The following is a 72,089-nucleotide window of genomic DNA, read 5'->3' as shown; positions in this document are numbered from 1 at the left end:
TCTAATCCTGAGCTGTAATTTCAATCCAGTTAGCAAACTCTTTCTTCTAAGCAGAAATAACAGAGGAACACCTAAGGATACTCATCTGCCTAATATAGCAAAAAAGATACAGGGATGATTTCAGTGTGAAACAAGTATTTTCAGTAGAGAAAATACTGGTTGTTGAACTCTGCTCAGTCTATCACAGAAAGACTTAATCAGAAACAGGGGCTCTAAACTGAATGAAAAATTAGGGGTTTTTTTGTTGTTGTTGTTGTGGTTTTTTTTTTTTTTTTTTTTTTTTTTTTTTTTTTTTTTTTTTTTAGTCAGGAGTAGAGTCCTGAAGGAAAGTACTGGATCTTACATTTCTTGACATTTTCAAATCAGGCCTGCCTGTATGCATTTTTGAAACATGATCTTCAGTCAAACCTAAGCTCTTATCCTCAACCCAAGAGTGTAGTATGTGGTTTAGTGGCATCCAAAAGGCTAGGCTTAATCTTTTAGTGGCCCTGTCTGGCTTTAAATTTAGGAGGAAGTGTTTGGTGTCTTTGTGTGCTTATAAGACTCTCCTCACTGCAGGTTTGGTTGGCACATAGTTTTGTAGTTCTTTGACCACAGCTTCTTGTCTTCTTGCTTTGATGGATCTCTTTGTATTAGCAAGGATTCTGTCTTTTTGCGCTCACTTTTAGGTTCTTCTCTTGCCCCACTCTGTACTTCACCTCAACCATTTTATTGCCCAGAAGAGATGAAGGATATTGAAGTTAAAGTGTACTCAGGACAATAGTTTTCTTTCTTTCTGCTTTGGTTCTTGTACATCCTAAACCTGCATGTGGTGTCCAGATGTTGGCCTACAGATGTGTGTATCTATTGAAGAAATTCCTACATAGCTCATCAAGTTTTCTATCCAGATCTTTATACTGTGAGGAATCCTTCTGGTTACCACAGCTGCAGGTTACACAACGTGTGTGGATGTTCTGCTATGGCTTGGGTAGGCAATCACTTGGCTGATTACTCATTGGAAAGCCGAATAATTAATAATGTTAAATCAAATATAACCTAATCTAAAGGCGTAGATGATGATGTGCTTATCAACATACTTTGCTGATTTTTATCAGGTGGAAAGTTGTATCTTCGAAGATTAAAGGAAAGAAAAAAATCTTAATACTCAGTGATGAAAGTATTAGTGGCATCAGTGCAATCTGCACACCTAATGCAATATTATTTTGGAAAATGAATTTGCTGTTTCAGAGTATCAGTGAACATGCCTGAGATTTCACTGTTGAACAGAATACCTTGAGTAGTTCAACCCCATCAGCCTTAATCTGGCTTTTGCATGACTGTAAAAAAATTTTCACACCAGCAGGGAGGAAATCAGAGGTGCCAGGCTCCCGACAGTGAGAAATGGATTTGGGCAGATGAGGGTTTTTGGTCAGGCCCTGCAATTAGCTGTGATTTGGCAATGGGTAGCAGAAGCAGAAAATAAAGCAGGATTATGGGATATTGATAGCAAAAAATCAGAAAATGAGCTCAAATGTAGGGATCCGCCTGTCTGTTTTCCTAAGGCACTCACTGTCATTCCCTGAGCTGGGCTGGAAATAAACATGTGAGAGCAGTGTGTTACATCAGAGCAGAGGGTGGTGTCTCAAATAGAGGCCAAAGCAGAAGCTGTTGATGGAAAAATGGATTTATTAAATGTATATTAAGGGAGGAGAAGCTTTTTTATCTGTGATATTAAAAAAGAATGTAAATAAATACACATATTTTGGACTCCTGATTTGCCAGTGCAAGGAGGACTAAACAGTAGATTACCAAAATAAAGCAAGATTAAAACATATTAAGAAGAAATGCTATTTATAACACTTTCGAAGAATTTCCATTCTTGTGTCTTGTGGAAATAAAGAAACCTGTTCAGTCACTGGATGAAGGTTGAAATCATGATCAGTTGGAGCTGTGTATGTTGATGATGTTTGTCTGATTTTTAACTGTTTGATTAACAGAGCTTGAGATGGGAGCAAAGCTTTCATTTTTAGAATTGCATTCAGAAATTAAAAGCCTTAAATGACTCAAACTTAAGGGCAATTTGACATACACTTTGTGCAGTGTCAGATAATGACATTTTTTCTGGAGGGACAGTTCTTTTATGACTAGCATATCAAGCATCTCATTCATACTGGAACATATGACTAAAAGACACAGAATTGTGCCAAGAAGGGGCTTTTGTAGTTAACATCTAAGTAAAACCAATTTGGGGAAGGAAAAAAAGATAAATAGATTAACTGGAACCAAGTCACATATTTCTAGCTAGAGAAGGTTACAGGCATATGCAATCAAGTACGACATTTGCTGGATTAAAGTATTTGTGAAATGCAAAGGTGATTCATTTGATTCAGTAGGCTTTGATGGTGCAGAGTTGCATAGATCTTTGCATATGCACTAGTTCAACTTCAAACCTGACAGAGCTGGGATCTGACAAGGCACCTTGGACTTTTTTTTCCTCTGTCTTCATACCCTTGGCTTCATTTTCTCCAAGAAACCTTCCTCACTGAAGAAGACCTCATCCACCTTCTCCTGTTAGTTAATGCCTGGCCCCACAAATGTTTTCAATGTGCAAGGCAAGATGCTCATTCAAATACTGGTGCAAAATATTTATAAAAGGACCTGAAACTTGAAATAATCCAATTATTTTTATTTATCTTCATCACAACCATGATGGTTTACCACTTGGTTTTAAAGTTTGCTTTGTTTAATCATGTCTGTGTCCAGTCCCTGCTTTCACTGGACTAGGGGAACACCTCAAGTACATGTGAAAAGCAAAGGCAAGGTAGAGAAAGGTGATGCAATTTAAGGTCATATAGGAGGCTTATATTCAACTCCCTGGTCTGCAATCGGTTTTGTAAATTCTGTGCTAACACCCTATCTACTGATTAACCTTCCTCTTTGAGCCAACCCTTGATTTCTTTGACTGAGTGCTGCTCAAAAGTGTTGCTTCTGTTTGAAATATCTGTGAGTGAGCACCCATTTAAATTAAAATGGGAAAAGAAATTCAAGGGTTCTCTCACTATTCATCTTTAAAGTGATTCTCCATTTCCTGAGGCCAGAGGAAGTATAAAAAACATTAGACTTTTCTGCCTAAAATTTGCTTCTCAAATTCTATCCTTTAACAGATAAAAGACCCTTTAGTTCTCTTTTCTCTGCCACGCAATAAAAAATTTCCTTAAGAAATTCTATGCATTATTTTTTTACCAGCCCCACATTCTTTTTGTCTTACACACCCTGGATTTAATGTGCAAAGACAGAGACACTTATAAAACCTTGCTTTGGCACAGTAAAAATGGCAAATCACTGCAAAGTGGGCAGTAGATATTTTCCTTATGCAATAACTGTAAAGGAGGCAAACTCTTACCATCAGCACAAATGATGCAGTTGCCACCCTTGTTTAGAGTTGCTGAAACACAAACCTTTTCACCATCCCCCTTACATTTCAGAGAGCCAGAGCCCTCTGCAGCAGTTATGGGCCCTACATTAAGTTTTTTCTCAGAGGCTTTTGCAGCGATTCTAGAACAATTTGTGTCAGTGGAAATGCTCTGATGGGATGAACACACTGTTCCAGCCAGAGTCAGCACTTGAAGTTATGGGGACCAAAATAATTCTGGGCTTTCTCTGCCACCAGCACAGAGAGGAAATTGTCATGGGGAGGCAATTCTGAGTTTTTCTGTCTCCACTAAGTCCAGACCAAGTCTTCAGCCTGCATGAGATGGGATGAATCCAAACCCTGCTGCTTCTGTGAGTGCAGTTATTAACCCTGTGCCCATCAGTTAGCTGAGAAGTCCATGAAGCGGAAGCAAAGCTCTTTGCATCCCAAGATTTGAAAAGAAAAGTGAATACTCTTGTGTACTCTAACTTATGTTCTAGATTTTAGAACAGGCTTCCTAGCCTTGTTTTCAAGAAAAAGAGGCATATGTTCCAATGCACTGCTTAAGTGTATCCATGTGGCTTATGCTGGTCTGGTACATTTTGTACCTGTTTGCTGACTGGACATAGCGGATGGGAATAAGACTGTAAATAACTAGATTCTTCTAAGTGTAGTGAAAATTGTTGGTTAGATTAAAAAAAATATCCTATACATGCCCTCATCTGTGGGAGAAGTAGGGAATTCACGCTGGAGAGGGGTCCTTTAGATACCTCAGACATGGGAAAACTTCACCCACAGCTTGTGTCACAAGGTGCAATGAGAGTCAGCCACAAGGCTGCCTCAGAAATGAGCTCTCAGGAGTACTGGTGTGTTTGTTGATACACTTTGGAGCAAAGGAAGATATGTAGCATCTCTGTCTCCTGTCCTTAAATATGACCATATGCATCAGGACCCTCAGGTTGGTCTCCTGAGAAGATCTGGATTTAACAAAATAGCAAGTGAGGGTGAGTTGGAGGGGTCCAATCCAAATGTGAATTTCCCAGTTTCTTGTGAATGTCTGCTCAGCTTGACTTTAAATCCACTGAAACCACCTTGGGTAGCATCAGATCAGCCCGGGGTCAGGGCAAGCCTTACACGTGGATGCACCCTGAGCTGTGTGCATCCTGGCCAGCACAGTTTCAGCAATTTGTTTCAAATTCATTGATGCATATTGATTGAAATAAAAATCTGATGTGTGCCCTGCAGAACAACTGCCTCTGTCTTTCCTACTCTGTTAACTTGTAGCTTTCTTTCTACGGAAATGTTTCTCATAGCAGCTTTTTCTAAGGGTTGTCCTAAATCGGGCAGGAAAAGCCTACATAAGCACTAAACCAGTCATTTTCTGCAGCAAGTTCTGGCACTTTCCTCCAGCCAGAATGAGTATTATTATTTCTTGTTATATTTTCCCTAAGCTTTTCTTGGTTTGTGTTCCCAGATGTAAAAGTGCTGTCAAGTTGAGGAAGCCCAACAAAACCCTGTTCTATGGCAAAGGAAAGACTAAATGTTGGCAGTGATGTCTGAGATGGGTTTGATGCAGATGCTTTTAATCTGGTGTTTGGAAGATCCCACAAAAAAATGGAACAAATCCCACAAGAGGAAAAAATGTCCCTTTAAACTACGTATTAAAACCTTAGAGCCAAACAAATGTGTGATATACAAGTTATGAGCCATGGCTGAAATTTTAGAATCTTAAAACTATTTAAAACTCTTGTAAATGTTCAAACTGTAGACTCAAGGATATTTTTATTTTGAATATTGCATCTTCTACAAAGGGTGAATTTTGTTTTACACTTAGAGTGGAAAGTCATCTCCTGGTTCAGCAAGTCTGTTCCTATTCTGTTGGAGGCAAATGTGCCATAAAATTATATTTAGTGAATTTATCAAGTTCTACAATAATTCTGTTTATGCATCAGGTTTTTTTCCTATGTAAATTTCTAGATATTAATTTCTCAGATAGGTAGATAGATACATAGATAGATAGATTCATAGATGTTTTCTTCCAATTTGCAAGGTGACTACATTTATGGCTGGTGTGTACTCAATTCCCTCTTGAGTCAACAAAGTCCTTCATCTTAAATGCCTTTTTTTACTCCATGGTTCAGACCTACAGTTATAAGGAAAAAAAGCTGTATTCCTGACAATCTGTTTTATTGGAATCAACAAAAGATGCATCAGTTTTCCTGTCCGTTCCCATTTTAATTTGCTTTGGAAATGTAGAGCTGGAATTATGCACATATTTTCATATTTTAGTATGGTGGCTTTACTCTGTCTTAATTTTTTCTTTCAAATATCACATTCCATAACAGCTTAGGACTGCATGATTCCTCTTCATAGTTATAACATAACGGTTGCCTATTGTTCTTTGTTGACTGTATATACAAAATATTTTGTTTCTCTTTCTTTAGCCTCTATTCATGACAAATATTAGTGGTGTTTATTCCCAGCTGTAGGACCTCACATTTATACTATTGCATTCCATTAATCTCTATTATGCCAGGTTCTCTTGTTCTTCTTGTATGATAGTCTTTCCCACACATCATAAGCAGTGCCTTCTATCTCCACATAAACAATTTCTCAGTTAAAATGTTCTGTCTTGGGGTTGATGATCTCCAATTCCTTTTTACCATAGTCTTTTGGGTTTTCTCCCAAAACCGCAAATGAAAGTGTGTAAGCCTTTATTTGTTCATTTCCCATTTTCTTCAGTTTAAATAGTTTTTCAGGTAGCAGCTACTTGCTAAATGTCTGTTGTTCTGGGAGTATCACAGCACAATGGCACCTTCTCATTGAACTAGCCCATTTGTTCTCACAGATAGAGAATATCTATTTATCTAGACAAGGAAGGAAGAAAGAGAAGGACTTTGGAGCACTGGCTTGCATGGCCTCTCCACATGCAGAGCACATTAGGCTGTTCTCAAAGGGGCTGTAACAATGTGCCTCTCACTCCAGGCCCTTATCCTGAGATTGTGGTGAGTACCTCTACTGGGATTTTTAAGAAAGCATTCTTCATGACTCCAGAACACAGAATCATAAAATAATTTGGTTTGGAAGAGACCTTTAAAGATCATCTAGTCCAACCCCCCTGCCACTGGGTTGCTCAGAGCCCCATCCAATGTGACCTTAAATGTTTCCAAGGGTAGGGTACCTATCATCTCTCTGGGCAGCCTGTTCCAATGCTTTACCCCCTCATTGTAAAACAAAACAAAACCAAACCCAACTTCCTTATAGCTAGTCTAAATCGACCCTCCTGCAGTTTAAAACCACTAGCCTTTGTGCTATCACAATAGGCCATGTTAAAAAATTTGTCCCAAAGATGGGACATAATGGGTTCCCAGTATTGATCACACTGCAATATCAAATTCCCATGAAGTTAGCTCTTTTTCTTTCTCTCCCTATAAAGTCTGTTCTAGTCATGGCACAGCTGTGTGTAAACATGCACTATGCCTGATTATTGCTTGGTGGCTGTAGCAACATGTTCCTGCCACATAAACTACACAAACATAACCTTGTCACCCTCTGATGCTCTGTCACCACAAACTATCTGTAAATCCAGCTATTGCTTATCACATTTTTTTATGTGATGTTTGGTTTTCTTTACTTCCTTATTCCCAGATTTTGCTAATTTCCAAGCACACATATGCATTTTCCCTATTTTTCTTTCGGTTTGTGATACCACTCTAGTAGAGCCTGAGTCTGCCATGTAGCTGTACAATATTGAGAGCTGGTGCAACTCCTGGTGTGCTGCCAAACCTTTTAAGTGTTACTGAGTTACTAAGGAAAAGAGATAACGATACTGTGGGAGGGAAGAAAAATGTATGGCGTGGACAAAAGTTCCCTCTCTTTTGTATTGTCTTGGATCTGTGCTAAAAGCAGCAAATGTAGAAAGAGTTTTAATGCTCGTGTGGGAAACAAACTGAAAACCAGAAATTTTTGTGAATTTGGGTTAGATGGCAGTGTACTGGATAGCTGCAGATGTATCTGGTGTTTAAATGAAGATGGTCCTGATGAACACTCCATGGTATCAGCTGTATCAAGTGCATTAACCTCATTACTGAGGGGATGTTGCAAATGTACTGAGCCTCTTCTAAAAGCAGAGTCACTTAATAGATAAACCATGTCATTGGAGGAAAAGATCTCTTTTATCACAGACTCAATCCAGCCTCCTGCTGCACCTGGCAGCTTCCTTTAGATAAATGGCTCAATCTGAATAGATGGGAACCAGGTTGTGTTTTTGGAGTAGGAATGAGAGTGCCCTTCTTTCTCAGTGACCTGCAAACCCAAACCACACTGGGGTGATAGTGTGGGACAGTCTGTCCTACTGACACAAGCTTCAGATTTACATGCACTGGGTATCTCGGTTGTCTTGCATTCTGCACTATCCATAGATAATGTTCTTATCCTTCTTTCTGCTTAATTCAGTGATTGTTTTTCCAATTCCTTACTGACTTTCCTGCCTGCAACTCTGTGCAACACAGATGGCTGGTACGACTTTAAAACTGATAGTGAGATCAGGATATAACTCCTGCAGACCTTCTCTGAGGTTAATATAGGTGTGAACCTCAGTTTCTGGGAAGTCCATGAAATAAAGTACACTGAGCTTCTTAAGTCATCTTCCCGCCTTTTTTTCCAGAGGGTTTTGTGGCTGGCAGCCTCCTGTTAATCTGCCCTGTTTGAACTCCAGCAACATACAAGCCAACAAAGGCAATTAAAGTCTGCAGTAATGATCAACTCTGGGAAATGATCGGCATGGATTAAAGCAAATCTAAGGGGTAATTGCTTGGCAACAAGTTCCATAACCCTGAGTGTTAAGTACAGGAGGGGACTTTGAAACCCTGGTAATTACATCAGAAAACCTGTTTGTATAATGAACATTGTTCTTTTAGCTTGATTGAACTGAAAAAAAAAAAAAAAAAGTTATTCTTTTAAAAGAATCCAGTATTTTGTTTGGAGGAGATTTTATCTACCCAAGATACTGCTCCAACTTTATTGCCAAAATATGTGGGTATATCAAAATCTTTGATATATTCAGCCTTAGACAGGGAAGTGCTGCTCTGCTTTGCTGGTGAGAAGAGGAGGATAAGGTACAAAGAGGCTTGGCCACACACCCAAATGGGCATAGGAGGTTTGTGGAAAGACTACATTTGACTCAGGTTGATATTTGTGAATATCCAACTCCTGAATTTTAAGTTTTATTTGTGTTATGTTTTTCCTGCACCTTTGCTTCTGGTAAGTATGGAGGGGAAACCTGTGATCACCATGAAACAGCACCGTGATTTATTGTTCTCTTATGCAATGTTTAGTTTGCACCATCAAGGGAGTTGCTCACCAGGGTCACTAACATCATACTGATAAAGAAAGGCACAGTTTATGCCCTGAGAAGGGAGACAAAGTTTGTATTCAACCAAAAGTAGGAGGCAGAGGTGAGGAGGTGAGGAGGTGAGGAGGTGAGGAGGTTGATCCCTGTACAGACAGCCCTGCCCTCTGATTGTTGCCATTTGTTCTCTGTAGAAGTCAGAGCTTGCTCACAGGAAGGTTGAGGTGGAGTGGCCATTGCCCCTTTTGCCAGGATCAGCTGGACAGGCCCATCACAGACATCAGAACAGCAGGAAAGTTTCTGGACAGTCATCTTTATGATATACACATGACATCATAAGAGTGGTTTGGGTTTTTTGTTTGTGTGTTTGTTTTTGTTTTCTTCAGCTTTCTGATACCTAAACTATGGCATAGAGGCAAATAATTTAATTTCTTAAATGTGCTCATGCTCTGCCAGGATGGCATTTGTATTTCCTGAGCTACTGGGTACTTGCAAGTAAACTCTTCCTGTGCTGTTTTGGTTCATTTTCAAAGAGGTGATTTATGAGCAGTTTGGGTTAGTGGTGGATGAGCTGGCATGTCACTATGTGTCGTATGTCCCTAAATCACATTTTTAATAAAGAATTCTCAGGCACATGAATCTTGTTTAGGCACACTGACATGAATAATATTTAAAGATATGTACACACTGGTTCTCAAATTGTTAGGCATGGATTAGAAGGGCCCTCAACTGAGGATTTCAATAAAATTCTCCAGTGTGGAAAAGGTTCAGATTAAATAAAGACGTGAAAGTGAACTTTGTTGTGTTTGGACCACAGTGAAGGTCCTCTACTGTTGAAGAGCTATGAACATGTAGCAGATCAGGGTGATGGCCATGATTTTTACACCTCCACATCATGAACATCTAATATAGCCAAGGGAGATCTAGTAAAAGCAGTTAATGGAACTGGAAAAATACAACTAAGAATGTAGGAAACTAATGAGGTAAATTGTATCATCATTTTCATTAATTTGTTTGTCTGATTCCTTGCTGCACGTAAAGACATCTTCAGGTGTCCTGCCCAGACAGACACATACTCGGGTAGATACACAGCAGCTTTTGTGAATTCCAGCTCCAGAGTTTTGTCTTGTTTATTTTTTTGTTTCCGTTTGTGGATTTTTAAATTCTTTTTGCCTGTTCTGTACATATTTAGATGTGTGGGGTGATAATAAGGGACTTGTTGCTTTGGTCACTCAGTGAGTAACAATTTGTGGGTTTGTTTCTTTTGTTGGTTTTTGTGATTTGTTGCTGGGTTTTATTTGTTCTAATTTTTTTTTCTTTTGTTTGTTTTTTAAATGTTTTCCAGACGCTGTATTCAGCTTCCCCAGGAGAAGCTGTTCCAGGAAACAAGCTACAATCTACTAATTTTCATAATCACAAAATTAACAGTTTGTTTGATGTTTTAAGTATCCCTATAGTTTTCCACAGCTGGTAACCCAAGAGACCATGGTGGTGTGAATGTGAGGAAGGTTCAATATGTATTAGAAATATTTTGAAGATATAAGGCCACAGTAACCAGTACTTCCTTTAACAAGTAAATCTCCACATGAGGAAAATAATTCCTCAGAGGTGTTTGGGTGGTATTTTTCATCCCTCTATGATTTCTTTATCTGTAGCTCAGAAATCAAATTTTTCCTTCGTCTGTGTGATCTGTTGTAAAGATTGTGATTGAGCTACCCACCCCAAAAGTTGAACAGGATTCTTATGATAGCAGGAGCAGCAGTTGTTCCTTGATGTTGATATGGGTTGGAGTTTTACTGGTTGCATGCCAGCAGCAGGCTGTGTATGGGGAACAGCTAAAGGGTGATACACTTTCTCATGGAGAAGTTTAAAGAGCAGAGAGAGAGAGAGAGATCAGACAAAGAAAAACACCCTGATCTTTGCTGAGGGCATGTGCAGATGAGAATTTTTCTTCCAAAATTAACTGATTGCCAGATCATTTGAGTTATTTCATGTATTAGATAAAGGCAACACAGAAACTCCTCTAACATTTATTCCAGGACTGAGGGGATTCGGTGTTACCCTGTGGGAAGGGTAGCTCTAGCTCCTTTTACCCTGCAAAGGCTCTATTGAAGTTAATATAGAAGGAAAACCTCCTACAAGTATAATATCTCCTACAAATATCCTACAAAGTATTTCTGGGATGTGCTATCTCCCAGAAAATATTTTGCAGAGGACACACTACCTACAGTAAAATTTCATATTACATATTACAAGAGTAGCCACATGGTGCTAGAAAGGGATGTTCTGCTGCTGGTGCCTGCAGCTTTATGTTTCCCTTCTGCTCACCCTGTATCTGATGTCAGGTGCTTGTAGCTCCTAGGTGAGCAAGCTCAGATCAGACAACCAGGGGACAGTTTTCATGAGACCAGGAAGGCAAAGTGTCTCACCTCACAGTCTCGGTTTCTCTGGGTGTGCTGCAGGTGGATGGTGGGAGCAGGATGTCACTCAGAAGCAGGGACATGACATCCTGATTTCAGAGAGGTTTTGGTGTCAGGTACAGCACTGGCCACAGAGGTTCAACCCTGTGTCTGTGTCTCAGCCAGGGGCTATGGAGAGCAATTTGTGAGGACTCTGGAAAAGCAAGTCCCCTTTTCATGGCCGGGGGGAAACCTGTGAAATCCAACCCTGCAGACCTCATTTGGGAAATGAGAGGAAGGAAGGAGAAAGGCAAGAAATGGTGGGTGCAGACCCAAGCTCTGGAGGCATTTATCCTTGATCTAAAGTCCTCTGGAGGTGCTCGTCCTTGGTCTAAAACACTGTGGAAAAAGTGAGATCCTTTGCACAGCCCTCTGAGAGAAGGGCAAGTCAATGAGATCAGGCACACATCAACAGGCAGAAGGACTTGATTGGAATTCGAGATTTTGAGGTGCTGAATCCCTCCTAAAACCACTAACTTCTGGGAAGATAAGGTTGCTCAGCAAATTCTGGCCCAGGGGAAATTTGGTAGAAGAAGCACCATAGTCAAAGCAGCAGAAAATTCCAAAACCAGATGGTGTTTATTGCTTTATAGTGAAGCCAAACAGGAAAGAGGGGGAGAAACTGAGAAGGTATAAGTAGCTTTATCTCAAGTCTTTCATCCAAACAGCTCTTTAAAATGTATACATGGATTTTTATTTTCTTTTTCTTTTTCTTTTTCTTTTTCTTTTTCTTTTTCTTTTTCTTTTTCTTTTTCTTTTTCTTTTTCTTTTTCTTTTTCTTTTTCTTTTTCTTGTTTCTTTTTCTTTTTTTCTTTTTCTTTTTCTTTTTCTTTTTCTTTTTTTCTTTTTTCTTTTTCTTTTTCTTTTTCTTTTTTATTTTTTTGCAATGTATCTCCTTTGGTTTTATTTGATACTTCACTTTTTTCCCAACTCAGTTTTATTCTAGTATCTCTTTTACTAGTGAAAGAGAGGGAGAGATACTCAGGATTATTCTTCTGAGTTAGGCTGAGCAGGCTAATTATATCCTTGGGATTATTGTAGTTACTTTTTTAGACTTAATCTAGGAAAAATTTTCCCCTATGCAAATATATAAGACAAACATAGCTTGCTGATTATCAGATCAGCAAGAATTTCCTACTGATATACTCTCTCTCCCTCCTCTCTCTATCATGTTATTATTTTGTTAATTTGTGGAATCAATCGACTATTTTATAGAAACTGTAAAGATTATGATTAGGCGTATAATAACGACAAATATTTTTAGCTGTCTCTCACTGGAAATCTTGACAACTTTTCTTTCCTTGCTGTCATTAAACAGACAGTGAGTTATAATGCCAAAATTACACCTCAGCCTTTCACTTCAGCAATTAAAAAATCCTGAATGAAATTACCTGTGTAAGATTAAAACCTCATATCTTAAAAAATACAAATATTCACTGCTGTTTAATCTTGTTTCAATATTGTGGTTAACATTTAGCCTGCACTTTTATCTTTCCTGGAAAAGTCTATTTATATCAACATTTTCATAATTTAAGGAATGTGAGATTACCTACTTCACATTCAAAGACATAACATGAGGAATGATAAGTTTTTCTGTTGGAAAATTTTGGTGAAATAAAAACTATAAAATTTCTGTTGAAATGTTAAGGTTTTATTCTTGAAAATCTTCCTCTCTTCTATCTTAACTACAGACTGGTGAGCCTTACTTCTAGGGTGAATGAAATTCCTTTGTGTCTAGAAATGACCCGATTTCTTCCTCCACTGGAGATAACAGCATCAAAAATGCTGGGTTTTGTTTGGTGAGTAACCATTAGTTATCTCAGAAAGACCAGGGAATTAATCAGATAGAATCCACACTTCTAGTTCTTGACTTGTGTGAGAATGAGCAATATGGTCTTTACTTAAAATGGTCAACTGCCTGTGGACCAAACACAAGACCAAGAAGTAGACATCATCAGCTGTTTTTTCAGAGGGTTGTCTGAAATGAATTGGTGATTTTAGTGAAGTTGCTGAGACACCACAGAATGAGTAAGTTTTAATCAACTTAAAAGTAAATTAAAGGAATATTTTTCCCTTTACTGACTTGGCAATAGGAGGCATAAAAATGTCATTGAAATAACCCCAGGACAGCCTGTTAGCAATATTGATGTGGAATTCTGTATTTATAGAGGTGTAATATGTAGACATTTATTGAAGACTGGGAAGATTTTGAACTGCAGACATAGATCATGTCAGAATATTGAAACTGCAACAAAATAATGATGCTTATGACAGGTTTCTGAAAGTGGTCATCAGCAAAGCCAAGACAGCATCAGAGCTGTGGTCTTAACTTTTCCATTCTACTTTATTTCTCAGGCGAATGGCAGGAATGTTAAAGTTAGGGGACCTGCCCCAGTGATAGATTTGCCACACAGAGCACAAGAGCTGAATACGTTGCTGCTCATTACTCCAACTTATGTCTCAGTTTTAGGAGGACAGTCATAAGAATGTGCATTAACTCCCTTCATTCTTGGATTAAAGCATCGAGATGAATTTAAAAGAACTGTTAAACCTATTGTTTTCAAACTTTATGTTTTCTATTACTGAGGTTTGTAACCACCAATAAGAAATTAAAAAATAAAAATGAAATCTTTTCTCCTCAGGTTTATGCAAAGCTGTCACTTGCAATTCAGGGAGATAGGATTAGTTTATTTATTTACAGACATACAACCAGTTAATTAAGATTTATCTTATCTCCATTTTAATAACAGCTGTGGTTCTACAGTCTGTGTTTATGATTAAGTGTGAACATTCAGCAATCCTAAAATCAGAGAACAATTGGAATGGATGTCTTTGGGCTGGGCTGCTGATTTGAAATATCTTGAAAATGAGTTGCAATATTACCTTGCATAATTATCATTTAAAAGCTTTGCCTTGGCATATGCTTGTGCAGTGTTATAAAGAAAGTTAAAACAAGAGCTTTAAAATTTATTTAATTAGAGGGAGATCTCACATTTTCTAGAAGAAGATTTTCTGCCAATTTCTTTTTCAGAAAGAAATATAATTTTGATTGTATTTTCTACTTAAGATATAGAAAAGATTAAAGGAAATATACTTATTATTAAATGGACAAAATCATAACACATAAAAGTGAAATTTTACATTTCATATTATAACAAATTTAGTGTTCAGAAATCCAAAATAAGACATTGGAGACTTGGGCTTAAAAAGTGACCTTCCTGTTGGTAATACTAATCTTGTGCTATTAATTATGTAGAAAAATCTCTTAGCACATTTGCTAATCAACTAATAGAAAAGATTGTCTCATTTTTGAGAATTTTAGACCCTTTTGTCTTTTTATACCTTCATTCTCTAGGTACTTTCTGATATCATGAAGGTAACCAGGAAGTCTGTATATGAAATGTTCTTTTCCAGTGGCAGATTCCCCTGTTGGCACCATTCCCTGAACAGAAACACCTGGACAATCAAATCAAGAGCAAGGATCCTGCAAATAGGTCAGCAAACTCCTTGAGAATGGTTGGAAGTGTCCTACCATCTTAGATGAAATTGGGTTAAACTTTGGTTTCAGGTGTCTTGTAATTTCTGTGGAAGGTGGGCGTCACTCCTCTTCTCTTGGTTAGATAGCCTCAAGATTTATGTTTGGACTTGATGATCTCAAAAATCCTTTTCAACCTAAGATTCTGTGATTGCTCTGTCTCACTGACTTTGGTCCTTGAGTCTCCTTCCTGTGAACTCACTAAGCCCACAGAAACTACGATCTGATCTTTTCCTCCCAACCTACAGCACAGTTTGTGCTGGGTTAGTGAAGTGGATTGGTGAAAGGAGTGGCTCAAAGACATCAGAGCCAACATAAGATAAGAACAGGAGGAGGTCGAGTGGCATAGGGAGGAGAGGGAAGATGGGGAGAACCACAGTGTCACACCAAGGTGTTGATAGTGGGTTGTTAGGCTGGCTCACCCCAGCTCATGGGACTGCACCCTAAAACCTGCTCCTCTGAACATTTTTCCCCATGTCTTTTCATTGCTCTTTTCAGTGCTCATATCAAAGAATCAAATTTTTTTTTTTTCTATGTGGTCCTCAACAGTGTCTTAATCCCACGTACTTGCACCACCAGAAAAAGATGTCAGGAAATACAATGCAAAGTTTCAGTGGTAAAGCACTAAAATGCCAGAGGAAAAAAATTCAGCTTTTACAAGAACTGAAGAGAATAGTGGAGTTAAAATTCATTTATCACTCTCTAGTTGTATTTTAAAACCAGAGAAATCGTCCAACAGCAGCTTGGATTTTAGCAGCTCATTTCTTGCCTGTACTGGAGGAAGAGGGAGATTGTTAACCTGTGTTAAAGAAATGCTGTTGTTAATGAATATCTTTGAATCCTCCTGGGCATCTGAGAAGATAACACCCTCGCAGGGGAGATGGAAAAGTTGAGTGAGCACTGGCAATGTTGACAGCTGGAATTCACAACTTAATCTGTATTTGGTTAAACTGAGATGGTAGGTTGCAAATTGTGGTGCCTGCTGAGTGGTTTTGTCTCCATGCCAGAGATGGTATTTGCTGCTGGCATGAAAGGTGGGAAGCCAAGGGAATTGTCTCCACAGCTGGCAAGGAGGGATCTGGCTAAACTTGTCTGCTGAAGTCCTAAAAAATGAAGACCCACCTAGACAACCAGTGTTATGTAGTTTTCAAAGATTTATTTATAATTTAAATGGAAAAAAACCCCAAAACACAAAGGGCAAGAGGTCAAGATCACTTTCATGAAAGCTGTAAGCAGGTTTTTCTTCAGTAGGCTTTGGTTTCATTAATTCAAGGTGTTTACATCTTGCCATAGAGCATGAACTCCCCAAACAGAATATGCACAAACTGCTTCCGATATGAAGCTTGCAACAGATCAAGCCATAGTGGTGTAAGAGGTCATCCTTCACTTAAAGATGGTTTTAAAGTAAGCTATTTACATTTTTCCCAGTGGTCTGTGAACCAAAATCTGGTAGTTCACAGCATTTCAGCTGAAGGTCAGTGACTTCTATAAATGTGTTGGCTGATTCACATTAGACACAACTGATTTTAAGATCAAATAGTCTTAAATATTAGGTAAAAATGTGGAAACATCTTGTGTGGGCACTGAAAAATAAATTTACCCCTATTTGCATTTGAAGTCAATTTTAGGCCATTAGGATGAAGTGAAACTGATTCAACTAAAAAAGTTCAAAATAACATATTTACTTAAATCAGTGTAGGTTCAGGTTTAAACCAGGTCTTGGATGAAAGGCACAGCAGCAATATGTTGTACTTACAAAAAAAAAAAAATATTGTGGTGATTGTTTTATTATTCATCTTCAGCACAAACCTACCCTAAGAGTGTCAAATATAAGAAATTCATTCTTTCTCTCATATAGATCCTGCACTATAAAAAAGAAGCAAGCAGATTTAGTGTTTCACTGGCAATAAGTCAAATGCTGCTAAAGACATAAGTCAGTGCCATTTGACACTACTGATAGCTTCCACTTGAGTAAAATTCATAAATGTTACCAGCATGAGATCTGAACAGATTTTTAATCTCTGGAGTCAGTGGCAGGGCAGTCTGAGGAAAACTAGGGTTATTTTGAGTCTTATGTTTGTCTGATGAATAAGAAGGACCTTTTTGAATTCTTTGCCTGAGAGCTAGGCTGATATCTATCCATCTGTCATTGTCTGTTTTCCCTGTGCATTCCTGTTTTATTCAATTGTGACTTGCTCTATCTTTTCTAAAAAGGACTTGTGTGTTTGCGTGAGTAGCCACACTTAATATTGTAGTTCTCTTCTTTCTGAGATGGAGATTGTAATTGCTTATTGATGGCCTATTTGTATGCTAATGTTGCTCAATAAAAAAAGCGAAAGCATAATTAAAACTCCCGTTTCACCAAAACAGAAAGGGAAAAAGGAAAGCTTGGAAAGGTCACTGGATTTCATGTGATAAATTACTAAATAGTGGAAGACATAGGATCCTACATCCTAGAATTTAATGCATTCCCTATTTATTAGCTATTATTTATTACAAATGCTGACTATACTTACTTTTCAGTAACTATTTTCTATATACAATGTATTTAGATATTACGACCCTGTGGTTGGTTGTATAATGTACTGCAGCCTGCCAATTTTCAGATGTAGTGGCTTTCAAGGGAACAGCACCTCTGTTTATTCTCCTATATTTCATTAAGGCACAATTCAGTAAAAGTGCAGGCAGAGCTGGCTGGCTCTTGATGCAGAAGTACAAGTCAAACAACTGAGGGTCACATGCCTTTGCAGACACTCACAGAGCAGCAACCTGCAGCCCCCAAGTCAGAAGAAGCAACACATTTACCATTGGAGTCAGTAAGTGTTAGAAGAACAGGCTCCTTGCATACTTGGAAAGCAAGAAAAGTTTAAAGCCCAGACCCCTGTGATATAGTTGAGTTTGCTGGATTTTTGGATGATGCTGTTAGACACAGAATGAAAAAAGAAACTTTTGGGCAGATGGACAAGTGTGGATCTGGAGGTGGTTGAACAGTGACCCTGCCCTGTTTATATGCTGTCTTGGCTGTGAGATGAAGTAAATTGAGCTGCCTTACCTGACGAGAATTAAGTGTGTAGCCTCGTGACTGGGGCTGTGTGATGTGTAGGTGGTCGTCTCTGCTCAGACAGGAGGGCACACGCAGCTCGCTGAGCAGCCACAATGTGCTTGCATTCAACCTTCAGATGCTGTCCAGGTTTTAATGTTAAAAGGACTTCAAACTTCTAACAGGAAGGGAAAAAAATCCAAATTATGAACTAAATGGTTATACATAACTTTTAAATGTAATGTCTTGTAATGGAGGTGAGAGTGTCTTAACACCACTGTCCATGGCTTCCTATTAGCATAAAACATTTCCAGAATTAACGCTTAGAAGTTATTGAATTGTAAAACTGTTTCTTCAGGACAATTTTGTTTTGTTTTGTTTTATCTGCAGAAGACAGAACATAGGAAACAGGGCCTTCCCCCACTGAGTAATGTTGCTTCTTTGAGTGTATTACAGAATTCAGTTCTTGATTTCAGTGTTCTTCATGTTACTCATGGAAAACAATTGTTGCATAGTCACGGACGAGTCATAGAGTTTAAAACTAAATAAAAGATATTCTAGGAAAAATATTGTATTTCCTAAGAAAATTAAGGATAACAGTAAATTAATTAGAACATATATCCATATATTAAAAAACTAGCAAATTGTCATGGGTTGAAACAGTATCTCTCTGCTAGGACCTTGGAATTCTATGGAAAGGACAGGGACCTATGCGGGGACAGGTTTTGGATTTCACATGCAGTTCTGACCATTCAGAAAACAGAAGGTGACTTTTGGCAATACCCATATAAATGCCGAAGCTGGATTGTAAACTTCCTCTTTCCCCGCCATCCATAAAGCAGGTAACACATGGGCAGCTGAGGGGAGCCCGAATTAGGCCCTGGCTGCCCCCAGGGTGGTGGGGCCTGGCCGGGTCTCTGGAGCCGCTGTCCCAGAGGAGGCCGGGCTGCAGTCCGGCAGCGTGTCCAGGACTCCAGAGCCGCTGTCCCAGAGGAGGCCGGGCTGCAGTCCGGCAGGGTGTCCAGGACTCCAGAGCCATAGCCCCAGAGGAGGCCGGGCTGCAGTCCGGCAGGGTGTCCAGGACTCCAGAGCCGCTGTCCCAGAGGAGGCTGGGCTGCAGTCCGGCAGGGTGTCCAGGACTCCAGAGCCGCTGTCCCAGAGGAGGCCGGGCCGCAGTCCGGCAGGGTGTCCAGGACTCCAGAGCCGCTGTCCCAGAGGAGGCTGGGCTGCAGTCCGGCAGGGTGTCCAGGACTCCAGAGCCGCTGTCCCAGAGGAGGCCGGGCCGCAGTCCGGCAGGGTGTCCAGGACTCCAGAGCCGCTGTCCCAGAGGAGGCTGGGCTGCAGTCCGGCAGGGTGTCCAGGACTCCAGAGCCGCTGTCCCAGAGGAGGCCGGGCCGCAGTCCGGCAGGGTGTCCAGGACTCCAGAGCCGCTGCCCCAGAGGAGGCTGGGCTGCAGTCTGGCAGGGTGTCCAGGACTCCAGAGCCGCTGTCCCAGAGGAGGCTGGGCTGCAGTCTGGCAGGGTGTCCAGGACTCCAGAGCCGCTGTCCCAGAGGAGGCCGGGCCGCAGTCCGGCAGGGTGTCCAGGACTCCAGAGCCGCTGTCCCAGAGGAGGCCGGGCCGCAGTCCGGCAGCGTGTCCAGGACTCCAGAGCCGCTGTCCCAGAGGAGGCTGGGCTGCAGTCCGGCAGGGTGTCCAGGACTCCAGAGCCGCTGTCCCAGAGGAGGCCAGGCCGCAGTCCGGCACAGTGTCCAGGACTCCAGAGCCGCTGTCCCAGAGGAGGCCGGGCCGCAGTCCGGCAGGGCCAGCTGCGTGTCAGGGCCGTGGCAGTGATCGGGGCCGGTCATGGCAGACCCCTGGCCTGGGGAGGAAGGTAGGATGTCTCCCTCCCACACTCTACACTGGGCTTTACAGAGCAGCTGCGGGCTGGTGCCATCAAATGGAAGCATGGAAGACAAGGTATTCATCAGCCTCCACCCCCTGGCATGGCTTTGAAACATTTGCAGCTGCTGCAGCACAGGATCACCTGACTGCCGCAGGCCTGGGCAAGCTTTAACTCTTTATTGACACAGACTGAGATTTGAAAACTCTAACCCTTCTTGGAGATGAAACAAAAGGCCAAATTTGAGATGTGTAGAGGGATAATATGGGAGATGTCAAAGTCAGTAAAGGAAGAGTGACTTTTAAGTGGTAGAGATGACGAGTTGCCTTGGTTCTAGGCTGAAAATCTCCTATGGATTTTGGTAATAGGATAATCTTTTAAATAGTGGACAGTATAAATTGGGGAGATGATTTGTGGATTCGTGCAAAGGTATCTGTGGTGAACTGAATGAACATTTTTGTGCTTTCGTAAGAGATGGAACAGAGAGGTGAGAAGAAGCCCTCTGCCAGTCAAGAAGTGAGACCATCTCTGTTCCCCGAGTTAAAAAAGATCCTTTGTTTTTTTGAAAGAGCTCATTTTTAAAAGGTACCACCCCGATTTTGTGAAGTCCATGGCCCATAGGTAGTCATGGGAAAGGCCACGTGATATAGGAAGGTCAACAAATGCAGATTCTTTTGGGTGGCCTGCTTTTGTGTGAAAGCTACCAAACCACAGGAGTGACTTCTCTCTCTCAAAGACTAAATGAAAAAACTATTTTATAAGTGGTACTGACCTGTTGTTCTGAGTTTTGTCTCTTTACATTGTTTGTAGAAAATGTACGGTTTGTAGTGGGAGAAAGGGTTGGTTTTAGAAATTAATTTGTGTTGCTTTCCTTTCTTATTTCATTTTCTTAGTGTATGTTAATAAAATCTCTGTTTTTGCTTCTAAGTTGAGCCTACTTTTGCCTTTTTCTCCCAAAAAATCCTATCTCTCTGTTGGCAAACAAATTTGGCAAATGTAAAAACACTACCCAAATCCAAACTCAATGTGCAGCAAAGTCAAAGATTACTTTAAATTTGCTTTCCCTTGTGTGATTGAGGTCATGGATATTATTTTTTGCTATGCTTCAGAGTCATTGCTGTGTGATAACTGCATGTGGAAATTCAATTTATATGCTACCTTCTCTGCTAGTGTTAATAAAAGTATTTCTTTAGTAGTTAATAGAATTGTTTAGTAAGCACCGGTGAGGACTTGTTCAACACCATAGCATACGACCTTTGTTTGTGGGAAAATATATCTGATAATGTTTGTGTGTTACTGTACATAATTATCCTCAGTTAGTGGAACTTTATAATGTTTCTTCTTGCTATTCTCTGACAAAAGGTAAATGATGAGGTTTAGGATTTTATTCTAGGAATAAGGAACTCTTATGTTGAGTCAAAGAACACTTGTATGAAATAATTGACTTTGTTTATATCCACCTGCAATTTATCCACAAGAACAGCACTGAAAGGTGACATTTATCTCACAAGTTTCTCATTCATTTCTGTCCTTTGAATTCAACTTTCATGCAGCTCAAGTACATGATATATGTAGATGAATATTTATTATAGATGATGAAGTGCCCTTTTGACAGTATAATATACTTCACTATAAAAATAAACAGATTGTGCACAAGGCTGTCTGATTTGACTGGTGGCACAGATAGTACCTCACTTATCTAATGCTTTTCATCACAAGATCTCAACACCATTTACTGAAGAGGGAAGTACCATTATCCTTCCTTGCTAATTCCACATCCCTTAGTGGATTTAGCAGTGCTTGAAGATACTGAGACCTCAAAAGTTCTTCTCATAACATCTAGAGTATTCGTACTCAAAATTATATTTAATTCATTTGTATTATTTTAAAACATTAGAAGCATTGTGGCATTGTTGGATCAGAGGCAGGTCTGCATTTCAGTATTCCCAGGGATAAATACAAGTTTCTCCTCCAGCTATGTTTGATTCTTCAAAAAATACTGTAATTCCAATAAAATAAATTAAATTTTTCTTACCAACAGTTGCATAATTTTCTCTTTTATTTGAAATCATGTCTGGAATGTTAATGGAGAGAATTTGCTAAGTTTAGTCTTTAGTTTAACTCTGCTGTAAGTCTTGACTGGAAAGGAAGGCCAGAACACCCAAAATCTTACTACATCCAACAAAACGAGAGGTTATAGAATTACAAAATTTTTCTAGAAAGAAAAGAATTAAAAATAAATCCAGGCTTCACCCCAAAGAAGAGAATAAAACAGAAACTGAGTTTTAAAGAAGCATGTTTATGACAAGGAGCTGAACAAGTTTGCTAAGAGATTTATATGTGTTTTATGCTCTCTTGTCTTTGTTGCTTACTGAGGACCACATGTTATCTGGAGCATCTACTGCGTGAATTATATCCTCCAAAAATATTACCTGCTGATATGAAATTGGTACACAGAAAGCCTGAGAATCAACCCATCTATTCAGAAGTCTAATGTGAGGCATCTGGCCTTAAAATGCAGTGCTCTTAATGTTAAGCCTGCCAATTGGTACAAAGGGTACCTGGTGAATGACTCAACACTCGCCACCACCTGCTGCAAAGGATCTTTTCTGATGTCTAGATGGGCTGTGTGGGCAAAAAAATAAAGAAAGTAAAATGCTGGATGGGGCTTATGGAACACAAGTCTCCTTGCTTGCTAGTGTTGGTTGATGACAAAGTCACAGAGCTGAGGTCACCCTTGTAGAGTGAACTTGGCAAAGCAGGTGGTGATTTCCATGGGAGGGTAGAACTTGCTTTGGGAAATTGTACCATGGCAGTTGTGTTTGCTGGTGAAAGACAAAGGAATCATATTCAGGGCCATTGGATGTGTTTTGGCATTCAGACAAAGGACAAGCAATGAAGTCTTTCCTTAGTATTTTGTGGAAAATCTGAGATGTTTGCTCTTAGCGTGTCAGTGACACATTGCAAATCTTAAAAATAGAAAAGACAGGTTTGGTTCTGGTAGATACATTCTAGCTGAGTCTCTTATTACCATGGTAGACTTTTCTTCACTCTGATTATCTTAATGGCACGGATGCCACAAGTTAGGGATCTCTCTGATGAGGAAATTTTAGAGAAAGGGGAGAAGTGTAAATGATGCATCTATTCAAGCTCAACCAAGTATTTATTCTGCACTCTACACTTCTAAGTGTGTCCCTTTAAGCATCTCTGAATTTTCAGTAGGGATGCTACATTTTCTGAAACAGCTGAACTGCCTGATCCCTGGGAATTGCAGAATGATTAGATGATGCTATTCCCTGTCCCCCTATGCCTGGAGGACAGAATTAACCTTTGAATTTGTCCATGCCTGAGCTTTAATAAAAACATTTGTGAAGTTGATGCATTTGAATAGATTTTACCCAGTGAGTAGTAAGGAGCCTGTATTAGTGGTGCACATGAAATGTCACACTAGAACCAAGCCTCTCTTGGGCTCCAGGATTTACACAGATATGTACTTCTCAACCCAGCGTTTTCTCAAGCTTAAAAATCTCTGTACCCTCCTATTATTTTGTTTCTGCAGTGCTGGGTACAGTGACAAACAGAATGATGCCTTGATGGCTCACTTAACTCTGGTATGAAATCAAATTAAAATATCTTCATCATTCATGGCCAATTTAGCTCCAAAAAATTAATATAAACCAATACAATGAAACAAAAAATGTTACTAATTTAAGTGATTGCATTAGGACAGATTACAGCCTTCAGGTGTTAACAGATTCATTTTTAAAGTAGACTTCTGTTTTCAGTGGTTGCTGAAAGACCCACATCTAAGGATTCATGAATTAAATTATTTATAGTCTATCTCTGAGCATATTTTTTATCATTTCTGTTTTTCTCATAGTCAAATGATTTGATGAAAAAATTAAATATCTCCTGAATTTCAGTTTGTGTTCTCACTGCTGCTTGTACTTTCTGTTTAAAGTGTCAGCTTTTCAGGAATAGATTTTCTCTCTCTACTGTGCCAAACACAATGAGGTCCTTGACCTGGAAAGGCAGACCTTTGGGAACCTGCCCCAATACAAATAAGTGTTAGTAGTGACATAATGACATCCCAGGGTGCAGAATGTGCTGCAAGGTCCTGATCTACCAAGGACCCCTGTGAGAGGGCTCTGGGCAGACTTGTGCACTCAGGCGAGCGGCACCACGGCTCATCTCATCACAGCCAGCCTGCTCAGAGAGAGAAGCTGTCTCCTGTGCGTGACAATTTTTTCTCACATGGTCTGTTTTCTGAAAAGGTAGGAAAACATGGGTGAAAGTCTTCTTCTATTTTGCTTTCCTGTATTCCCTCTTAATTCTGGTGCTTGTCAACTGAAAAGATGGCACTTATTTGAAGATGTATATATTTTTCCTTTAAGTTCTTTTCTCTCCAGCAGTTTTGACACTCCTAAAAATCACATCCCAGAGAACTTATATGCATGCCTCAAATTTAAGCTCCATGCTGATCTTCCTCCCATTCTCCTTCTTCTACAAATGCAAACAGGGATTTCAAAGGCTGGAGTCTTAACTGATACTATTAAGCAAACTCCAAAATGGCAGCAAGGAAATGGAATCTAACAGAGATACAAACAGTGCTCTCTGCTGTACACTGAAACATCATGCAATGACTATCACTGATGTATGTTTATGCTTCCCATGATTTTCAGAGTTTTGTCTCACATGGTGCCGCGTTATGCTACAAAATTATAGTATTAGTAGTAGTAGTCTCTATAGCACACCCTAGAAAAGAAAGAAAAAGAAAAGATGAAAATAGCAGAAATTGCACTGACCATTTTACTTCCAGTCTGTTTGATTCTAAAGTGTCTGGAAAAATCTTACATGAGGAGGAAGAATTGGAAAGGAGGTAGAGAAGGTACTTTCTGGTTTCCAGTTGTAATGTATAGCCCCCAAATTCTCAAAGTCTATATCTCATTTGAATGCCTAACCACATTTGAAGTCAGAGTGCTGTTTGCTCTGACTCACTGAGGAACACTACTGTGGCCCAATGCAAATTCTGGGAGTTTCCAAAGCTGTCAGAGAGGGAAAAGGGCTGGAATAACCATGACTTGAATATCAGTCTGTCATAGGGGAAAAAAAATGCAACGGTTTAAGCTGTGGCCACTCTTTGGATTTCGACACAAACATATACGACCCTGTGGAGGTGTATGTCATATAATGTGGTATTTGGAGGGTTTTAGGCACTCGTATCTCCTGCTATCTCCTGTTTTTCTGCTATGGCACTGGTGTTCATACAAGAGTGCTGCAAATTGTGTCTTTCCTTTCTTGTGACAGATGTGTTTTCCTCTTCTCTTTCTATCCTCAGAAAGCAGCAGGAGGTGGTGTCAAGAAATCAACCTCTTGTAGCAAAGCTGGGCTCTGTCTGTTCCTGCACTCAGCAAGCAGAAGGGGAAATTCCATCAATGTCGGTAATGCTTTGCCTAGATTTCAGTGGAACTGTACAAGGAATAAGCACTGCTCACTGTATCTGTCAGTAGAGATTTATTGTGTTTGTCTTGAAGGTGTCAAGTAGCAGGGAGGATTTAGAAGAGAAAATGAGCATGTGTGTTTGCCAGGTAGCTCCTGCAAAAGCATGGAGAGGGTAAGGCCACTGGGAAGGACTATGCTGTCATGGAACTGGGAGTCAGGAGATGTTCTGTTTCCAGGTGCCCAGGCGATCCTGGTTGCCTTCTCATCTCTAATCTCTCGCCTGGCTAGGTGCTCAGTTTTCTGTTTTCTTGTCATATGTATGTCCAAGACTGAGCAGAGATGGTCTGGAGCATGGCAGGGCAGTGCCATCATAACAAAGATATGAGGACCAGAAGTGCTGGAGCAGGCCAGTTCTGAACAATATGTCATTGTTTTCAATCTGGAAATTCCTGAGGTAAAAATCTCCAGGCTGCAGGGTTGCTCTAGGAAGGCAAATTTCCATATGCCAAACTTGCCCTCTCTTTTTTCTTCTACCTGTTCATAGCCCCTGCTAGGAGCTGGATCTAGCACTCTAGGCTTCTGGTCTGACCTAGTGTAGCTGTTCTTATGTTCTTGTGTTTTGTTATGTTAACTCCTTCTATTTTCAAAATGCACAGGAAAGGAGAAGGTACTTTAAAGTCCAGTCATTGTTCCTAGGTTACAGAAGGAGACTCAGGGGAGGGTCAGGGGTTTAACAAGTAGATATTGACTCAACACAGACATTGAAGTCAGCAATATTCCTTACAAGACTTATTAGTTGCATAAACCTTATTATCTTTCAACTAAATGGCTTTATATCTAATTTACTATCTGATAAAGGGATAGCCTGAAAACCAGTAGTTAATCAGTATGCTGCTTATGATGCCCTGCTTTCATTTATGCTGTAGCTTATCACTCAAGTTTGCCATTTGTCATAGACAAAACAGGAAAGATAAAGTTGTTACTTCAGCTTTGCTGTAGTTTAAAAAGAAAGCAGATGATGGGAAATTCTTCATTATTGAGTTGATTGAGAAAAAGGGCAATTAGGCAATGCATGACAGATAGAGGGGAGCCTTACAGAAACAGGCCCTATCCCAAGTTAATGTGATGTCATCCTGATTATGGAATTGAGAATTTTGGGTGTAAAAGAGAAGTGCTTATTCCACAGGGAGACACTTGGTTTTCTGACATTGCAGTCTTTCTTCTGAAAGACCAGTCAGTGCAGGATCTATATGCTTCTTTTTGACCACAGACCAAGTTCCGCCCTCAAGCTTGGAACCACTACCCTCCCACAGTGCAGACTCTGAGACACTTGCCCACGGGGGGAATAACTAGGGTGGTTCTGGCTCAGCTGAGATTCCAGAGTGCCATCCTGTGATATCAGAGAGCTGATGCCAAGTGGGGAAGGGGGATGGGCTTCTTTCCTCCAGCGCTGCATGCATGCAGCAAATAATTTTGGAGTCTTTAGGCAGCTAATTGCTGATGTTCTTTAGCTGCAATATTAATGCAGAGTGTAGCTCAGAGAACACACTGTACCTTAGTTTACTAGTCCACCTTCCCCTGCCTGAGGCTCCTCTCTGAAAAGATCAGGTTTCCTCATGCCCAGAATCTTACTCACTTGGGGCACTCAGACAAGTGCACATGCGTCACGGTGTACCCCGGAGTCACTCACCCTGCTGACTGCCACTAGACACCTCTACACCTCCCCAGCTTAGTGAGAATTAGCAGCAGTAAATGAATGCTCATATCTTGCCATTTTTCTGCAAGACTTGGCATTTTGGCTTAAAACAGCTCCCACCAAGACTGCTACATTTTACATGTAAACAGGTGCATTTTCCTGTGGGAGCAGCAAAGTCCATCAGAAGGGAGAAAAAGACAGTTGGATATTTTTTATTTCTTGCATTGCCATGACAGGATTCCTCAGAAATAATTTTGGGGATTAAACTTCCTGGAAAAGGAGTGTCTCTTAATATGTATGTGCGGATGGTATGAGGAGGCACTTACGTGACTTCAGTTCTTCCATTATTTGTGTTTCGAATTACTGGCTTTATAATCTTATTATCTGTGGGTCCTGTGTTATTTTATTTCCTTATGAAAAAGGAACATAAAGAGAAAGGTGCTAATATCTCATGACCTAATTTAGCTGGAGCCATGCTCTTCTTTAGCATCACAGTGGCTGCATCAGTGGAGAATTCCCAGGCCTAGTGATTTGTCACTCCTATATTTAGATTCCCAGTCATACTTATGTATATTGCACAAAACCAGTCCCACATCAGCTTTCACAGCAGTCTGGGTGGAATTGCTCTCTCTTCTGCTCAAGCCTTTTAACCTTGAAGGTAAAAAAAAAAACAAACCAAGGGAACCCTGAAACTCACATTTTTTTTATTTGTTGTTGATTCACCTTTCTGATAATGGTAGGTTGTGCATACTATCACCTTCTCTCTCTTCCAAAATGAAAACCACCTGGCTATTGACATTCCTGATCAGGTTTAGGATTCAGCTAGGTGCCAAGTTTCACTCTTCTTGGTATTATGCAACACTCCTACAGAGCCCTCAAGCAGAACATTAGAAGCCTACACAACCTTAAGCTGAAAACTAGAAATGTTTGTACAATGAGGCAGCAATTTTGAAGATTATGCCCTTGAACGTCAGTGCTTCTTTGTGGATGGGTCAGAAAGTTTTCATGTCCTTCTTCCCAGTACTGCAAGCCAGCTGGATGTGTATGCTGTCTAGAAGCTGTGCATGGTAGTATTAGCCTGGGCCAAAAATTCCTCTCTAGTGACAAGACATCTAACTCAGGCTCAGTGCCACATTGCTGCAACTGGACTCAAACGTGTCTTTTTTCATGTAACACAGAGCAGAAGCAAGAATGTTGTGTCTGTCCGACTGTGTGTGTATTCCTCACTTTCTTCTGAGGGTTCTGCCCTGCACTGACTTTGCTTGTGCTTTCCGACTGGTACAGAAATACATCTAAACAACTTGGACTGAAGAATTCTGGCAGTAGGATTGTCCTTTCTGATAGTTAGATAAAAAGAACAGTCCTTTCTTCTTTGTTTCTTCTCTGTTGATAACTCAGACCCCAGAGTATGTAGAAATATAAGAGGTTTAGAGGATCTGAAGATACAGGTTGCATTGATTTGTTCCTAAGCTATCACAACTTATGTCCTCAAAATTCCATCAATACTCCATCCAAAGAAGATATCATAATGATTTTTTCCTCTGCCACAGCTGTGCTTTTAGTATGCTGATAGAAAATGTGTTGGAATTTTGACTTATGTTCTAGTTTGAAATAGATATATCCATTTATACCAGGCAGTGATTTGACTGGAAAACTCCTTACCACACCCAAAAGAAATGAAATGAGTAATTACAAATATTCTCTTTAATCATAGAAAAGAGCCTTGTATCCAAATTTATGCAGACTCCCTTAAAGACATGACCAGGTTCTCCTTTCATCATCATCAGATTTGTTTTGTGTCTCTCAGTTAGCTTCCTTTAAGTTGCACCACTGGTTTATGCTAGAGTTACGGAGACATCTTGCTCCCAGGCATCTGAGGAAATCCCACCCTCTTCCTCATTTTTTGTGTCTTTTGTTATTTCTTGTATGAGCCAGTATCATAAATATTTAGATGAAAATGGCTAATAGGAAAATTGTATGGTTTCTAAGTTCAATGAGCCATTAAATAGGTTCTAATAATCTCAATAAAAGTTTGGAATATTTAATGACGAGAATCAGACATACAGTTGCTTGATTGCTACCAGACTCTCAGTAAATATTGTCAGTGGTTCATACACTCTGGGTTCCTCAACAGCCTCAAAAAAAGCCTCTGGGGATGGGAGAGGGAATCAATCAAATAATGTGTAAACAAAGTGCTGTTCAAGAAAATATAGCTGGGTTTTTTTGAAAATGATCCTCACCGTACGCTTTTTATCATCACTGTGGAAGGTTTAGAGGTTTTCCAATAAGCAATTAGACAATTAATTACACTTTGCATTTATAATAATTTACACTTGTATTGCATGCCTTTACTAGAATTGACACTCTCACAAATTGGAAATTTGAGATGAACACAGTCACCTTCTCCAAGGCAAAGGCCCCTCACGTGTCAGAGACTGGGGAAGATGTTGGTTTAATCAAATTACATCAGGGCACAAAGCCAAGTGGGAAACTTTGGTTAGCAGCATCTCCCTCTGGAAACCTTCTCTTCCTTAACTATGCAGTGAATTTAGGAGTTGCTTAATTAAGTAATTGAAAGTTAGGTAAAGTTAGGGTCCTAATGTACATTGAAGGTCTCCTCTTTGCTCTATCCAACTAAGAAGTATTAAATATTTATCAGGGCAGGTGAAGACACTCAAAGCCTGATATGTGTTTCCACAAAAATTTCCTTGAATAAATGTGAAAATCTTCCCTATCTTGGTTGGCGATATATGGGCCAAACTCACTAAAACGTTTTTGTAATGAGCAGTCTGCTTATGAATGGTTTTGATTCGAAGGGACCCTAAAGATCATCTCATTCCAACTTCCCTGCCATGGACAGGGACACCCTCCACTAGACCAGGTTCCTCAAAGCCTCATCCAACCTGGCCTTGAACATTTCCAGGGATTAAGCATCCCCAGCTTCTTTGAGTGGCCTGTTCCTGATACCTCACCACCCTCACAGGAAGGTATTTATTCCTTATCTCTAATCTAAATATTTCCTCTTTCAGAGTGAAGCCTTTCGTCCTTATCTTATCATTACACATTGTCTCCTGTCCTCTTTCAGCCCACTTTAGGTGCTGGAAGGTCAGAATGGGGATTCCCTGTAGCCTTCTCCAAGCTGAGCAGCCCCACCTCTCTCAGACTCTTTAGGAGAGGTTTTCCAGGGCTCTGATCACCTGTGACCTCCTCTAGGTTCACTCCAATTTCTCCATGTTCTTCTTATGCTGGAGGCCCCAGAGGTGGCCACAGTACTCCAGATGGGCTCTCACAATTGCAAAGCAGGGAAGAGAAACACCTCCCTCATGCTGCTGAGCACATTTCTGATGAAACCCGGGATATGAGCCCCAATGTCCTAGTTGGACATTTGATCTTGTGACCTCTGAAAGGTGGCAGCAAAATGCCTCCATCTATGGAGACCCCCAACTATAGGGATCCCCATGTTTGTTTTACGTTCTCTAGAGGCGCCTTTCTGCAAGGCAGGACCACGTCTGTCCATCGTGACAGCCATTTATGATATTTGATGAGATAGATCAGAGCTTCAGGTGGTACAGCTGCAGGAAGCAATAAACTAGTTCAACATTCTCCTACCTCGTATTAACTAGATAAGAGGCACTCACATGAGCTGTACTGTACACCTTTTAAATTTGCAGTGGAGGAAGTGTGAGAACGGGGAAAGGAGAGATGCTTGATCTGCCCTACACCTTCCTTGCTCTTATCTCCTTTTGCAAATGATAGATGAAGTTACTATGCCTGTAATCCCTGCTGAGTGAACAGAAAAAAGAACAAACAGTGTTTCCAAAACATTTGCAGCAAAATTGCATAATCCTTCTGCAGAGATCTGTAGGCTCCACCTGGCCAACTGTTTGTGCAGCTGTAGCTCTTCTTCAAGCTCTGGCCATGCCCACCTGGATTTTCTCTGACTTAGCAAGTGACACTTGCCTTTAAGCACATTTCCTCCTATGTTTGACTTACTTATGGATGACTTTTCTTATGGATGTACACACTATGTGTAGGGTTGGACAATTATCCCTCTGAAGACAATAATTTTTTTGAGTTTGTTAATCATGGGAGGATTAAACAGCTGATGAGCTAGGTCTCCTATCCTTCAGACCACTATTTGTTTAATTGTCTCTTGGTATTTTCTATATCTGATGAATCTGTCCTCTGTCCATTTAAAATTAATATTATATTAGCTGTTCAGTGTGGGAACTGATTCTTGGTTGTGCCTTACATAGCTTAAGAGGACTCTGGGGCACAAAACCTGCAGATGTTACCTTGATAATAATCGAACTTGTATTTCATGGCATGCATCCTGGTTTCAGCTGGGATAGAGTTAATTTTATTCTTAGTAACTGGTGTGTTTTGGGTCCTCTATGGGAGTAAAGTTGAAAATATGCTGATGTTTTGGCTGTTGCTAAACCATGCTTACCCTGAGCCAAGGACCTCTCAGTGTCCTATGCTCTGCAAATGAAGGAGATGCAACAGAAGCCAGGAGGAATAATGGCGAGGAGAGCTGACCTGAGCTGGCCAAAGGGATATTTCACACCCTAGACCTTCATGCTCCATGTATAAAATGGGTGGAATGTGTCAGGAGGAGCTGATTGCTGCTTGTGGTTGGGCTGAACATCAGTCAGTGGGTAAAGAGCAATTGTATTGTGCATCAGTTGCCTTTCTTGGATTTTATTCCTCTCTCCTTTTGCTTTTATTTACAATTACTGTTATTATTATCATCATCATAATTATCATTATCATTTTCATTGTCATTGTTACTGACAACTTTATTTCACTTATTAAACTGTTCTTATCTCAACCCATGGATTTTACCTCTTTCAGATTCTCCTCCCTGTCTCACTGGGGGTGGGAGGAAGGGGTAAGAGTAAGTGTGTGGCTGTGTGGTACTTGGTTGCTGGCTGGGGTTAGAGGCCAACTACATGTATACACATCTATAACTGGGTATCTCTTGCCTATTTTGGAAGCATAAAAATGTCCGTTAAGTTCAGTGATCGATACCCAAGTCTGTTGATCAGGTTCAACTAGGTAAAAAAAAGTTGAACATATTCACAGTGATTTAACTTCAGTGGCATTGAGGAAAATGCACTGATGGAGAGAACAACCAGAATTAGATTATGTAGTATGATGCATTGCCCTTTCAGGCAGCTTTGCAAATGTCGAGCCCTACATCTGCACAGAGTTTATGTTACATTAAGGAATCCAATCAGTGCGGGAAGTCTTTCACGGGTGCACAGAATTCAATTAATGACATCAAGGGCCCATCCAGGCAGCAGGACACACATGTGTCTAGGTAAACGGTGGTGGCACATAAATTTATTTATTTATTTAATGCCATCATTAGTTGCAAAAATGTTTTATTTCCAGGTTAAAAGAAAGAAGCTTTCACACATTCTTCTGTGGCTCTTCAAGACAGCTCTGAGTGTCTTATTAAGCTGATGACACAATGATAGTGGAGGGTCAGATGGAAATTATGTGCCTGGAGTTTTGCCAGAGCTACTGAATCACATGCTTGGTTCTTTCTAAAAGCAGTTGGGATCTCTGGAACCTTTTACCATTGAAGCTATACTGGCCATTAGCATGGTGCTCACTTTTCACAGCCAACTATGAAAGAGGTGGAAGATTCCTTTTATCTGGCCTTCTTTATCACTCTTGTGTTTGGAAATTCAAGTGAGGCAGAGATAGCCCTTCTATTCCTCCATCACATGCAAACAGGTACTCTGTGACATGAGGCACCTGTGGCTGTACTTTTGAATTTCATTTAGGTAAGAAATCTATGTTCAGAACCTGCTTTTGAGAGCCCAGTCAAAAGGAAGAAAACCCTTTATTGACAGCACATTCCTGTGTGCTAATTAACTGATAGGCAGAGGACGTGGAAACTGTCCTTGTACCCTCCTTAGTTGGTGGGGGAAATATGAGATTCCTCCCCATCATGGCAACAAGTGGAAAAATATAGCCAAAAGAGGAGCATAATTTCCGTGAGGATTTGCAAGTGTGGCAAAGGTCTGACTTGCCTGTAAAGACTCTTCCAGTGCAGTGCCAGCTCAGTGAAACTGGGCAATTGTAGCAAGTGTGATTATTTGCAGCCTGTGTATGCCTTTGTGTGCCTCTGTAGCCCTCCTCCGGGGCTGCCAAGGTCTTTTCTTTGCAATGGATCTTGTTCTTCACTCTAACAATAACCTCACTGCGTAGCTTTGGCTGGCACCTCGCTTGTGACTGTTAGGCAGGGCACTGTTTGAAATTAGATACAACAGGCCACATTCAGAGTGAATGCTGAGCCTGCAAACACAAATTCAAGCCTACAAAACCACAGCTGCAGTATGGCTATAATAGTTTTTCAGAGATGCTCTTGCAGCAGTGTGGCTGGGTGTGATGACTGATGTGTGTGTGTAAACTCATACCTCTAGCTCTTCATGTGTGGTCTCAGGCTGTGATCAGGCGTGGTATTCCAGATAGAATTGAGCCAGGGTAGGAGGTGATCATCCCTGTCTGCTTGTCATGATTCTCCTTACTACTCTGGCTATCCCTATACCTCCTGAAATAACTACTTATGTGGTCCTTCCCACCCTAAGCTTCCCTCCTCACCAAATGGGGAGGGTGTTTAAACTTAATAATGTAAGCAACGTTTATTTATTTATCTCTTGATTGAATGGTTTTCTGAATGGTGTGTCTTTGGAAGGGGTACTTTAAGGTTGGTCTATACCAGTGGGTTAGTGAGAGCAATTACACCAATTTACCCTCCCCAAGTGAAGACAGACTCACTTTTACCACTGACATGGGCAGAAACTCCTGCTTTTTCTCTTGTGCTAGGCTCAGGTGCTGATCATATACATGCATGAACCTTTTGCTAATTGAATGAGCCTACTTGGTTCTCCAGAAGGGTAAGGTGAACAAACAGTGAAGGGAAGGACTGGACTGTGCAGTTGGGGCAGAGACAAGAGTAAAACCATTTGCTGACAGCACATGCCTACAGATGTGAGCAGATGAGGCAACCCTGGGAACTGTAAGGAGGAACTCTGGTCCAGTTCCACTGCTAAATCTGAAGGGGTGGCAACTTCAGGATATGGAAAGAGGCTGAAGATGATAGTTGAAGAGACTGAAGATGAGTTGATAGTCTCCCTACTAAAGCTTCTGGATGCCCAGCAACTTATTAAAGGAGTGCAGTGAGGTAGAGATCACTAAATGCAGCCTTTTGAGAAACTAGTCAGGAGTTTGTAGCTTCTCCAGGCGGCAGCTGGAAATACAATCTCCGTTTGGAACCATGTGAAGTTGTTTGGTTAAAGCTCTTGAGCACATTTCATTGGAGGGGTGCCTCAACAGTGCTTGTTTCTTTGAGGTCTGATGGGATTCTGGTGGGATGAGGACATGCATCTACTGCTGGATCCTGCCTGGGTCCTCTCCCCATGCCAGATGAGAGTGGCTTGGCAGACAGCTGATCCAGTGAATTGCAAATATGAATTGTCCTGCAAGTGATGATGAGCATGAAAGACAGAAGTAGTGTAACCATGGGATTTAATTACAATATTTGAATTGGTTTGCTTACATATGCTCTGTATCTTTGGACTCCCTGCTCTACTAAAGAATGGGGAGTTGTCTGCGACCTGCGCAACACATCTCACAGGGTAGATGTGTATCTATGTGCCATTGAGTGGTAGATAAATGTCTTTGCTCTTCTAGCTCAAGTGTAGGTAAATAAGAGGACTAAGCTCTGATTTTCCTCAATTTTCAACTCAGGCATGTCTTTGTACCCTGGCATGCTCCTATTTATACAGAGAAATGCCAGCTCAGCAGTGATGAGCAGTATGATTTCCCACTCTCCCTGGTGCTTAAGCTGGGACATTTGTTACAAGTGATTAGGCCATTAACTCACCAACTCCAAACAGGACTAAGAAGGAATTAAATGCTGTGGGAAAGATATGTTCAGTGGCATTTTAACTTGCTCTGTTCCTCAGGGCAAGATCCATAAACCTCTTGGATGTAGCCAGAGACCTGTTCAAATAAACCCTGACCTTGGGCACTTCATTGGTGAATGCATTTTGCAATTTCACCCACTCGTTCCATCAGACTTTTCAGACATCTCCTGTGTAGTCTCACCCTTCATAGGAGCTGAGAACAACAGTAGCTATAAAACTTGAGGAGTAATGAAGCTCATCCTTAATTGAAACGAACACCTCAGATTATATGTTAGAGCTTCCTGTTTTATTAGAGGCTATTCCCTCCCCCTGTGTTGTCATTGAAGAGGTTACACCATGGATTTGCAACTTCCCTAAATAATGAGGATTTTCTGGTGGAAAGACCTGGGCTGGAGGAGTGAGAAGCCTGAGAAACCCGACATCCCAAATACCCCATCTCCCACACAGCCAGGGTGTGTGCGAGCCTGGAGGATTTCTGCAGAGGGAAGTGGTGATAAGGCAGTCCTGTTTCACAGCCCAGCTGGTGTGAAGCTGTGAGATTCCTTCAGCAGAGAGCTTCACTGATCCCTGTCCTAGATCACTGCCCATGAGCCAGCCCAGTGGGGAGCACGCCTGGCCCTTCCACCCCCACTGCAGGACAAACTGCCAGTGCAGCTGTGACCTCAAGCCCATCAGTCCAGAGAGGGATGTGGCTCAAGCTCATGGCTCAGCTCTGTGTCTACCATGCTCTTTGGGGAGAGGAGGGTAGCACTGCAGTCCCCATCCAAGATTTTCTATTTCTGCCATTTTACATCCTTGAAGACAATTGATGAGCCAGATTCCCTACAAAGGTCCTGACACCCTTCTCTCAGCTGCTGTGGCCTCCTCTCATCCTGTGCCCTTGTGTGTGTGTGGGCTCTGTGGGGGCCCATAGCTCTGTGGGCAACCTGTGCACCTCACCTGTGACAGACACCCCCAAGAACATGGGGGCAGGATTATAAAGTCACTGCATCATCAAGGCTGGAAAAGACCTCCAAGGTCATTGCGTCCAACTGCTAACCTAGCACTGCCAAAGAAAACCAGCTCCCCATCTCTGTCAGATGCATGCTGCCCTTTCAGGATTTATTTTGTGCCACTTTTGTAATTAAAATGTGTTAGAAAGGATGTGCAGGCTCCTTGCTTTTTGCAGAAGGACTTGGCTTTTTTCCATGTGTTCGTGCTGTGGGCTGTGTGAAGGAAAGCAGAGTCTGCTGTGATCTCATGCTTGGCTTTCACCAGTTTCTCTTTAGAGACACACAAAATTTTGGCTAGCAGGGGCATTACAAAACCTTGAAGATCTGCAAAATATTCTACAGAACAGGGAGTGTGGAGAGATGATGCAGGGGTTCTCAGCTTCTCATCTGAATTTTGTAGCTGAACCTAATTTTTGGGTTTGGGTTCAGTGTGCCCATCTGGAAAGTGGGTCCAGGAATGTTAAGGTGGGCTCCTTCAGCTCAGCTTGTTCCCACTTCCACGGCTTTTCTTGTAGGAGATATGGGGAGAGACCTCCATCAAGCAACAGGCCAGACTGTTCCCATCTCTATAGGTTCCCATCTCTATAGGTTAATGCACTCATAGACTCACTGCAGCAGAAATGGGAAGGTGGCCTACAAGAGAGTTGGTCATCAGCTGGCAACAGGCCTCTGCAAAGGGAATGGCTCTGCACAGAGCAACATTTTGCTATTTCTTTGCATGGAGAAACATGGGCTTGACTGGTGTGATGCTTACAAATTAATTTAAGTCCCTGTCTTAGAGACACCAGGAAAGCATTAGATAATGAAGGCAACACAGCCTCCATGCCTCTTGTGGGTGGGTGGAAAGAGAACCTTGCATTTCTTCACACTGTGATCAGTGCCATTCAGAGGGTTTTAATGGGTTACACAGAAAGAGTTAGGAGAGAAACAAGGAAAAATAACAAACCTCGCCCTTCTGTGAAAGCAGAGTCACAACAACCCCCTGAATCTAGATAGTCAGGACTGGGAAAGAAAATGGCCTCACCCATAATTTATGGCTCACTATATAGCCACAGAAGCTTTGCCACTTGCAAATATGACCCTTAGTGGGTTATTAAGCCAAGACTCAAGAGGCTCACGTTAACACATTCATCCTGTTAATTAATTAGCTGAAATATACATGCCTTCCTCTGATGCTAGCTTGCAAAAAGAGTAACATGAATTTTGATTATACTTAATCCCATACGAAATACAACAGACGCTCACACTATGTAAACACTGACAGGCAACTTAGAAACCTCTGTGATCCAACAGGATCGGATCACAAGTGCTGGTGTCTGGCAATCCGAAAAAATATTTCAACACAGAACTGCCATGGTATTAAAAATAAAGTAGTGTTTGTTTCATCATAGGCTTGTTTTTGGCAGCAGTGGAAGCAATTGTAATACTAACGCCAGTCAGGCAGTCATGTTACAGAGGCATTATCAATACACTTTTCAAACTTTCTTTGTGGAAGAGATATAAATTTATTTGCATCCAGAAGCCTGCCATCTACAAAGCTGCTATAAAGCCTTGGCAGTGAATAGCTGACTTCGAATGTCCTGCTACACACCTTTCCCAAACATTTGATATGCAGCAGGTGAATGTGAAAGGCTTATCAGTCCAACCCAGTGTTATTTCCTGTCATAACTTTGCACAACAAAGGAAGTTTCTGTCTTTGCTGAGCTTTGGTGTTGCGATATGTACTGAGGTTCCGTCAAAGAAACCACTTTAATCCTTGGGAAACCGAAATTACAGAGAAAGGGACAGGGATATTGCTTCTGAAACTCTAATTTTATCAGTACCCAGTATCAAAGTGTGCAGGTGCAACATGGAAGGCAACATGAGTGACAGAGGGATGCTTGATCAGACTTCTGCTTCAACAGAATACAACATGGACCATGTTTCCAGGGTTACGTTTTAGTTTCTCAGTGCTATAAAATAGGAAACAAAAAGAAAGCCTGGGACTTGCGTTTAAACCTATTTGGTTAGAACTGCTTTAGGGAGAGATCTTCTGAGGAAGATGAAGGGATGATGCATTCACCATTATGGCACCAGAACAATTTTCTGCCTTAGGAAACTGCTATGTCTTCATAGTACAGGTAGATGGGTTCTGCAATGCCCTGTGTATTTGGCACAGGCACGACAGGGAGGAAAAACTTCATCCATTTAAAGGAGACTTGAGATCTGCTGTGTTTGCTTGAATGGCAAACGCAGAAGGAGAGATGGACCTCTTGTGGTTTCATGACAATAGAAATGCACTTGCTGATCTTGTCAGCCCCCAGATCTGCCCTTGAAATGCTGCTAAGGTTGACAGAATGCTGCTCCTCCTCTTCCCCACCATCCTCATCTGATGAGGGAGAGCACATTGTTGTTCCTTATCCTCACCTGTAACCAGAGGCTGGGAAGAGGTGAAGAGTAGATCCTGACCCCATCTCAAATAGGTAAGAGGCATAAAGTGGCAATCCGAGCCAGTGCAGCAAGGACTAATCAAAGCAAATTTGGCCTTGGCTGTTCCTTGTCCTGTCCTGAGGTGCTGGGAGGGCTGAAATCCCTGTCCTGCTTTGTGCCCCCTGGGGCATCCTCCACCATAGAGCAGAGCAGCTGGGGGATCATAGTCTCCACAGGCTCATTATGGTGTACATGAGCCTTCAGCTGCGCTGGAGGAAAAGAGATGTGAAAAAAAAGGAATAGGTCTTCTGAAGATCACAGAAGCATAGAATAATAGAATATCCTGAATTTGAAGGGAACCATAAAGATAATGGAGTCCAACTTCTGACCCTGCTCAAGACCACCCAAGAGCCACAGTGTGTGCCTGAGAGTGTTGTCCAGTGGTTTTCCTAATGTCCAACCTAAACTTCCCCCAAAACAGCTCCATGTGGTTCTCTGGGATCCTGTCACTGGTCAGCACAGAGTAGAGATCAGTGTCTACCCGTCTCCTTCCTGCATGGGGAAGCTGTAGACAGCTGAGATCTTCCCTCCGTCTCCCCTTCCCCATGCTGCTGATGCCTTACTTGTGAAGTGCGACTCAAAATAAAATGACTCAGCATTCACAAGGATAAATGTAAATTTAACCCCATATATTTTTTTTTAAATGTGAAGGACTTGGGCTGAGTAACCTTTGCTGGATATTAGTTAAAATGCGGGAAAATTTGACTGAGAGAGGAGTCTGTAAGAAATTATGCGTGTATGTGTGCACATATAACCCCATGCATGCACACATCTGCCTTTGAGATGCAGTGCCTTACGCAAGTGTAGAAAGAGTTGTCTTCTGCAAGGGGTTTCTCTTTCAAATGAAGTCAATGAGAGTGTGTGCTAAATGGAGGTAGGTCTGCATACACAAATTGTTACAATTTAACTAAATAGGTTTCTAAATTAATTTAGTTTAGTCAGTACAACCTCTTTAGTAGCTAACATTGATTCAGCTTAATTGAGTTTGTTCCCAAATTAAGCTAAATCAGCATAAAGTGCTCATCAACCAATTTAAGCATTAAGGGCTGGCAATTTCTGCATGTAAACCAGGCCTGGGTGAGCTGGGGGGTATCCGGATATCCCCAGTGTCCCCCTGTCCTCTGATGGCGAAGTGACCAGGGAGTGCTGCTCCACGTACCTGGTCTAGGTGACTTGGGGACAGCCACCATGAGGAAGATGACTTCAGGATCTTGATTTGGTCTTGGTCCTAAACAGGGCACTTAATGTGTGACTTTGTGATATCATTAGAGGTCAGTGTCACTTGGGAGTTTCTTCCATGGCAATTATGTGTCAAGTGGACAACAAAAGTTTTTATTGCTAGACCTTGGTAGTGGATTTCAACCAGAGAAATATAATTTAAAGTACCCTAAACCCATTTTTGAGCAGAAAGTAGCACAAATTCTCTTGGTTTTCTTTTGACTTGGAAAATAAAATTCTTAAAATCATGGGCTGACAATATCTCCTTTATGGTCAAGGAAACATAAAGCATTGCTCAAGAAAAAAATAATAAATATGTAAAGTGCAGACAGAGCTGGCTTTTCACTGTGTTATTTCCTCCAGAAGTTTTTCTTGGATATTGCTAGAGTATATATTAATAATGGGACAATATTTCTTTATAGGGTGTATAATTCAATGAAACATATTAACGAGACAGTCACTTTAAAACAAACATATTCTTCACATCCAATGTCAGAAAAGAAAATGTTTTGTTTTGTGGATGAATCTAATATGTGTTAGCCAGAAGCTGACTGTTAACCAGGGTAACATAAAAGCTACTGTAAATGGTATTGGAAAACCAAGGGAATAAAACCTCCTTCTTTCCTATTCCCTGAGAAATGTTGGTTCATTGTGTTTGCTTTAAGGCAGAGCACTACAATTCAGCCCATAGGGTAAGTGAATGTGTCTGTATGTAATACATCATTTAGCTTCAAATGTTTTTTCCTACTTCCCTCCCTTTTTTTTTTTTTTTTTTTTTTTTTTTTTAAGTAAAGTAGGATTTCTGTCTGACAGGTCAGACTGGAAGTGGAAGAAGAGATCAGTAAAGGGGGACTGAGCTCTGTTTTTACACCAAAGGCTTTGTGGGCTTTTATAGCAGGGAAGTCTTTAAGACTTTGAGGACTTCAAGAGATCATGAAGGCAGGACAGCAGCAGAACTGCCTCTTCAAGGGCCCCTAAATGGTTTCACGTCAGGCACGTGTTGTGGACAACAGAAGGTCCTTGTTTAGTAATGAAGAAAAAGCCAGCAGTTTTCCTTCTCCACAGCCAGATTTTTGAGCCATAATTGGATCTTGTAACACTGCCAAGGTAAAGGCAGAGGGCCATGACAGGGAAGCCTGACACTGCAAGTGAACTGAAACTAAATATAGTTCTCATGCAGTTTAAAAAAAACACACATCAAAGCCCACAGAACCCAGCCCCATCTGAGACTCTTGCAGTGGAACAAAATGAGAAAATGACGATGATAACGTGTGTATTTTACTGTGGAGCTACAGGCAGGCAAATGAAATAATCTGAGAGTGGCTTTGGCTGGTTGTGATTAAAGATCATTCATTACACACCAAGCAATCTGAGACAGAATCCAAAACCTGGCTGCTGAGAATGCTTCTGAGCAGAGGGAGTGGGGTGAGCCTTGTGCAGGCACGGGGACAGAGGGTGCTGGGCATGGCCGTGCTTGGTGAGAAGCTGGCACATGAGTCTCTGCTGGCAGACCAACATGGTTTGGGGATGCACAGGGAGATCCTATCAGTGCTCCCATGGTAGTAGAGCTGTTTCATACAGGCTGTTTCAATTGCTGGCCATCTGCAAGGCTGCTTTCCAAATGACAGTGGTGTCTGCTGCCATGTCTCCTTGAGGGTAGCACTGCCAGCCTGCCCTGGTTCCAGTCAGGACAGGGTCAATTTTTGCAGTAGCCAGGAGAGGGGAGTAGCCATGGAACCTGGATTATTCTGTACCACATCACATCATTTTCCAGGAATGGGGGAATGAGTCCCTTTGTGTTTGGGGTAGCCTGATGAGTGAGTACTTGGGTGTTGTTGGGGGTGACAAACAAGGAGTGAATAATTAATTTCTTGTACACAACAGTATTGTTGATCTCACTGTTTATTTTCTTATCTCATTGCTGTTTCTAGTAAGTTGTTTTTGGCTCAATCAGTGATCTTTACCTTTTGTGTCTCCAAGTCTCCTCTCAAGCCTGCCACATGAGAAGGGGGATGAGCAAGAGGTGCACGGTTTGAAGTGATTTCAGTGGGAACACTCAATCAGAGAATACCATTCCTAATTTCCAAGATAGTATGGCTCTTGCTGCACTCTGAGTGGTTTGTCTGGGTATTTGCTAAGTCATCCCAGACTACCAAATATCTGTAGCAAACTCAAGCAGTGTGTGCAAAGGGCAGAGTGCTGTGAATATGGACTTGGCTGTCTTGGTTACCATCTGCTAGTGATCTATAAGCCCAGTTAAAGAATACTGATGGGTAGAAAAGAGATGGAAACAATAGTCATAGAGAGGGTTAATTTTTCCTGAGGTTAAGGGGTTGGACTAGTCAACTTGTAGATATTTCTTCTAGCCCTGCCTACTACAAAGTTTGGATGGGCAATCTTTGAATGGCTCTCTAAGGCCAGGTTTATCCAGAATTTGGAATTTGATTGGTACCATTACTCAGACCAGAAGTTATCTGTCACATGGGAGTCTGGATTGAGGCTCAGATTGCCCTTCCTCTCACAGATGATATGCATTCCTCAGTTTAGTAAGGACCACAAAAGTGGAAACAAAATAAAAATTGAAATGAACATCCGAGATATTCTCCAGCGTGGGAAAGCAAAACCATTAGAAGTGGGAAGCTTTCAGAGTGTTTTGCATTCAAATAGCACCTTTTATCCTAAGAGATCAAGTAGTTCACACCAGTCAGCACCAGGCTTAATGCAGCCATTTCTGGGGTGGAGCACAGGAGAGGAAGATCAAATATGTTTAAAGACACAGGGCCAAAAATGCTCACAGGAAAAAGGGAGCATCTCTGTAAGGCCATGAAAGCAGAAAACCTATAGAAGGTACAGACTGTGTGACTCACCTTAATCTATTGAAGAATAGAAGGGATTTCAATCCAGTGGGAACTGCTGTAGATGTTTTCCCTGCCAGGAAGACTACCAAATCCTCTTCCAAGAGATGCAGGAGATTTATATTGCACGTGAAAGGTCTGTCTGGCCAGAAGGAATTGCACGCTTGACTTTGAAAAGAAACACTAAGGAAAGAGAGTTTTCATGAAGAAAGCATCTGTTAGCTTTCATTCTTCCCTTTCATGGGAAAAAATGTGTTATGAAAAAATGAGGTTTTCCTCATATGGTCAATGAGAAGCTGCAGCCCTTTAGCTTGCTCCTTCTCTCTAATATACAAGGGGATTCCACAGTCATGTTGGTGCTAACCCAGGAGAAACCTCCATGTGGGGGTCCATCCAAGAAATTATGTAGTCTCTTTGTTTATTTGTTGAAGGATTTCAAGATTTTCAGCAACCTACATGCGAAAACTGAGAGTATTGGGGTTTTTTTGGGTTTTTTTTGGTTTTTTTTGGCTGCTGGGGTTTTGGTTTGTTTGTTTGTTTGTTTGTTTTTTACTATGTGCTTTCCATTTATACCCAGATTCAACTTTCTGGAGAGCAAGCCTTTTTTACACCCTTTCAGGAGCTGGACTCAATGACCTTTGTGGGTCCCTTCCAATGAAGGATATTCTCTGATTCTATGTCTTACCAATTTTTTTACATAATTCAATCTATAAAACTTTATCCATTTTATTCCTAAAAGAAAATAATCAAAGAAATATAATATGTTGTACACCTCGGAGGCAGAACTATAATCTTAATGGTAGTCTTGTGGGGCACACCATGGGAGCTGAGGAATGGTATGGAAGATTTGTCTGGGATGCACAACTGAAGACAAGGGAGGCACAGAGTACCAAGCCCTAGTGTTTGGGAAGGAACAGGAGAGAGATCTATTGAACATTTCTGGTAAAAGAAGAAAATCAGGGACAATTATCAGGAATTTTGATTACTGATCAGCTCATTGGGACTGGAAGTAGCTTGCTTTTTTTTTTTTTTCTTTTTTTTTTTTTTTTTTCTTTTTTTCTTTTTTCTTTTTTTTTCCTCTAGCAGTAGTAAGAGGCATCAGTAGGACAACTCTTTCAGTAGCAAGATGTGATAATTGCTTTGATACCTCCACCAAGAGCAACACAGCTAGATATAGATGAGGTGTTATGTTCCTGGCTGCGGTGAAGATGATGCTGTTTCAGAAACTGGGATGAAATGGGCAAGGGAGCAGCAACCTTAAACTCGTTTCTGACTAGCTGAGCATCTAAAGATTGGGTGGTAATCTGGATGAAAGCAAGCATGAAATGATAAAGTTCATTATTCCAAGGGAAATAGCCAGACCAGCTGAATATGCATAATGACTCCAAAAAAAAATAGACTTCAACAGACTTGGGGAACTGGTAAGTAAAGTCTCTGAGGAAAATAATTTCAGGGATAAAGGAATGCAGGAAAGCTGGCAGTTACTAAGCCTATTTTAAAGGCAAATTCCTCTGATGCAGAAGGCATTGGAAACAGAGCGAGAGACCTGTATAATTGCATCTGGAGCTCCTCAAAGACCTGAAAATAAAAAAGACTTGACAAATGGAGAATGCAGAGACCCCAAGCAGAGTTTCCACTGGATTACTTTCCCTACCATAAGGTGAAGCTAAAAAGGGAACAGTCCAGAGGCTGGCTTTGAAGAGCCCTGGCTGAGTGTGCAGCAGAGGGGCTGCCATGGGGTGCTGTGTGTTTATGAAGGTGCACTTTGTGAGTGATGGCTTGCTGAGCTCATGCATGAGTGTAGCACAGGGCCAGAGGAGGCGTGAACAACCTGAGGATGAAGTGGTGATGTAGCATCCAGAGACCATAATGAGACCCTTGTGCGTTGGCAGGGCACTGCAGCTTTTGGTTGTCTAGTACAATAATGAACTTTGCTTTCCCCTTTGCCCTTTTTGCTCCAGCTTTTGGCTTTCAAGTGGCCAATGTACTAAAAGGGGATCTCAAAGTGAATTTGAAATAAGAAGGTAATTTCCTGTGTTTACTGCTGTTACACAGCCAGGTCAGTAGAAGAGACTGATTTGCAGACTCTATCTAATAGAAATCTCAGCTTTTTGGAGAAGGAACTGGCTGTGCAGTGCTGCACACTGGGACAATACAAAGACATTTATCCCTGCAGCCTATCCCTGTAGTGACACAGAAATCACAATAGTTCTGCAGCTGCCTCTTCCCAGGAAGAGCCACAGGGTCACTACTGGTGTGAGAGGAAGCTCACTGAAGATTTTCCACAGGAGAAGCCCATATGTCTGTTCAGACACTGGGCATGGCCCATATAGGGTGAGGAGTTGAGGCTGTAGCTGGTAGTCAGCAAAGTGAGATTTCTTGATGAAAGTTGCTGCAGCAAGGACGGGGCTCTGACGCGTTGTGCTGAGTGACAGAGCTCTGTGGATTGGCTGTGAGACACCACGAGATTGATAGGAAGCAGAGGCTTTTCCAAGAGTGCATGAGGGATCATCTCTGCCATTTGAGGTAGGGGCTCAGAGGAGCTGTACCTGCTGTCCCTTCTTTGTTTGAACAAGACAGCTTTCTACACCCCTCCCCTCCACTTTGCCAGGAATGAAGGAATAGAGGCATCCCATTAGTCCAGGAAAAGGCAGTGTCTTTGCCCTTTGCCCAGCAGCATGGTGAACTTTCATGGCATTCTGAGGGTGCATCTGTGCCCTAGTTAAAGCCATTATTAGTTCTGTTATGCTTGAAGTTGTCTTCAAACTGGAGGGTGATCACAGCTCTGTAAGGAACAGTTGGAGCCCTCCTAGTGAGGGTAGTGATCCAGCAATCCTCATGTCTGTGAGGTTATCCTGCACTGAGCTCCTCTTGTGGGGAGAGAGATCTGGTAGCACTTCTGGTGCTTCATTGATGGAGAAGATATTGCAGGAATTGAAGAAGCCCAAACTTGCCCTTTAACTACTGTCAGACTTGTGTTTAATGCTGGTTTAGATCCCAGGATGCTTTTCTTAATTGCTAATGAATTTGTCTGATGGAGCAGGAATGGGGAAGGGAAGACGAGTCACAGCTCTGTGAATGTACATGGGGAATCAGGAATGTCGTATGAGGTTCCAAGATGAAGGGAAGGGTGAGTAAGAAAGGCCAAATCAATGCTGGCTGTTGGAAGGAGATGAAGTGGGTGCCACTGGAAACTAGGCCAAGTCCCATGTCCAGGGTGTACAGCCAACCAGACTATCTTTCCACACATAAAATCCCCATATCTCTGCCAGAGCAGAATCCTTTACTCAAGCCTAAAAAATTGTTGATGAGTCATTATGTCCTTCTGAATAAAGATTTACACCAGGAAATTTACTGGCATATACCATAGAGGCATAAGGATATCCATTCTATTAATATGATTTTCCTTCTAGATATCATAAGAAAGAGTAGAATTGCCTTAATTTCTGATGCTTTCCCAGTTGCACATGACATTAGGCCATTGAATAAACAAGGGTTAAAGGATAATGAGCTGTTTATTCATTACTTATATCCCCTGATTTGTGACTAATTTCTGTCTGACCTTCAGGAGAGCTCTCTATTGATTAAGGGGTATATGCTCTGCCAGCTTTAAGGAGAGCAGATCTGAGTGTTGAGACTAATATGCTTGGCTTCAGGGTGTTAAAGATACAGTGTTTAGAACATGCTTTCTGTACACCAACACACAGTTATTTTCCTCTCAGTATTCTTTTCTTGACAAACAAGCTAATGTCTTAAGAGTGCATAGTGGATATGATCTTTGGAAACTTTAAATGGTTATGGTCAGACATTATAGGAATAATCATTTCCTAAATATATGACCTGCTGAGAATAAAATTTCCAGCAATAGTTGTAGATGTGAAAGACCTGAAAGTAAATGCAGAATGTAAATGCAGAGAGTAAATTACTTCAACAGGCAAAATACCCCTGGCAGAAAATCCCTCTAAGCCAGTAAAATTTCACCCTGGTAAGCAGGAACAGAATTGTGTCAGAAATTCCTCTGAGCCATCTACTGGCCTGCCTTTCCCCAGAACACAGGTGAAGGCACCAAACAAGGTGCAAGAGCAGCAGGGCTGACAGTTCAAGAGGGAGGAAGCATCTCCAGCAGCAAGAGGTAGAACTACTGCCACCCCCACCACCTCAGGCAAGATTATTGGTCCATAGTTATTAATAAGCAGATAATAAGGTTGAACAAAATCTGAACTAAACCACTTTAAAATGTCCTAAAATTCCTGGGAATTTTCAGGGCAGAATCTCTGCCAAACTTTGCAGCACTTTGTAGTTCTACTACAAAATGCTTAGTTTGGCTTGATTGCAGCAAATCTGATTTTTTTTTCTTAATTTTTTATTTTTATTTGACAAAACAGAACTCCAAATCCATTAGTTTGTGCTGCTGTTTTCTCTGTTTAGTGATATGCTTGATGCATATCATTTGTTTTCACTCTATCAGCTAGTATTAATGGCAATAGAATTCAAGTGCACAAAGACTATTGTTAATGAATTTCAATTGAAATCTTTTAGGCAGACATGATAAGAACTTGTCAGCCTGTGTTAAACAGTTTTGCTTGTCATGGTTTCAAATGGAATAAAGGACTGATGCAGATCCTTTAAGCTGACAAAACTTGTGACTTCCACATCAAGAAAAGACAAGGATTTTTGCAATGTTTTGATAAAAGTGAAGTTTCTCCTTGAGCCAAGGGCCGTCTTAACAGAGGAACCTGAAGGATGGTGATGGCAGCATGTTGGCAGTGAATGCACAGATGAAGCATTTGCTAGCAGCAAAAAAACCTAGGAAATTATAATTTTCTTCACGCTTTGAATAATGAATGCTTGAAGCTTTAAATGCTGTGTGTTTTCCTTGTATTTTGAGGGTTGGGGTCAGGGAACACCCACTTGTCCTCTCCTTGAGTGAAGAAAAGGACTGTAACTCAAGACCCCATCTTCTTTTAGACTGTGAGTACCTACATCACAGGTTACAAGACCAGTGCATAGATATGAAAGATTTTGAGTGTTAAAAGAAGCAAAGGGTCTTACACATTTTGCTGCATGTACTCTGTGCTTTGCATAGCTGGTGGTATAAAAGATCATTATGAATTGTAGGACTTCTTAGCAGTTCTGAGAGCATCTCCAAGACTTTTGTCGAACTCTAAGAGTAGAGTCTTTTAGACTAAAAATTAATGACACCTGCGGTCATCAAGTTCAAATTTCTGCAAAAGGAGACAATGCTGAGTTGTTTGTGTTTAATTCAAAAGTCAGAGCTGTTCAAATTGAAAATAGTTTCTATCTCTATGATAAACTACAAACCCTAAGTAGAAGAGACCAAAGTCTGAAGTTAGCTCCTTCATTGTGTACTTCTGATTCTGCGGAAACCTCTCAATAAACAAGGTGTGTGTTACTACTTTGTTGCTAGACTTGGGCTGTTCAGGTTTCTGAGGTATGCTTCACTCCATAGGTGGATGTTGTAGTGAAAAGGAGAACACTACATGTAAGCTACAAAGAGTGAAGACAGATGAGATGCTTCACACTTTGAAAAATGTCATTATGAGCGCTTAAACTAAGCAACAAAATACTGCACTTTTATCCTGACTGTTTAATATGCCCCAGAATGTTTAAGGTAGATTTAACTCCCAAAAAGATACCCATAGAAGGACATATTGTATAGGACACAAACAAAGAAAAATAAAGCAACCCTTAAGGCTCTTTACAATGCTGAAAGACCCTGAATGCTCCAAGTCTATGCCAATACTAATGAACACTCACTTATGTAGAAATGTCAGGATACTCAACCATGAACCAAGGGATCCTCTATCTGATTCGGCGTTGTTGTGGCTCAGCAAATGGTAGGACAATGCTTCTCTGGTCCTCACAATAACCTACATTTCTCTCTTCCCTGGCTTTCCTCTCACTGGCATGTCTCTGCACCCTGCCAGTAATGATGCCAAGTGCTCTGACAGAAAAGAGAGGAAGGACTGGCATCTCCTTCCTAGAGAGCTTTGGCAGTGATGTGCTGGCACTAGATCAGCAAATGCATTCAGGGCTCCTGCTACTGAGCTGGTCAGCTATTACAAGACAATTTCCTGCCATACAAGAGAGTTTTGCTGAATTTAGGCATCTTAGCCTGTCATGCATCAGCCCCAACTAAATTACTATAATCTCAGTAAAATAATAGCCACTTCTTGGCATTTTAAGCCAGCGGTTCCAGCACTTACCAACTAACACAACTAAGCACACTAGACCTCTCTCCATTATGTGATAATTTGTCAATTAACCTTAGGCTGGCTTTTCAGACCTCTTCAAGGTCATGCTTTGTTCACACCCCTGAGACTCCTCTTTACTATGAAGCATTTGATAGTGGAAAAACATTCACTCACAATAATGCTGCTCATCTTAATGTATAATGTAGTTCTTTGTTTTCTTTTTACTAGTCTGCCAGTTCTAGACTGTAGACTTTCTGGAGCAGGAACCATTCTTTTATAAAAGTTATGGCTTTCAAAATTGGACCACCCTGTTGTAAAAGACATGGTCTGAAAGCCAGAATGGCATCAGCCATTTGGATGCAGCAATATTCAAAATTAATATATATATATTTTAAGTGAATGTATGTTCTAGACTTCTACTAGGAATGATCTGACTGTTTGGCCATGAATGACAACTGTACATAGCTGCTGTCTTCTAAGACGTAGTATACATCAATAACTTTCTTCCTTTCAGATTGCATTTCTTCACCTGAAATTTACATTTATTCTAGCTTTTATTCTGAGTTCGGTAAAATATCTGAGCCTGAAACTGTCTAATCTAGCTAAAAAGGCTCGAGCTAAACATCTCCAACACTAGGAAAAAAGAGATGATGAACATCCAGTGGTGGACGTACAAGCCTCCAACTGGTTTCCCCCAAGTTACTGGACCTTATATTTGTGATCACCAGTGACAAAACAGCAAAGATCATATTTAGAATTTGTTTGACTTTATATTGTTCTCTGATCATCAGATAATTCAAGACCTATCATTTAACTTTACCCTTCTCAGCAAAGTGAAATTCTGCTTGTCTGTGGGGGATGTGAGTCAGGAGCAACTCTGTTGAAGTTTATGGAGTTCCACCAATATTAAAATTCTGTTACTGAAAGGAAAACTAGAACCAGAGATTGGAGAGTTTTGCTCACAATAACTAAAGCTTTGTCTAGACTGGGGATTTGCCCTGATTATTGCCACTGGCTACCAGCCACTGGTGTTTCTGCACCACTGTGTTTCGTTGCATTGGCAGGTTATGATGCTAATGGTGGTGGTAGAGTTTTGTCAGTTTAGGCGTGGATAACATTCTCTGCTGGATGTGTTGGCTTTCTCCATTTACACCATATGAGATCTGTTAGTGTTTAATTGACTGTGACTGGAACCTGGCAAGTGTATAGAGCCCATGGATAGAGAGACAGGAAAAATGTTAAATTCTCCCAAACTTTTCCAGAAATTCTCAAAGCCTTTCTAAATTAGCTTTGCTGACACTTTTGTGTCAGATAGAGAACACATGAAGGTGTTACTTGGGACAGAAAGTGAACATTTACATAAAAAAGGTTAGTTCTGCTATTTGAGAGTGCTGTAGAATAAATTTAAAAATGCCAAGTTTATCAGCCCATCTAGCCCCTATCCCAATAATATATTAAGTCATCTTGCTATATAGTTTGCATTGCTTTGTCTAGTCTAGTTCTCAGTGACTCAACTTATGGAGTCTGCACCACTTCTCCAGGGAGAGAGTTTTCCACAGTTTAAACTGTTACAATATTTTTCCTGATATCTAGCCTCCTATTTCATTTCATCCCATTATTCTTAGCCTCCTCTTTCCTCTCAAGCACACCCGAATAATCTTCTTTTTTGGTGTTTATACCTTTTAAAATCTCATAGACATTTCTTTTCCTCTTAACTGTTCCACATCTATATGTTCTCATTTAGACCATTGGTGCTTTACAATGAAATATTCTGGACTGCATAAAAAGGAGCATATCATGTTTAAAACAACCAGGGTTGCTTTTCTGCTCCACTTGGCACTGGTAAAAGTCTCATCTGGCATAGTGAATTCAGTTTTGGATGCTGCTCTTTAAGAAAAGACACTAACAAATTGAAGAAACCTCAAAGGACAATAACAAAAATTAGAAAAGATTTAATAATCAGACTTATGAGAAGCAGCTGAGACAGGCATGTTCAGTCTACAAAGCCTAAGGAAAGGCAAAATATCTGTCTACCAATACATGGAATGATGTGATAGAGGGAACAGGGGCCAGTTATTCTCATTAGCCAGAGAGAAAAGAACTGCAGAAACTGATCTAAGCTGCAGAAAGGAAAATTCCGGCTACATATGTGAGAGATGTGTTTCAGCTACTCAAACAATTAGGCAATGGAACAAGCTGCTGTGAAAGGTTACAGAGTTAAACTGGCTAGAGAGATTCCAGGCTAGACTCAACTGCTGGGACTGTTGAAAAAAACTCCCACCCTGATTTTGGAAAGTTAATCAGATGGGCTGCTGATGGCAGACTCTTACAAGTGAATAGGATTCCATATTAGGGATACCATGTGGTCTAATACTAGGCACCTAAAGGGACAGATAAGTGCTGAAAAACTGCCCATCTTCCCAGCTTTCTATCTTACTACAAAGTAGAGAAAGGAAGAGAAATTGGACTGTGTGGAGACCTTGAAAAGACATGGAGTTGGAGGTTATGACTAACCTGGGTGTGAACAGGTGCTTCATGCACAGACATGTGGCAGGTTCATTTCAAAGGCAGAGTGACTGAATGGGCACCATGTGTCAGCTGAGAGAACAAACCCAGCTGAGAGGTGCAGGAAGAGTCCAGGACATGGGCAGATCAAGTGTAGGTATGAATTTTACAGGTCACTTATCCCACTGGACTTGCCTGAAGTCACTTACGAGGAGCTGGATCCAGGTGTCTGTATTCTCAGGCCAGCACTTTGACCACAAGCCCATTCTCTTCTTTGTAGCACTGCTTTCTCACCATCTCCTTATGAACTGAGCAGCCATCTGATCCTGCCTAACTCATGCATGTTGAATTCCTGCAAACTTGCAAGGAATTTTCTGAGCACTGGAAAAAGCCAAACTAAACCAAACCAAACCACCAGCAAAAGAAGACAGTAATGAAGAGCAAATCTATTTCTTGTCCTGATGTTCTCCACCAGGTAAGATATACCACTAGGAGCTGGCATGGCTGTGGGCTGCATATAAAAAAATCAGCATCTCATGAAATGGTAGCTGATTATTGGCAACACAAAACCCCAAAACCTTAGCCTGCCATTTTAATCAAAGTCTTCACTACAAGTCTACTCCCCCAGAGATGTACCACTGCCATGAGCCTTCTGCCAGTTGAGCAGTGCTAATGTCTGCAGTGGGGAACACGTAAGGATCTTTGCTTGCTATTGTAGACTGATTGTTGCAATTGATGACTGCAGTTTTTATCCTCAGCAGTCTGTGGGGCTCAGCCCTCCTTGAAGTCAGAGCAGTATTTTTATATTGCTTATGGCGTGCTTAACGTATTACGGGGCGTTACTTTCTGGCACCAAGTTTTGAACTTTAAACAGCATTGAATAATTCCCCAGGATCACATTACTGTGATTTGGCTGGACATTCCACCAAGTCAGGATAATGCATAAAATGAAGATGGTTCTAGCACTGGAATCAGAAAATTGTAAGCTGGGTGGTATCCAGCCACAAGGTTCTATATGAATTATTGTCACTTGTCAGCTGGTATGTCTTATTCTTATGAGCTACCACAGTGGAATTACAGTTCTTCCCTCCCATTAGTCATCACCACTACACAAATTTTATTTGGAGGAAAAAGGTCATGGCAAACAGTCATATCTGTCCTGGCTGTAGCTCAGCATAAAAAAACCCCAAAAGTACCCGGGCAATTCCCTGGAATAAATTAAGAGACAGAGAATGCAGCTCTACATTTTACCTGTCTGCCTGTGGGCAAAAATATCTGTTTGAGTGGGATCTGAAGCCCCTTCTCGTGGCTGATGAGAAGCTGTAGCTTACAGCACTACTTGGCATCATGCCACCCAGGAGTGGAAGGGGAATTCCTAAGCAAATGTTCCAGGGAGATTTTCTCAGACACTTTGTGCTGTTGGAATTGTTTTTGCAATCTGTGCTTTCATCTTGCTTGAGATTTTCCACATAACAAACCAGGAACTATTGTCCTGGGTATATCCTATTAGCAGGAAATGGAAAAGAAAAAAACTTGTGAAAGGGGTAGTGTGAAAGCTACTAAACCTGACTTGCACTCCCAGTTCTATTTTTTGTTTCTCTGTCTTTTAAAGTGACTCTACAATCCTGGTAGGAAGCTGTCTTGGCAGCAGGGTAGGATTGAGGTACTGACAGTAGCACTTTCTTGTGATTTATTTTTCTCGAAGTAAAATGTGTGTGTGTCAGACAGCCTTACCTGGGAGCACTCAGCACTTTCCTAGAGAGTGACTTCTCCCTCTAGGAGCATCCAGTGTGTGGTACTTCTCTTGGCTGTCTTGCTTTGAAAATCTGTAATTGTCATAGTGGTTGTCTCTGGGTTAAAGCATTGCATTTGGCTGGTTTCAGATACCACCAGGGTCTTGTAGCCTGCTGCAATAAAGAAGGGGACTAATGAGTACTGTGAGTCCTTGGGGCTTGGTGCAGCTGTGGAGAGACAGGACAAGGCAGGATAGGACTGAACTTCCCAACATGTGTGCTGAACAACCTCTGCTTTTCCTGAAGGACAAAACCATTTCTGTCTGGGATTCTGTAAAACTGGGGTCCGGATTTGAGACTGGTCCCGAGTCAATCCACAGGAGGTCTTGCAGAGAGTGTCTCACATGCAATGCTGACCTGTGCTATCGTGTGGTGCCACGCTAAGAAATTTTTGTTTCTGCTCTTGGCCCTCATGGTTTGGAAAAAAAATCTTAGGGAGTTAACTCAAATATATCTAGATGTTTGTGCTTTCCTTCCTGACTTTCTCTACAGAAAAGCACAAGATGGTCCATAGCCTCTTCACTCCCCATTGCAGACCTGTCCTCAGAAAAATGTATCGCTGCTAATGTTTCCGGCTGATACTTGTGGGGTTTGAATTAAATCACAAATACTGATGTAATTTGGTCTTTAACAAGACCACTTTCAATGGTCTATGGTGGATTATGCATGGCAGGGTTCAGCCCTTGGACTCTACATCTCCTTCAGATGAAAAGATTTCTAGATACACAATGCCTTCATATGGGAAACTGAAGCAGTGCACTCGAGCTATGGCCACTCAAGGAACAGAGATCAAGCAAATGAAATTGTCTCTTCCAGTACTTCATTGGAAAAGAATTTCTAGGCAAGTTGCCTAGCAGGCACACTGCACTATATTCTTAGAAAGCAATAGATCTATTTAGGACTGCTGTATCTCTTTGGAATTTACTGTATGAAAAAAACCCCTTTGGCAGGAACTGATCTTTAGTGCTGACTGAGATTTGCAGCTTCTGACTGACAGACTAATCCAAGCATTTTATTAGAGACTGCTTCCCAGTAAGTCCTGTTTGCATTGCATCTGAATTCAGGAGGATCATGTCAGAATGAGAAATGAAGAAGATTTCTTGCTGAATTTTTATCCCCCCTTCATTCACAGGTGTGTACACAAACACACATATGTACACGCACTGGGGTGCATGTGCAGGTTTTTTATGTTGCACACAACAAATGTCAAGCTTGCTCCTAATCCCTTCCTAGTGATAATGTAGATAAGGTAAGTGACCAGTGACTTTTAATTATTTAAAATGGGAGAAATGCATTTTTTTTAGTGTATAGGTGGCACAGTCTGCATTATAGACATCTATTCCTGCCCCAGGTTTTTTGTAAAACTTGTGAAGTTCAGTGAGTCACCTCACAGAGCTGTTCCAACTTTGCATATTCTTTGAATCCACAGCTTCAAGAGCAGGCTATTGAGGCAGTACATCGTGTTCAGCTTCCATCCAGCCTGGATGCAGAATTGCAATCCAGGCCACCCTGTGGGCATAGTATGAGGAGGAACCTCATGTCAGTGAGGAGCAAGACAGGTCTGCAACCTTTCTATGTGATTCCTAAGTGGGGAATACATTCTATACAGGTTTCCTGGCACCAGAGCACAGTGTGGTCTCCTGAAAACCAACATCTGCAATTCTGCAGTTCTTGCTGGAGTGAGACAATTTAGCCCCCTCTTTGTGGGACTGACACTTACAGGCACAGTTTGGCCTTAGACTGAAAGTGAACTCTAGTAATGTATATTCAAGGGTGGAATGGACCATTAGGAACAACTTAATACACAGATGTGCATGACAATTGCTCAACTTAAGTTAGGATTTCCAGTCTTGGTTGAAGACATAAAGTAAAAATATACTGGCCTCCACATGGAAATTTCTCAGAAATCCTTGGGGATCTCAGCTATGTCAAGAAGTCCCTGAGAATAAGAAGTCACTAAATAGTTATCTGCAAGAAGAAGAGTGGCAGATGGCACAGCAGATCTACATAGGCTCCCCAGACCTGAAAGCCCTTTGGAGCCACAGAGCTCTCATTCACAATGTGCTTGTAGAGCCTGCAGCACTGCAAACCTGTACCTTCTCATGACCTTTATATGCTGCATGAAGGACAAGCTGGCCAGCACAGAGTGAAAAATAAAAATCACAAAAGAAAATAATTTTCTGAAATTTGGTTTATCTGTAGTCTGGCAAAAAAGAATTTGCTTTAAGTCCAGACTTGTAAAATACACAAACTTCCCTATCCTGCTGCAAAATGAGAGAGTATGAACAATAAATGTCCCACAGAGAGAGTTTATTACCCATGTAGTAGCTTAAAAGAAAAGTGACAATCATCCAAATGTCTCTTTCTGTAACTCTTGCCACTGTAGTTTGGAAATGTAGTGGAATTATTGTCTATGAAAAACATACATTCTTTCCCCTTCAAATATCCCCCCACTATATGCTTTTGAACTTGAGCAGGAGTATTGTCAAACTTGTGATGATGTTGTGATGCAAGCTTTAATTGTGAGATACAATTCATTATTAAGATTTTAAATACTTTTCTATGCTGATGTTTGAACCAATGAAAAGTATAGTGTTCCCTTTAATAAATACATTTTAGAAGCACTTTGGTTTAAATTTTAATTACAAAGGGAGATATTGTTCCTGTCTGCTGAAAGGCATTTCACTGTTTTTTTCCCCTTTTAATTTTGAAACATAATTGTAAAGGTACACCTTCCCAGCAGAATAGCTTGTCATTTACATGTGCAAATCCCAGCTTTAGCTGCAGCAAGAAGAAACAAGTGAAAAAGCTGTAAATGGATCTCATATATCATGTAATTTTTGGTGAGCAGTATTTAAGTGTATCAAGTTTGCTCTGATCTCTTAACTATGCTGACACCAGCATTTCAGCTAATACACCCATGAATCCAGAAGGAATACAAATGTGAATATGATGAGTTCAGATTTTATATGAGATTCTGGAGTAGGGCATCAGGGGCAAAGACATTTCTGTATGAGCTGGTTACAGACAGAATGAAAGTATTGTTCACACATTGGGTTAGTCTGAGAATGGAGCTGAGCCACTTGTGTTTTATCATAAATGTGAAGTGGAGAAAGAATACAAATTTTTCACGCCTCTTGTAATGGAGAGATGGGTTACCCTGCACTTCCCTTGCCCTGGACAGAATGTTCTGGAAGCTCAGTTCTTCTAGGGAATGGGACCCAAAAAAGAGGATCTTTGCCCAGATCTGTCTTAACACCAGCCTTTGAACACTGGCTGGATCTTATATATGAAAACAGAACTAAGCCATTTTCTCAAGTGAAATTAAGGAAGATGAGGACTCATTGTGGCTGACTTCAGTGTCTCTTTTTCTCTGGAATAAATGTAATCCCTCTGCCTGAGCACCTCTTTAGCCAGAATGCTTCAAAGGGTCCATTTCCATCCATGTGACTGTGAGAGGCAACTGCTTTCCAGACCCTCTGCAAATTATGGTCTGGGCTAATGCTATTGGAAGTACATTTTTTAGCAGTTTGATGACAGGATTTAGAAAACTTGCCAGATGGCCTTTCTCCTGATGGAGTAACTCAGCAGTGGGCAACCCTATCACCAAGATACTAAATGTCTCCCAATAGCTTATTTTGGAAATCAGATCATCAATGGCACCATTTGCTCTGGGATTTGAGCTGCTTGGGAAGAACTGTCTTGAAGAAACTGCAGAATGGCAGTGCTTGGCTGGAGAGGGACCCTCTTCCTCCTCCTGCTTTTTGATGGGCTTGTGAACCTGTATTTTTTCAGCAGTTCCTCTTTGTGAGTGAATACTTCATTTCAGTGCTGATGTGGCACAGCTTCAGATCTGGTAACAGCTGGAAGCTCAGCTGTGGTGAGATAAAGACCTGGGATGCTTGTTTAAATGCATGACCTCTCAAGGACATCATCAGGGTTATGGCAGCAGCAAACTGCCAGGACACCAAGATTTCCTTGTCCCTTCACATTAAGGCTTTCTCATCTCCCATCTCATTGCCTTCATTTACTCATACATAAACTAAGTTTAGCAAGAAGACATCATGTTCCTTCCCAGAGTGACTTGAGGCCAATTTAGGGGTATTTATACAGCTATTTGCAAATGTAGATGGCCTAGGGTGTAGGTTACTACAAGCTTAGGAGGATGGTGGAGTTAATGGGATTTCTATTCAGGAGACTGTACCTTTTGAACCACCAAGAGGTGTGCTCCAGGACTCACTGTAATGAGAAGTGAATCCTACATGGTGTTGAACACCTCCTGTGAGATGCTGAGAGCTCTCAGTGCCTGATGGAAGATTGTCACAAGAACCTGGCTTTATAATCATAAATTTGAAATTTGAAATGTAATCTCACGGAGGATCTGTGTGGACGATAACAAAGACAAAGAAACCTCATGAGGCAGAAAAAAAATTCCAGTCTTCATTTGCCGAACCTTGAAAAAAAAAAGGAGGTGGAGGGGACAGATGAAATATGTTTTATCTATTTTACCTACTTTGGCAATTAAGATTGTAATCTAGATGATTACCAGAGCTTGTAATGAGATTATACCCTCCATTAAAAAGAATGCTCCAGCACTGCAGTGAAGAACGCCTTAGATCTGTTTAGTATGCTATCTGTCTTAGCAGAAACAGCAAAATGCATTAAACACACTAGGAAACAGCCTTGTAGACATACACTCCCAGTCTAATTTTCAATAGAGTCAGCTGGCATTGGATTTGTAGTTCTCTTCTCATCAGTACTCGTAAGCAGATCCCTTTAGAAAACAGTTTTCATAATTTTCAATTTTTCTGTGAATCACATTTGGACTGGTTTGTCATTGTAAAGAAACTAAAAAGCCATTGTTAGGAAAAAAACCTATTTACTTTCTGTTGATCCATTGGTTTTACTGGTCTCAGCTGGTAGAGTCGTAGTAACAATGCTGTTCCTGCAGTATGGAGAGACTGAAAATCAAGTGCAAAAATAGCTGGTTTATGTTGAGTTTTGATGGTTTATAAATGATGCTGAAATGCTGCTGGAAGGCAAAGCTGTTACTGTAACTGCTTCTTTCCCTGGATATCCATCAGTGGCATTTTAGTAAAAGTAAACAGCAATAGCACAGTGAATAGTACATACAAATCTCCTCAGAGTAGAAGTGGAGTGAAATGTCTTTTCTGTCTTTATGCTGTAGATAGAGCACAGTCATCCCTTTCAGATCCAGAGACAATCACAGGGAATAGAGTTCCTCATATAGGTGCTTCTTTCTCCTGCTTTTCCCAAACTTGCCAGACTTTGTGCATCTGCAGGTGCTGTTACACCTCTAGGAAGTGCAGTACATGCAATACAATGACATTTGTCTGGTCATCCTGTGCAGTTTATGCATTATTAAGACTGGCACCAAATCTTTCTTTGAACAGCAAAGCCAGGAAAGACTGATTTTTTTCAGCACTTAGGCCATCTGAAGGGTGATTTCTGGAAAAGAGTGAGTGCTGTAGTAATATAAAAAAAAAATATTGCCCTCCCTGCAACATCTGCACCTTCTCTTTATGTCATTGACCCCACGACAATGAGAGGAGCCTGCATGCTCTTGCTGCTCTGGCTTGCAGTGTCTTGCTTAAGCTCAGCACATAAAAACTGAGTTTGTATTAATCAACGCAAGTTTTGCTCCTCAAAAGAAGATTTTTTCTTTTCATGATGTTTTGATTTTCCTTATAAAACGGCCTGGTCTTTGTCTTACTGAGATGGATCAAATAAAATGAGTTGAATATGAGAAATAACTTTATTCATTAGATATTCCTTAGTTTCAATAGAATTTTGAGGTTTTAAAGATTTTTCCAAGGTTTTGGTACCTGAAATAAGTGGGCCAGATATATGTGCTCTGCTCTAAGTACTACAAAGTGCAGGGAGTTGAACTTGAAGATCTTTATGGATCCCTTCCAATCAGAGATACTCAGTGATTCTGTGACTCTGTCTGACATCTTGTTACTGGTTGTTAGCTGAACCTTGGGCATAAAACTATTGTGGTGTCAGGGGAATGGAAAGTGGAAGAGTAAGGGGAATCCCGGGAAACTACAGGTCATTAAAGCAAACATCCACACTAGCTAAGGTGATAGATACTATAGTAAAGTGTAACATTAGCAGGCATGTGGGTAAATATGATATATTGAGGAAGAGTCCCTGTGGCATTTGTGGAGTTGTGCATCGTAAAGCTATCCTTTGAAGGAGTCAATAACCACATAGACAAGGGAGATCGAGGCAAGACTTGGGTTTCAAGAAGGCCCTTGACAAGGTTTCTCATCAAAGACTTTTAAAGAAACTGAGCTGCAAAAGGATAAAAGGAAAGGTTCTTGCATAGATGAAAGAGTGGTTAAAAGGCACAAGAAGAAAGGGGAGGATTAAGGGCAGTTTTGTCAATGGTGGAAAACCCCACTGGTGTCCCATAGACATTCTCACTCAGCATGCCCAGTTCAGTATCTTCATAGCTGGTTTAGGAAAGGATGTAAATATTAAGATGACAAAGTTTGCTCTTGATACTAAATTATTTAAAGTTGTAAAATCAAAACTCTTATAAAGAATTTAGGAAAACTCCCATGATACTTAACAAGAAAGAACAAATATAAAGTAACACATATGGAGAAAAACTTACAAATAACAGGCTGTGGAGTGGACATTGCTCATCAGGAATGAAATCTTGGGATTACAACTGAGAACTTGTGAGAAAAAAAACCCTCAGGAACTACATAAAAAAAAATTAACTCAATGTTGACCAGAAACTGAAAATGTATATGGTAAGCATTTAGGAGGGGAATAGAGAATAAAACTTTCTCTGTGGTGTAGGCAGCTTCATGAGGAAAAAATGCATTTTTGGTATTCCAATCACTAGAACTATAGACTAAAATGGAAAAATAAGCAGAGACTGGACAATGTGGGTAATCAAAACTTTGAACTGGCTTCTGTTTTAGCAGCACCTTAAAAGCCTAATGATAGAAGAGGTTGTGGGAGCCAAATGTTTATATAGGCTTAAAAATCATTAGCTACATTTGTGAAAAAAAGATGCATGGAGGGTTACTACATGCAAAGATATTTCCATTGCTGAGCAAGTTCATGAACCACAGGCAGGCAGAGACTGAGCTGTATAGAACAAAATGTAATTTACATTCTTGCTGGGTTCTTAAATCTTTCACTTGGGCATCCGACCATGGTTGCAAGAGCAATATTGGATTAGATGGACCTTTAGTCTGACTTTACAAGAACACTCCTACTGACTTGATGCCTCCAGATGTGAAACTTCGATGGAGTTTAAGCCGGTTTTGGTTTGTTGCCTGAGGTCACTGACGGATCAGGAGCAAAGCTGGGTGTGGAACATTAAAAATCCTTTCTTCATGTCTAAGCCTTGTAATTATTTCATTTTTTAATTATATTGCAAATCCAGGTTTGTAAGCAGCCCTGGAGAGAAGCCAGAGTACATACTTCAGTTTTGTCTAGTGACAATTTTAGAAAAAAAATCTTCTTTTTAAAAAAATGTTTTAAAAGAAATAGTGACTGTAGGTTCTCTGGAGTAACACTGTGGTCCTGGATCAGCTGTGTTCCATCCTATAACTCTTCACTCTTTTGGGAGAGTGTGAAGCTTTCTGTGTCTGCTCCACCTCTGCTGTTCTGGGCCTGAGACCCAGCAGCACAGAGTCTCAGATGCCTCAACTTTGGTTTCTTTTCCTCCCTTCTGTGGAAGCACCATGGAAGCATGCCCGTTGTCCTCTGAGCTCTCTGTCTGGGGCCTCGTGCAGGCAGAACAGTCAGGGAAGCAGTGCAGTGGAGCAAGGCTGAAGCAAGACCTGCAGTATCATGCTACTGCAGTGGCCTGAGGATGTTGTCCTGACTGGGATGCATTCCCTGAAGATCAGTCTCAGTCCTCTGAAGTAGTCTTGAATGAGGAGTACAACGGGGGCTCAAAGTCACCTTGGTCTCAGCTCCTGACCTGAGCTGCAGGTCCTGAACTCTTGCTCTCAGAGAACTTCCTCTGCGGAAGGCTTTTTTTCCTACCACTGATTTTAGTGAGATTTGGTTCAGGTCCTCTTGTGATCTCTTTTACACTGTATTGATTGTTGCTTCACCGCAGCAAGTGATTAAGAGGCAAGGGATAGTGCAGCAGCCATTAACTGCCCCAAGCAAAAGTAATTTTTCTCTCCTTTCTTTTTTGCAGTAATTGTGAATTTCTTGCTAAACCTGGGAATAAATCTGTCTAGATCAATTCTGTCTCACTGTCATCTGTGACAACATGCTTCTTTTAGGTTGTTCTCATCAGCTCAGGGGATATTGTTTATTGGAGATTTTTAATAGTGAAAGAATAAATGAATGTACATGTTATGGGTGAAATCCATTAAACACATATGAGTCCATAAGGTCTTTTGTGGGGAGACAGAAGTCCATAGTTCTGTAAGTGGTATTCCTCTGCTCCATTAGTATTTTCTCTCTAAAAATAAATATGCAAAAAGATTTATCCATCACTTGTCCATTTTTGGTTTTGTGACCTTGCCATTATGTTAGTTTTGGTTTTAATTCTGCATACATTGTTGTAGTCTGTGGTTTGATCTCTGGTTGTTCAACTCCTGAATTATTCTGCAGGCTTGATTTGAATTACTTCTGTGTTATACATTTGTAAAAAGGAAAGAATTAAGTAATAGAAGTTTGGTTTCAGTTTATTTATTTCTGTTCAAGACTGTTCATCTACAGGGCTTTATAGCATGCTGTTGTTTAGTTTTATGTTGGTGGGATTAATCCTGTTAATCATTACCCAGACTTCTTTCTTGAAGTAAAACCTTTATTGTACTGCTTTTAAAGTTGTTATCAAATTATAGATTGAAATTCCCAATTTCAGGTACAAAGGTAACTAGAACTTGTTATGAAAGTTTTAAGAAAGTTACTAAATAAATATTTACCCTGGGCATGGTTGCAGTGTACAGAGATTGAGTGGATTCTTACCACCCTTGTAGCATCCATCTTCCCAGGCAATTCTCCTTAAGATGCCTCTGGAGTTAAAAGAATCACCTCCAGGGATCAATTCAAAGCTCTAGATTTGGGTTTTTGCTCTGCATTGGCATCTGAGGAACCTCTCCCTTCTGTCCAATAAAATGGGAGACTGGAAGAGGCTTTCCCCCACTGAGAGGTAATGGAATTTTTTTCAACCATGAACTCAGTTCCTGGGAAGGGGAACACATGCTCACCTGTGTGGTGGAATACGCAGCTCTGAGGAAGGATGCTCTTGAGCAAGGAGGGGACCCTTGTTCAGACACCTCTCAGTGCCCGTGGGGCTGCACCTTGCAGTGCTGCCTTTTTTAATGAAAGAAGGAACAATACTTGTACATGGTATCTAACAATGGTACAGGGCACAACATAATCTTGCAGCATTTAATTTTCATCCTGATGCCTCACAAATAGAGGTTGGCCTGCAGCTTGGAGCAGAGGTTGCTATGAAATTCCAGATTAGTTCTGTGCTGTTTTTTTGTCATTTGAATGCTCTTATTCATGAAAGAATATGTTCTGGCTTTGAGGTTTTTTCATATCTGAGGTATCTGGGTATCTGCCCATATTCATAGGCCAAAAACATATGAAGTAGAGGGCCATAGATCATTTTAGGGCTGCAGCAGATATTGGACCACCTTTATGAACTGTTCTATCATAAATGTACCCCTGGTAAAAAGCCGAAATTCTTTGTCTACTTTTTGCAGACTACTCATTACTTGGTACTTCTCTGATGTCCTCCTCTGATTTACCCTCCTAAAGATAAGCAATCCCTGTCTTTATCAAATCTGTATTTTGTTACCCTCCTTTGATCCCTGCAATTCCAGAGTTCTCTTTTGAAGTGCTGTAACAAATGCTGCATACCCTGTTCCAGGAATGGCTAAGCAATTTATTATGCATTGTGTGTCTTCCAGTACTCTCTATGCTATTCCACAAGCTTGCAATGTCTAGTCAACGTTCCTTTTAATCCTTTTATTTTCTTTCCTGTAGGTGCATATTGAGCTGAAGTCTTCATTAGGCTGTCTTCAAAGAAAGGGATCTTTATTTTATTGAAACAAACAATTTTGAAACCTTTGAGGTGGATGGCTATTCGATATTTTTTTAAGCAATGTACCTTTTTTTTGTGTGTAGGTCCATTGCTCCATAACACTGATGTTGTTCCTGGTGTTTAAATGATAAAGTGATAGGAACTTTCAGGAGAGGAAGACGCTGGCAATTCTGCCTGAAGAATAAGGGATACTGTAAGGACTCTGTGCTTTCTGATAGAGTAAAACTGACTTGTTTAACTGATATAAGATTATGCCTACATAAACATGCATTTTGGGCTGACTTCTTTTTGCTGCAGCTTCCATGATAGATTACTGTGTGCCAGCTGTCAGTCAGTATTGGTGTCAAAAAAATTCTCATTTCATCAGTGAAACAAGGTATGTTGCTGAGCTACTGATTTGTAACATGGGGAACCACTTGTATTTTAAATAATTCAATGATATAGTAGGTACTGAGAAAAATATGAGTTGAATGTGAGTTGAATTGCTGAGAACATCTGAAAAATGGAAATAATTTAATAGTTAAGACTTAAATGTCACTGGAAAAGTTCAGTTTTTGACCTGTCTTGAAGTGTCCTGCCTGAAACTATCTCTGAATATCAAGGAGCTGATAGGGAGAATAAATTTGTTTAAAATAAAAGAACATATATTTGAAAGAGTTACAAAGAAAAATGTGACTTTTGGTGGCTAAAAACCCTACTCAGTGTGCAAAGTGTGAAATGTTCTAATGATCAGAGCCACCTCTCTTATTACAATAGAAATCGTGGTTGCAGTTATGATGGGCCAAGTATTTGAGAGAAAGCCTTTAAGTGGAAGTGCTGTCCTTACATCAACTGATAAATTTGTGAAATCAAATCTCGAACAAACTTCCAGGTATACAAATTCATTGTCAGGTCTCTTTTGTATTGGGTAGGTGGTTAGTCCAATTATTCTTTTTAATTTCAGCCTACACTAAGTATCAGCTCCAAGAAACATGAAAAGAGTGTTTCTGTCCCAAATCATCTGTGCTTCATTTGGGTTCCCCATTTAACTCTCCATAAACTTTGCTAAAGATTAAAAGCAAACATATATCTTGGAATACATCTTGGAGCAGCTAAAGTGACAGTAACTTTCAAGAACAACTAAGCCAGGATTACTGTGCACATTTTTGTTGAGATACTGTTTTGACACCCTCCTCCCCCTGCTTTCTAAATGCGATTAACAGCCCCCAAAAACTATTGCAGGTTATTTATAATCTTCCAGTATTATTATAACATATGAATTAGAGGAGTTGGAAGTTCTCTGAATCTTGCAACTTAACCATTCATAAAAATGGTTTATTTCCAAGGATTTTATATGCACTGTTTGCATACTGCTGCCATATCTAGTCTCTGAAAACAGATCTGATGGCTAAAAACCTCAGCCCAACTTTCTTAATGCCAGGCTGGGAGTCAATTTGTACTGGCAAGATAATAAAAAACCATCTATCTCTGCCTTGCACAGCCAGCTAGCACCACCTCCATGAGGCTGACATAAAAGAAGTAATTTGTCATTAAATTTTTGGGTTAGAGGAAATATCAAAAGCTAGCTTCCAGAAAATCTGACACTAACACAGCCCTTTCTGTGGATTCTGGTTCATTGGAGAGTTGCTGCTTAACTTGCATTACTGCCAGAAGACTGCATCCAAACCCATGTGAATGGGGGAAGGGAGTGATTAGTGAAGGGTTACTTGTTCTTCCTTGAATCCTGTAGGTAAAGAAGACAAATTAAACTCCTGGGTGCCCAGACAGCCCCATGAGGGAGGTTTCCTCTTGTTCATCTGCCCATGCTGCTGTCCCAGTCTCACTGCTCACACACAGGAAATGATATTGCCATGTAGGGCTGAGTGCATCTCAGGGAAAACTGTCACTGTCCCCCTCTCCCTTTCAGTGCTGTGAAGTGGCAACTGCAAACAGAGATAACTTGTCCTCCTAACTGATCCTGAAGGGCCTGATTCAATGAAAGGAAAAAGCTTGTCGTCTCCATAGGTCTTGAATCTTTCCCTAATTTTTGGCCTCGATGCTTTTATCTCTCAGCAATTGCTCTACTTTCTTCCTCATTCCTTTCTCCCTAAGGCTCAATGAGGCACAAAGAGAGGAAGTGCAGGGAGCCAACACTGCACTTGAAGTGAATTACATCTCTATCATTTTGTTCTGCTATGTACAATTTGATCTTTCTGATCAGTGATATATCCCGAGGGACTTAGAGCACTGTGCTCCACGACTCACGACGGAAGAGGCTGTAGGCTTTGGGAGCCATGGTGTACAGCACTGTCAAGGTTCCTCTGCCTCTGTGCTTACAAAGAAATCAGATGAAGACATCTGCCCCAACTGCCTGAAGAGAAAAATGGTCGTATTCATGGGCATTGAGATTATTCCAACTGGTTGAATTTGCAGCCAGCACAAAATGACATTATAATTTTAATTTTATTTTTGCCTTTAGTTTGACATTTACTGTGAGCAAAAATATGCTGGCTGTGTTTAATCATTCCAATTTAAGGAATGACTTTGGGGAAACCACATCTAAGAATCATTCACAAGATACGGAACAGGACAGAGTGAAATGCTGTTTATCTGCTGTGTGAGAAAAATCTAATTAAACTGTTTGCTCAATTGAAATGAACAAATGCCTCCATAAAAATGTCTTCTGCCGGTATTCTCTAATGCTTGTCAAATCATTTTTACTGGGCTTATTTGGGATCCAAAGCAGCTTCCCCATGTTAGATTATGGACAGTTGTTGGCTGGTCCAGGGGTCAGATCTTAGTCCAAGAAGGAGACTGGCTTCTGCTGCTGGCTTGGCTACTGCCTTGCTGTAGAATCTGGGAACGTTGATTTTATCTTATTGCATTTATCCTTTTGCCTATCTTGTGCATTCAAACAGACTCCTCATCAGGGCAAGGACTCATTTCCTGTTACAGTGCCTGGAACAACTATTTGATTGATGTTGGGCATCTCAGGCTTTCCAGCCAGACAAAATTCTGCATGATGCTGACATAACTTTGACCCTGAGAGAGGCTCAGCATTTCAGATGAGAGCTTAAGAGAAAACTGCTATCACAGAAAAATCGTGAGGAGTAAAATGCCTGCAGACAGATGCTCAGCAACACAGGGTCAGGAGCAGGAATGGTGTGGGCTGATGGGGAATGCAGCTGCTCCCCACTGTGTGACATGGAGCTCACAGGTACCAGCCAGCATGGCTGGGTCTGAGGAAGGATGGGTTAATGCTCCCCTGGGGCTTTTTCCTGGCTGATGTTTCCACTGGATACACCAGCCACTATTGCATTTTTAAGGAGGCAGAATTTGTTATTACAGCTTTTGTGGGAAAGGGTCACAATGAACAAATTGAAGCAAAGCCCTGCAGTCAGTGGGTGGCTTTTATCCTTTACATGCTGCTGGTCTTCAGTGACCATGCAGGGAAAGCTGGCTGAGCAGCTCTCTTCTGACATGTGATTTGGAGAGTAAGGTAAAGGGCTTGGGAGAAATTTGAATATTATGTGGATAATTACTCTGGCTGTACATCACCAAAAGTAACATTTAAAAGTGTCATAGAGATGATTTAGTGCACAATGAGACTGTTTACTGCTGCTGCACACAGCTAAAAAGCAGCCTAGAACTAAAGTGTGAGCAATTGCTAATAACCAAATGATCCAGCTTACAAGCAATATGATCCAACTGCATGTGACGAGCTCTCCAGAGAGTTCTGGACTTGGACCTAATGGAGAAGACTTGTTGCTTGCCACCTCTTCTAAAGCTGCTGAGGTTAAGAAACTCTTCAAACAGGAAAGCTAAAAGTAAAGAGCACATTTTTAACTGTTCAAGGCGACTGCTAATTTCTCCTTGGATTTTTAACAACTTTTGAAGCATCCAATTATGATTAGAATCATAGAATCACAGAATAATGGAAGGTTAAGGTTTGGAAAAGACCTTAAAGATAATTTAGTTCCAACTCTTCCTGTCATGATCAGGTGGACCTCCTACTAGACCAGTTTGCTCAAGGCTTTATCTGACCTGACCTTGAACATTTCTAGGGTTGGGACATTCACAATTCTCCTGGGCAACCTGTTCCAGTGTCTCACCACCCTCACAGTAAAGAACATCTCAATAATATTCAGCCTAAATTTCCTCTCTTTCAGTTTTTACCCCTTATTCCTTGTCCTATCATTACAGTTCCTTATGGAGAGCCCTTCTCCAGCTTCCCTCCAGGCCCCCTTCAGATACTGAAGGCTGCTGTGAGGTCTCTACATAACCTTCTTTTCCTCAGGTCAAACAGCTTCAATTTTCTCAGCCTGCCTTTGAAGGTGCTCCAGTCCTTGTCAACTTTGTGGGATCCTCTGGACTTGGTCCATGTTGGGGGTTAGTTTTGTTCCTTTTTACTTTAAAGAATTTTTTCTCCATAAGTTACCAAGGAAACTAAGTGTCGTACTTAAGACTATTTAACACAAAACAAAGGGGTGGTCAAAGCTCGGAGGGAGAGATAACGCGAGTTTTGAGGCAAGGAAAGGACAGAGCTTGAGACAGCTTGGCATGCTGGTTTTTTTCGGTGTTCGGGGAGAGAGCATGGCTGGGTTGCTGCTTGCTGGGAGAGGAGCTCACTCTCCCTGGAGGAGTCCAGTTCTGGGAAATCTGCCATCATCTGCTTGCCCTGGAATTCTGAGCCTCTCTGCCACCCTGCTGGAGCTGGGCCAGCCCGGCCCTGCTGTCGGGGTTCCTCTTGCTCCTCTTGCTACAGCAACCCTGCATCCCCCTGCCCTGCTGGGACATCCTGCCCCTACCCTGCCAAGACACCCTGCCCCTGCCTGCTGGGGCATCCTGCCATCCCAACCACCAGCCCAGGACTTCTCCACTGTTTCCAGCTTGGTGCTCTGAGGATCCTACAAAGGCACCGAGATCAAATTGCCCTGGGTTTTTGTGAAGCAAAGTCCTCGAAGTTCTTGTTTTTGTTATCTATGATGTAGTTGTTGTTTTTGTTTGCTTTGTTATACATACTACTAAAGAACTGCTTTTTCTATTTCCAAAATCTTTTGCCTAAAAGCTTTTAACTGCAAATTTATAATTGGAAAAGAAGGGGGAGGGGGGTGGTGGTGGTGGTTTACATTCTTCATTCCAAGGGAAGCTCCAGCTTTCCCTGGGAAATACCTGTCTTCCGAAACAAAGACAGTCCAACAGTTCCACGTCCTTCTTATGTTGGGGACACAAAGGTGATGTCTCATGAAAGCAGAGTAGAGGAGGAGAATCACCTCCCTCAGCCTGCTGCCCGTGGTCCTTGCTTTAGCCCAGGATCTGTTTGGCTTTTAGGACTGTGAATGCTCTGTGCCAGTTCAGGGTGAGTTTTTCATCAACCATCATGCCCAAATCTTTCTCCACAGGGTTGCCTGCAACCTGTGCCCAGCCTGTAGACGTGCCTGGGATTGCCATAACACAGGTGTAGGACCTTTGTTTTGTCAAACTTCATGAGGTTTGCACTGGCTCATCTCTCCAGCCTGTCAAGGTGCCTCTGGATGAACCTTGGATGTCATGCCTTCCCTCCAGCATGTTGAGTGCCCCACACAGCTTGGTGCCATCAGTGAACCTGCTGAAACTGAACTCAATTCCACTGTCCACATTGCTGACAAAGATTTTGTATTTCTATTTTTTCAGTCATTTGACTACCAGGATTTTTCAGCTGGCAACTTCATCTGCCATCTCCTTCAGGACTCTTAATCAGGTCCCATGGACCTATTAACAGATTCAGATTCTCTTAAACCTGATCTTCTCCTGCAGAGGGCTTAGAGTCTTCATTCTCCCAGTCCCTGCATTTGCCTTTCCTATGGCTAGGGCATTTGAAGACTGAGGCATAGCAGTCATCTGAGAATCTCAACCTTTTCTTTGTCCCTCATAGTCAGATCTCCTATTTCCACCTGGAGAAGACCCACATTATCTCTAGCTTTCCTTTTGTTTGCAAAACATGGAAGCCTCTACGGAGACGAGACTGAATTCTAACTGGGCTTTGGTTTCTCTGACCTTATCTCTAACTTCCTGTACAATTTCCCTGTATTCTTCCTGTGTCACCTGTCATCTTTTCTGCCTTCTGAAAGCTTTTTGTTCCTTTTATTTGGTCTGAAATTGCTCAGCAGCTCCTTATCCATTCATGGAGATTTTGCCAGATATCTTCGTTGTCAGGATGTATCTTGCCTGAGCTAGGAGGAGGTGATCCTTGAATATCAGCCAGCATTCTTGAACCTGTGCCTTCCAGGGCCCTGTCCTATGGGGCTCAACTGAGTATGTCTGTGTAGAGGCCAAAGTCCGCTCTCCTGAGTCCCAGGGCAATGAGCTCACTGCTTTCTCACTGTCCTGAGGACCTCAAACTCTACCATCTCGTGGTCACTGCAACCAAGGCTGCCTTGGCTGCCACATTCACCATCAGCTGCTCCCTGTTGGTGAGCAGAAGATCCAGCATGGCATTGTCCCTTGTTGGCTCCTCAATCACTTGTATAAGGAAGTTGTCATTGACACATGCAAGTAACCTTGGAAATTGCTCATGTCCTGCCATGTCGTCCCTCCAATAGATATCCCTGTAGTTGAAATCCCCAATGAAGACCAGGATTTGCAGGTGTGATCTGCCCCTAGTTGTCTATAGAGGACCTCATCAACACCATCCTCCTGATGGGGTGGCTTGTAGCAGACTCCCACTATGACATCTCCTGTACTTGCCCTCCCTTTAACTTGACCCACAAGTTCTTGGTTGGCTTTTTGTCCTTCCTCAGGCAGAATTCCATACTTTCTGGCTGGTCATTGATGTAGAGGGATATACCCTCTCCTCATATCCCTACCTGTCTTTCCTAAAACTTTTTCATTGAAGTGCTCCAGTCATTGGAGCCATGCCACCTTGTCTCCATGATCCCAGTGATATCATATCCACCCAGGCATGTGCAAATCTCTAGTTCCTCTTGTTTGTTCCCCATATTACGTGTGTTTCTATACAGGCATCTGAGCTGGGCCCCAGATAAAGCCAGTGTGTTGGCTGGAGTATCTGGAATGCCTTTGCACTATTCCAGGCAACCATTACAGATGTTGGCAACTCACTGGCAGGACTGAAATGGATAGGTGTCCCTTTCCCTTGAGAAATTTAGTTTAAATTTAGATTTTAGATTGTTTTCACAAGGAGCAGGGGCCACAAGATGGAAAATGTGTGGTAAAACATGTTCATTTTCTTTTGTTTGCTACTTTCATTAGTGTCTGTGATTCCTCTCCTGGACACGAAAACAAACTGAGTACAGGAGGCACTGGGATCTTTATGGTCCCATAGCCTGCTATCTGTACAGGTCTTTTGTTATCTCTTGCGGTTGGTCTAATGAAAGATACTGCCTTAGCTTACAGCCCAAGTGTTTACCTGACCTTTGTCACTGGCACCCGGTCACCAAACCACCAGAACGTTAATTTTTATAGAACCTATGTGAGATAGGAAAGGTGTTTTGTCTGTGTTGAAGGAAAGGAGGTGTCACGTTGTCATTGCTATGCCTCAGCTCCAGCCTAGGGTTGCCAGGAGAAATCGCAGTGCCCAAGGTGGGTGCCCTGCCCCATTGCTCCCCACTGTGGCTGCAGCTGCCCAACCCAGATGATGTGACTGCTTCTTCCCTTCCTTGGCACACAGCAAGTGGCTTGAACTGCTTGGATGTCATAGGTCCATGATGCTTAATTTGAGGCCTTTCTGGTGCATGGTCTGAACATAGCCCTAAATAACTGGCCAAGGTCACACAGGAAGTAAGCCTTGTTTTTCCAGCTTCCTGGACAGATTTCCTAAAAATTGCATCATTTCTACTTTTCATTGCTATTGAAATAATAGTTATGGATGTCATAAAGGAAGAGTTGTGATTACTGCTTCTTTTTCCCTTTCCACCTTGTTCTTTGTCTTTTCTCTTTCAGGACTCAGTTAACTATTTAACCAAAGTGTAAACAAGAGAAAAGCCAGGTCTGAGATTCAAGTGTGGAGAGGATTATTTTCTTAAGGTTGCAGATCATCAAAGACAAATAATGAAAAAGCAGAACGATCTATGTTCATCTCTAAATGTTTTCTATCAAAAAAGATGTTTACTTGCCTTTTGATCTAAAAGCCAAAAATATTAAAAGGCAACTATTTGTCACTGGACAAACAAAGAAGCTCAAAAGGTTAAAAACAATCAAGTAGTAGTACTCAGACAGTCTCAAGATACCCAGACTGTTTCATCACTCCCTACATCTTGTTTATGCAGCTTCACACAGAAGAAATCATTGGCTTGGCACTCACTGGTCTAAAAATCTTTTTTGTCAAGATGAGGTTTGCTGTAGGAAGAACACAAAGAATGAAGTCTTAATGACTTGTTGTGGTTTGAAAATAAACCGAGTGAGAGGCTTCTAGTCAGAAATACAATTTAATGAGGAGAAAAGGGAAAAAAAATCCAATAATACAAAAAGACCACTGACAAAGTCAGAATACAACCTGAGCAGGGTGATGGAAGCAGTCCAGGTGAGGTGGTCTTCCTGAAGCAGTGATCCCGAAGAAAGGTCTCGTAGCTCCAGTCCTCTGGGAATCCAGTGGGTGACGGCTGCTTGTACTGTCCCAAATTTCATCTTATATCCAGGTGAGAATGCTTGGCTCCTCCCCCTGGGTGAGGCATCTCACAATGGGTGAGGAGTCATACAGGGGCTCCTTGATGGCCCATTAAAGAGAGATCACTCCCTCCAGGAGTTAATTTATGAGTCATGCACAAGGCATTGATGGGCCATTAACTGAAGATGGTGATAGAATACATTCTATACTACAATCCAGGACATAACTTTCAGTCTGATCTAAATGGCAAAACCCCTTTTCCTGTGTGCTTGAGTAGCCCTGCTTACATCTTGAAAAATATAGACAATTATCTTGTAATTTTTAATTTCAACCTACAAGTCATAAACCAGCAAAACTCCTGTGTCAATCCCAAAGGTCCAGCTCAAGCAGAGGACCTGGATATTGAATTGCTTGATTCTACACTTGTTGAAATACAAATTCAGTATTCACAGAAGCAATATTTATTATGAGTCTTTCTCTTTCTAGAAAGCTTATAAGTGGATAGACTAAGAATTGTCATATTTCTGTAGGTAAATTTTGGGAAAAGAAGAACAATTTCAATGTAATTTTGAGTTAACAGCCTCTTGAATTCTTTAAATAGTTTCAGTTCAGTCACTTCAGGCGAGGAAAACCATCTAACTCTTTCCTGGGACCTACCTTGC

The sequence above is a fragment of the Sylvia atricapilla genome, chromosome 1 (assembly GCF_009819655.1).
Source record: "Sylvia atricapilla isolate bSylAtr1 chromosome 1, bSylAtr1.pri, whole genome shotgun sequence".
Classification (NCBI taxonomy): Eukaryota; Metazoa; Chordata; class Aves; order Passeriformes; family Sylviidae; genus Sylvia; species Sylvia atricapilla.
Note: the sequence above shows the minus strand (reverse complement) of the source record.